The 72,089-nt window shown below is 38.0% G+C and overlaps 1 protein-coding gene and 1 pseudogene across 1 annotated transcript; one reads left to right on the forward strand and one right to left on the reverse strand.

The window, feature by feature from the left end:
* Positions 1 to 12,338: 12,338 nt before the first annotated feature.
* LOC149681104 (beta-1,4-glucuronyltransferase 1 pseudogene) lies at positions 12,339 to 14,071 on the reverse strand (annotated as a pseudogene).
* An 11,603-nt stretch (positions 14,072 to 25,674) lies between these two features.
* LOC149681105 (uncharacterized) lies at positions 25,675 to 26,208 on the forward strand. Its single transcript, XM_089834484.1, has 2 exons — positions 25,675 to 26,047; positions 26,135 to 26,208. Exons 1-2 carry the CDS (start codon positions 25,675 to 25,677, stop codon positions 26,206 to 26,208), a joined length of 447 nt encoding a protein of 148 aa, XP_089690610.1.
* The last annotated feature ends 45,881 nt before the right edge of the window (positions 26,209 to 72,089 follow it).

A 72,089-nucleotide genomic window follows, 5' to 3' on the forward strand; every position in this document is an offset into this window, starting at 1 on the left:
CACATTGACACCAGTCTGCACTTACACTGGCTTCTAACAACACCACCATCCACTGGTCTGCCGTCTATTCCACATAGACACCAACCTGTATCATTGGCTTCTACTCCATTATCATCGTTTGGTTTTAGGATATACGCGGCGATCAGCTAGGGTTACGAGAAACGTCTAGCCTCCCTAAGGTGGGATCGCCACCAAAGGTTTTCGCAATTGCGCTTATCCTTACTATTATAATGGAATCGAATCGTATATATACCCCAAAATTTGAAGAAAGCGGGCAAGAGGGGTACCCTTCACTTTAAACGTCAATATAAGCAAAGTTTGAGATGATAATAGGTATAACTTTATTTTAAACGATTTAACTATAATTATTGAAGATTAAAATAATTAAAAATAATTATATTTATTTAAATATTAAAGATAAACCTCTCGTACAAAGAGAGATTATCACTGCCTCCTGTATCAACCGAGGCCCGTGCATGCGATATATTTCCTTCATTGCCTCCTATATCTACCAAGGCCCGTGCATGCGATATATTTCCTTCATTGCCTCCTATATCTATCAAGGCCCGTGAATTGTGATATATTTCATTCATTGCCTCCTATATATATAAAGGATGAGGGCAAAAGTGTTTTCATTGGATAATTTTGTTTATATAATCTTCTCGACACGGAGAGGTAATATTTTGGTTTTCCCAACTTGTTATCACGTAGTTTTAAGTTTTTTGGGAGAAAGCAAATGTTATTAACTAGTTCAGGAACAGTTCTATCACGGAGTATTAAAATTTTAAACATAATAACTAATTATAACAATAATCTTTATATTGCACTTTCTTTGTTGCACGTCCCGATCTTGACGCTCGTTGCCTTGCAGCTCCGGATGTTGATGGCTTGGAAGGGCTCACCATTAATGTACAACAATCTGATGCTTTTGGTGCTGATGCTTTCCTAATTTCGTCATGGCTTAATGGCTTTGTGTGTGGGTCAACTGCATTATCATTGTTTTTTCTTTCTTGTATTTTTGGTTTGTATCGTCTTCTTCACCTTTGTCTTGGGCTTGGATATTCCTCAATTTTGATTTTTTTCCCCATGCCATAAAGCATGCAGCGTAAATTTTGGCCGCCCACTCCTCGTACACCCTTTTTTTCGTTACGCTTCCGCGTAGCCCCTCTTATCATGTCTGCTACTTTTGCGTGAACAAGCTTACGTTGAAAGATAACTCGAAAATCTTCCAGTTGGTCACTAGTGAAGCCACCTTCTTCGACCTCTGGAATTTCCCTCACTATGGCGTGAAATTTTGTTTTAAGATCTTCATCTTCTTTTACCCGTTTCGCTGTCTCCTCTGAAAACAAGAATATTTTAGTTCCAAAAATAAGCAACGGGGGATAGATAATATATACTTACTAATAGCTTTTCCTGGGAAGGGGCTCTTCGACCCAAATCGGTAGGAGTCAACAACGACTTTCATAATGTTCATAACATACGGAAAGAAGCTTACGTTTGCGAAAAACAAACCACCCTTGTTAATTTTTTTCAAAGCTGCTGGTATGTCCTCTTTTAATGGTTCAAAATTTCGAATTGCAAGAGCTATTTCATACAATGTAAGTGCTTGTTGGTGTTCTTTTGGGGTCAAAACCTTTTTTCCTTCTTTTACCCTCTTCTCGGATTGAATTAAACCTTTGATTAATTTCCAAATTTCCCCCATTACCCCACCAACAATTCTATTTATTGTATATAGCCGATCTGTCTTTAAATGACGTACTTTAACCTTTTTAGCTTGTTCAATGCTAATGTCCAAATCATAAGGTCTTTTGATTCAAAAGAATGCGTCTGTCTGGTTTTGTACATTCTCCAGGTCATCGATTCGCTTTTCTCTCGCTCTTTCATCAGCCACCTTCCAACCGATCCAGTGAATAACATTTAACAATTCTGATTCATATTCAATGTCATATTTCAATACAGGATCAGGGCCGCCTTCTCCGTTGACTAGATCAAGAATCCATTTATTCCACGAGTGCAAAAATGTCGTATAACCCCCTCGTGCATTATCTTCGTGTTTTGAATACAGTATATTATATTGAGCATTCATATCTTCGACCAATTCCTTTAAGCTATTAATGTTACTCATGGAATCTATAATCATTGTCCTTTTCGCATTAACTTTAAAAAATCGTCGGTATCTACACCGCCTTTCATTATTTTCAAAAGGTGAACCTCATTCGTTTTGCTAAGCCTTGTATCGCTTGTATCAAAACAAAACCATGTGCTTGCCACTAGACGAGTTTTCGGACTGAACTACTTTTTTCGACGAAAAAAATCGATTGGAAAATGATGTCTGGATGACGTAGGGCATGACGTCATGCTCGCTCTTATTGGCTGCCACAAGTAGGGGAAGAGGGGGCAGATTTTAGTACCGCATATTACAGGACATCCATGGCTTAAGCTACAAAGTTCACCGAGAGCCACCCTTTTTACATCTATCCCCTTTTGATATAACTACACGTAACCTTGACAAAACGATTTAGTCGTAGTCTGCTTTAGCCTCTGCTATGCCCGATACGAGCAAGGAGGATGCATAGTTGTATACATCGCCCTGGCTAGAAGTACGCCTTGTGCCACTCTCATGCCTTCTTTCGCTGGCCTCGTCACCAAGGCAATAGCCCACTCAATTACGCGTTAAGCTGCTCCAAAATTCCATGTGAAAAGTACTTTTTAAGGTATTCGTCACCAAATAGTAATTGTTGTTGAACATTCCTCGGCATGAAATAGGACAATTACGAAATAATTCGACCAAATTTTATTTTATAAATATTTTCTACCATTTCAATTTCTATAAAAGTATTCTACCAAATACATTCAGAGTAGTACCAGAAGTCTCTGCGCCTACTAGAAATACTACATTTATATAGGAAGATTCGCAGCGACAAGTATATAAATCCAGGGCTATCCCTGATAAATCCCATATTCCTATAAAAACCGTTAATACATTCATTAACCTTGTTCCTGAAAATATACAGACTAAGTAGCATAGTCGAGTCACAGCCTCCTAGATCACGCGACTCGGTGAACGCAGGCTATATTGCAAAATAGCCAAGTCAGAATTTTCAGGCTACGACCGCGCTGAGTCCAGCTGACACTCTCACACCCTTAACGCCCTTAAGCTGACAATTACAAGTTTACAACAAAGAAAATCAGAAAAAATTTCGAATAGTATACACCCCCCTACTGCTTGCGAACCATAGAAACGATGGAGACGCCATGGGCCTGGCATAGAACCGTCTGACCGTTGTCTGTCGTACCGCTGCTATAGACCCTTTCTACTTAAAAAAGAGAGATGTCAATCCTCAGTATCGGGATATACAGGGGGTTGACCCCTCGACGTCTCTACTCTTTTTATGGTCTTTCCATCGAGCGAGTTGGAAGGCAAAGTATTTTCCCCGTGTCTTTCCCTCTTACATATATTCAGTTTAACCAAGACTAAAAATCATAACGTCCCTATTGAATTTGCCGCCATTTTTGAAATTTGCACAAAAACAAAAGGTTTCACTGTAAATCATTCAGGCCATGAACGGGGATATGTTAGCAACCTATTAACGAGTAACGACACAATGTCATACACGTACTCCCTTAAAAGTGATAATAAATGTAGTTATAAAAGGTTTTCGGGGAAGGGAATTTTGCTCGAAAACCCGAGATAAGTAAATTTTTCAAATTATTGAGAGGGAATAAATTGACTACCAGTAAATTAAGTTTATTCAATGGAATAGGGTGATGAAACATTAGTTTCTTAAAGGGGCTGTCCGACGCACTCTCCTATTTTACCCACCCGCCATGTTAATCTCTACGAGGAAGATCGTCCTTTGTCCCACTGTCCGAACAGCATCTTTAGCATGTAAGTCTTAATTTAAAAAAAAACTTTTAATATCTGGGCCTTCAGTCGCTTGCTTAACTCTCTTGTTATCGATAATTTTTAGGTCTTGGTTAAATCCAAGACGTTTTGATTAATTTTAAATGACGTCAACGTATCGTATTTGAGACAGCCGCTAGTAGTATAACCCCACACTTCGTACCTCCGTAGGTGTAGAGTGTAGGTGTAGAATGTCAAGGTCACTATGTCAATGACCTATGACGTAATTATGCCATGCCCCCCTGGGAAACTTGCGCGCACCCTGGTGGCTGCGCCCCCTCGCGGGAAAACACTGCGCGGGAATCTGGCAGTCCTGTCAGTCTCTTCTACAACTGTATCTGTGACGTCATTGGCGGGAAAACACCGCGCGCCGCCTAGCGGGAAACTCCTATCTTCTACAACTGTATCTGTGACGTCATTGATAAGAGACGAGGATGATTGGCTAGCTTTAAACGTAAATTGACAAGGGTTTAATCTTCTACAACTGTATCTGTGACGTCATTGATAATAGATGATTGGATAGCTTTAAACGTACATTGACAAGGGTTAAATCTTATACAATTGTGACGTCATTCGAAGAATTGTTGTATTGCGTAACGTATATTAAGGGGTTGCGGTAAAGTTTTATCATTGCTAAATGAAAATGTGTCAAGTTCATAAGGTAGCGGATACAGTAGAGGTCTGGGTCGGTAATGTCTTACTGGAAAAGGACTGATACGGGTGTAGAGTTATACTTACAAAAGGAACAAAGATTTGACAGCTCAAACGGAATCAAATACCAGTACTTAGTTTCAAAATACAATCACAGAAAAGTAAGCTGTGTAAATACTCTCCTTTCAAATCTGTCGTATTCAAAGCAATTCACATCTAATTTTCTATTAGTATCGTACTAAAGCCAACGGTAGAGGCAGAGGCTACCCCATTTACATGTCAACACCAAACGCAAGGACCCGTCTTAACGTGTCTAAACCTAACCGCTTAGATCCATTACCGGCTGAAGAAAGTCACAGAGACCCTTGTAAATCTTTGATAGATAAACTACAGTCAGTCAGCGTTGCGGGTGAAAACTATAGCCATAAATTGCCGTACCCCAACAATTTATTACGTAAGGTGGCGAGAAGAAATTCCACCACAGATTTGGGGTGGCGTAGCGGTTAGCGCTTTCGCCTCGCAGCAAGAGGATCCCGGGTTCGATCCCGAACTGTGGCACCGGGTGAAAATCTGGGAACAAATCCTTCTGCGTAGAGTTTGCAAGTTCTCTCCCCGCTTGTTAAAAGGAGTTTTCCTCCGCGGTCTTACCCGGTTTCTCCTTTCCATCAAAACTTGCAGAGGTTAACGGTAATAGTTAGTATAGGGCGCTGTAGGTTAGCTGTGGCATAGGGGCTAGCCACCACCCCTCTATGCACTGTAAAGGGACCCACCTGTAAACAAGCCACAGGCTTAGTGTGGATATCCCTTCATAGACAAAAGCAAAAAAAAAAAAAAAAAAAAAAAAAGATTTGTATTTTAAAATAGGGATTTTGCTCATAAACATGCATTGGTTTTGAAAAGTAATTCAAATGTACCTTTTCATACTTTGGACCTATCAAATAACCTAATTGAAGATAAAGGTAATATATTTTCTAATTAATTAGAACTATACTTAATAATTTAAAGTGTTTAGCACAAAATTGATATTTTTAACACAAAACATTAAAGGAAAAAAAATTGGTTTACAAAATTCCGAGCTTCTAATATGAAATTGGTCCCGGAAGCTTTGGAACAGATTTTGGCTGTTATGAAAAAACTGACTCCATTGAGAAACTCTATTTAGATAATATATGAGTTAAATGGTGTATATTCGTACAAGTTATTCTTATAATTAATGTAATTGCGTGATTTAATGTAAAGATTTGTATTTTAAAATAGGGATGTTGCTCATAAACATGCATTGGCTTTGATAAGTAATCCAAATGTACCTTTTCATACTTTGGACCTATCAAATAACCTAATAGAAGATAAAGGTAATATATTTACTAACGAAAAAAGAAATATCAAAGACAAATAAATAACAACAATACCTCTTCATTGTATTTCTTAATGAAATATCTCTTGTCAATTAATTGTAAAGAAAAACAGAAAATAAATGTTACCAATAAACATTGTGGTGAACTTTTTATGAGGATATTATTTCTGCATTTTTAATAATAACGCTGAACTGCCTATCTGTACGAGGTTGAATTCAGGAATCGTATAAACCTGGGAAACTTAGAAAACAAAGACAAATAAATAACTTTCAAAAAATTCAGTGTTTTTTCTTCTTGAAATATATATGGCGGTCTATTTGTTAACATGTTTTACTGTAGTTTAGTGTGTTTTGTTGTAATTTTAGTGAATTTTAGTGAATTTTAGACTGTTTTATTGCAGTTTTAGTGTGCTTTGGTGCGTTTTATTGTAGTTTTATTGTACCTTAGTGTATTTTATTGTGGTATAGTGTAGTTTAAGAGTGTTTTATTGTACTTTTAGAGTATTTTATTGTGGTTTAGTGTAGTTTTAGAGTGTTTTATTGTACTTTTAGTTTATTGTATTGTGTTTTACTGTGCTTTGGTGTGTTTTATTGTAGTTTTATTGTACCTTAGTGTATTTTATTGTGGTATAGTGTAGTTTAAGAGTCTTTTATTGTACTTTTAGAGTATTTTATTGTGGTTTAGTGTAGTTTTAGAGTGTTTTATTGTACTTTTAGTTTATTGTATTGTGTTTTACTGTGCTTTGGTGTGTTTTATTGTAGTTTTATTGTACCTTAGTGTATTTTATTGTGGTATAGTGTAGTTTTAGTGTTTTATTGTACTTTTAGCGTATTTTATTTCGTTTTAAATTCCACAGAGAAAATATCCTTTTTAAATCAATGTTAAATTTAATCTTAAAATATATTTTATCCCCTAAATTTATAACACTTTAATTCAATAGATCAAGCAAGTCCATCTCTTTAAGCAAATTAAATATGTCTAATTTATATATATATATATATCTAGTTAGAATGTGTTAGATTTATTGACGTAATTGGTGGGGTTTCGAAAACCATTTAAATCTATAACAAGATAGTTATTTATATAGATATGAACTTCCAGATAAGGCAGTTGTTTAAATGGTGAAAAGATAATGTTTTAAAATGGGCTTAAAATATTAATTATATTAAACCTACGTAAAATTATTAGAAACCCATGTCATTCAAACATTTTCTTTTTATTCGAGATTCTACAAATATTGTTTATTTACTGTCCCTCGCCTACAAAATGTAGAACTTACAATCGATTTATTAATTAAAGAAAGTCTGCGAAATACTTATTCGCGAAATAATTATTCGCGTCATTGGATCTCATGTGATAATGAACTTCATGAAACATTAAACTGTGAGTGTTATCACACAGACACTCGGCTAACCTGCAAATCTGCAGGGCCTTGAATATATAATGCGTAGCTGTGTCGATTTCATCACTATAATTTTTCCTTACTGTTTTGTTAGTTTTATATACCATAAACATACACATATGAAGAGCTAAGTTCAGAACTCTTAAGTACTGGTATTGACAATGAAATTCGTATCCTCCGTAATAAAAGGTACGAAATTTACATCCCTCCTCATTGCGAGGATGGCAACTACCTAACTGACAAATATTTGGGGTTGACATTCCGTACATTTTGTTCGGTGTGAGGTGTACGGGAAATTCGTGGATACTATCCCGCGCAAATTCTTTCAATTTTAATTGATGAACCTTCTTATTTATGATACATGGAAACTGTCTAGCAAACATGTCAATTAATGACCCTGCGGGTAATTTCTCTGTAGAAGTTAGTAATCTGTACATCGCTAAGTGTTTCAAACCAAAATTTATATTAGGGCCATTAACGTATTGCCATATATAACCTTCACCATCGGCTACACTATAGACTTCATTCGGTGAGGGGTTTATTAGTAAATCCCCCGTTTCGGGATCTGTACTCCTTTCGGATTTTCCGTAATCTTTATCCCATCCGATAGCACCAAATTTTTCAATTCGTCTTAAGTTGCTTCGTCTAACGACGGCTTCTAAAGTAATGGGTGAATTCATTCTACCATACTCACTACAGCAGATAGGGTAGGAAGGTGTGTCCGACGTATTGTCAGTTTCGGAGAACGCTTTTGATTCGTCCCTGATGGTTTAAAAATTAACCGAATACTCTAATTATAAGTCTGGATACAAATGGACATGCAAGGGTTAACTATATTGTTAAGAGTATACTAACAATTTAACTGAGTCCATTTCTAAGTGATGACACGTGGATATGGTTAGCCGGGGTGAAAAGCTTGAAGAGCCAATCATTTCCTCCTTCACCCTCCCTTTAACCCTATCAAAGACGTTTACTTACGATAATTTTAACAACTTGTTGGCTGGTGTTTGTCTTCCCAGAAGTGTATGTTTGTTTTATATACTTATAATTTTCTTATCTCTCATCTTTCATTAAACTAACATTACCACTTCTCTGTATATGTCAACGCTTTTGAATGCCATTTTGTCCCAACCCCTTAACCTACCAACCTCCACCTTTACAGCATTTTAAACACCGTTTAATTTTTAAGCAAGTGCCATTTTTCTATGTGAAATTGGAGTAAGTATTAATTTTCTAAAAATATGTTTTAAAAATTCTTTATTGTTTACATTTTCAAATTTCTTACTCAGTTACAGGTATTTTCTTTACAACTTTATCTGTAAGACTGACAACTTCTGGTACTTCATCAAACTTTAAATTTAATTGTTTTTCGCGCATTTCCCCCCTATATTTTGTTAATAAATAACCCGTATCTTTAAAATTTTCCAGTTCCAGCATTCCCGGGAAGCATAGGGTCTGCTTTAGGGTACCGCATGGTTTGCTTAAATTTTTTTTAACTTCTTAACTAGGTATAGGCGCTATATTATTCACCTTGAGGTATAACGAATCCTCGGGTCCTAGCTAGCTTAATAGTATTTTATGGAACGAAGTCTATAACCAACAACTGTTAGTTATAACAGAGCAAAATATATTTTTACACGGTATAGGCGCTATATTATTCACCTTGAGGTATGGCGAACCAACCTATTCGTTATACGTATATTTCGAGTTATGTTTGACATCAACCAACCTTGTCCTTGCTTTATAAAAACAACTGTTAGTTATAAAGGACCAAAATATATCATTTACAAAAGTAACGTTGGTTTGCTTGTTAAGCACTCTCGATAAGGGGATTCGAACTCGTGATACATAGAACAACGAGTTTTAAAGGCAGATACGTTAACGAGTGAACCAATGTTACTTGAGGGTATATTCGGTTGATGACTATAGTACCGTGGATTTATTAATATAATATGATTCTTTCTCCCCGTTACGAAAAGTATATCTGCTGGATAACCAAGTTCACTACTAGCAATATGTTACTGTATTCAGATCTACAAACTATTAAATTCTCCCCGCAAATAATAGTCATGTCTTTATCGAATATACCTTCTCTGTATACCTTGGCTAAAGTAGCGTCGCGCGAAACTTTCAATATACTATACGAGTATGAACTCGCTTCTCGGCATGATCTTTATTCGGGTTGTTTACCCAGTCATATCGCTACTGAACTTGAAAAATCACTCGCTACCGCCGGTCAGTGTCTAGATTCAAACATTTTAAACTACCTTTCGGCACAAGATGTTTTCGACACTCAAGTTAAAGCACATTATAAACTTTCATTTCTACAATACAATTATGTTATGACGCGCCCCTCAAAATTACCGCACAACATTCCCGATTGGTGTAACGGTAATCACGTTGTAAAAGACTATTTTAAATTAGAAAATGTTTTTGCGTGCCCCAACAAAAACCCACAATGTTTAAGGTGTCACGGAAACGATTCAAAACGTATATTAAAACTTTGTTCCACGTGTTATTGTGATATCGATATGAATATTGAGAAAGACTTTGATCAAGTGGCCCGTGTAAAATATCATTCAATTATAGACAGGTACGATATTTACGACAATATCGTTCTGGATAAGGGTAACAATTGGTGTAACAATTGTTACACTACCCCCTTATTCACTATTTTTACGGAAAACATTTGTAAAGAAACGTTTAAAAATATTTACCACGCCGTTAAACGTCCCCTAATATTCGATGAAACAGACCTTGAATTCAAAATCTTAAAATACCCTCGCTTGTAATATTACTTTTAATGTATATATTTAAACTTTACCCCCAATTTCCCGTGTAATTTAAAAATCCTTTTTTGTAAATATTCCCTATATCACGTAATACGTAGTGTACATGTGTATTTTCACAAAGTTTCTGTAAGACTCAATATCATAACGAACATAATAACACGTGAAACAGTTTTTTATTTAGTTTATTATTATTAGTTCATTTATATATTGTGTATTTATAACATTAAGTAAGTAAAACGAAATAGATTTTCCTTACCTATATTCCGAATATCAATCAAATATTATTATTATGATATTTTCGTTTGAATGAACTTACCATAACATTTTTACGAACATCTGTCACGACAAAACAGTAGGTGTATGAATTAATTATTTTTGAACGTTTTTCTCCCAATGTTAGTTCAATATAAACCTCTTCAACTAGTTTTTTCTACCTTTGACTGCAAAGTGATATGTAATTTATCTTTGTATATGAATTTACGATTGTAGGTCTGTTGTTTGTACAGTAAAACACAATAAAATACACTAAAAGTACAATAAAACACACTAAAAGTACAAATAAACACACTAAAAGTACAATAAAACACTCTAAAACTACACTAAGGTACAATAAAACTACAATGAAACACAGTAAAACACAATAAAACACTAAAACTTCACTATACCACAATAAAATACACTAAAAGTGCAATAAAACACTCTAAAACTACACTATACCACAATAAAGTACACTAAGGTACAATAGAAAGTTATGATGAAAAACTTAAATTACAACAAAATACAATAAAATTACAGTAAAACACAATAAAACTACAAAAAAACTATAACAAAACACACCAAAACACAGTAAACACAATAAAACACTCCAAAACTACACTATACCACAATAAAATACACTAAAAAGACAATAAAACACTCTAAAATTACACTATACAACAATAAAGTACACTAAGGTGCAATAAAAAGTTATGATGAAAAACTTAAATTACAACAAAATACAATAAAATTACAGTAAAACACACTGAAATACAATAAAACTACAACAAAACTATAATAAAACACACCAAAACACAATAAAACACTCTAAAACTACACTAAACCACAATAAAATACACTAAAAGTACAAAAAAACACTCTTAAACTACACTATACCACAATAAAATACACTAAGGTACAATAAAACGCACCAAAGCACACTAAAACTGCAATAAAACAGTCTAAAATTCCCTTAAATTACAACAAAACACACTAAACTACAGTAAAACATGTTAACAAATAGACCGCCATAAATATTTCAAGAAGAAAAACACTGAATTTTTTGAAAGTTATTTATTTGTCTTAGTTTTCCCAGTTTCCCAGGTTTGTACGAACCCTGAATTCAACCTCGTACAGATAGGCAGTTCAGCGTTATTATTAAAAATGCAGAAATAATATCCTCATAAAAAGTTCACCACAATGTTTATTGGTAACATTTATTTTCTGTTTTTCTTTACAATTAATTGACAAGAGATATTTCATTAAGAAATACAATGAAGAGGTATTGTTGTTATTTATTTGTCTTTGATATTTCTTTTTTCGTTAGTAAATATATTACCTTTATCTTCTATTAGGTTATTTGATAGGTCCAAAGTATGAAAAGGTACATTTGGATTACTTATCAAAGCCAATGCATGTTTATGAGCAACATCCCTATTTTAAAATACAAATCTTTACATTAAATCACGCAATTACATTAATTATAAGAATAACTTGTACGAATATACACCATTTAACTCATATATTATCTAAATAGAGTTTCTCAATGGAGTCAGTTTTTTCATAACAGCCAAAATCTGTTCCAAAGGTTCCGGGACCAATTTCATATTAGAAGCTCGGAATTTTGTAAACCAATTTTTTTCCCTTTAATGTTTTGTGTTAAAAATATAAATTTTGTGCTAAACACTTTAAATTATTAAGTATAGTTCTAATTAATTAGAAAATATATTACCTTTATCTTCAATTAGGTTATTTGATAGGTCCAAAGTATGAAAAGGTACATTTGAATTACTTTTCAAAACCAATGCATGTTTATGAGCAAAATCCCTATTTTAAAATACAAATCATCACATTAAATCACGTAATTATAAGAAAAACTTGTACGAATATATACCATTTAACTCCTATATTATCTAAATAGAGTTCCTCAATGGAGACAGTTTTTTAATAAAAAAAATCTGTTCCAAAGCTTCCGGGACCATTGTTTTTATACACAATGTAAGGTAGATTTGATTTTCTTTTTACTTGCTCTTTAAAACTAACCTGATAAATTACTTCTTTTATTGTAAGTTTTATATTTTTCATGTAAATGGAAGCTTCGAGATCAGTAGCACCTCCTGGAGGAGTCTGGATATTTTTCCTTTAGTTCAGTTTTGAACTGTCGAAATAAGATACGGTTCTTTTCTTGATCGGTATCCTTTTCTTTATGGAATGAGTTGGCCGTTTTCAGGCCCTTATGGATGACAAAAGCGTTATTTAAAACTGAAAATTTGTATCTTACAACGTGTAAATCGCAAACCTGCAAAGATATCAATCAATGGGTTAATTATCGATGGTTTCTTCTTTCTACACACGGTGGTATCTTGGTCTTACTTGACTTATACGATTAAAGCCATATTGTCTAAACCTTTCTTCATGATAAGGTGCTGAATTTCTGCTGAAAAAGAAAGGTTCCCAAGGATCTCTCCACAAGACTTCAAAAATGACAGCTAACTTATTAGTCATTGGTTCTCTATACCAGGCTTCGTAGTCAATATGTTTCTGACATTTCCAACAAAGCTCAATGTAAAAGAGGTGGGCGTCCATCATTTCCAAACGTTGTCCGTTTTATCCTTGGGTATTTGGGCTATTTCTTTCATTTCAAATGCGGGTACAACGTAAACAGTTTTATCATCTTTTCGAGATTCGAGAAAGAGCCTATTTTCTCAGGCATACTCCAGGAACATTTCGTGGAGGGTATCGTTGGGCATCATATCGACGTCTAAGACTAATAAAAATTCTGTGGTGGAATTTCTTATCGCCACCTTACGTAATAAATTGTTGGGGTACGGCAATTTATGGCTATAGTTTTCACCCGCAACGCTGACTGACTGTAGTTTATCTATCAAAGATTTACAAGGGTCTCTGTGACTTTCTTCAGCCGGTAATGGATCTAAGCGGTTAGGTTTAGACACGTTAAGACGGGTCCTTGCGTTTGGTGTTGACATGTAAATGGGGTAGCCTCTGCCTCTACCGTTGGCTTTAGTACGATACTAATAGAAAATTAGATGTGAATTGCTTTGAATACGACAGATTTGAAAGGAGAGTATTTACACACGCTTATTTTTCTGTCATTGTATTTTGAAACTAAGTACTGGTATTTGATTCCTTTTGGGCTGTCAAATCTATGTTCCTTTTGTAAGTATAACTCTACACCCGTATCAGTCCTTTTCCAGTAAGACATTACCAATCCAAACCTCTACTTTATCCGCTACACTATGAACTTGACACATCTTCATTTAACAATGATAAAACTTTACCGCCACCCCTTAATATACGTTACGCAATACAACAATTCTTCGAATGACGTCACAATTGTAGAAGATTTAACCCTTGTCAATGTACGTTTAACGCTATCCAATCATCTCTTACCAATGACGTCACAGATACAGTTGTAGAAGAGACTGACAGGAATTTCCCAATAGGCAGCGCACGGTGTTTTCCCGCCAATAACGTCACAAATACAGTTGTAGAAGAGACTGACAGGAATTTCGCAATAGGCAGCGCACGGTGTTTTCCCGCCAATGACGTCACAAATACAGTTGTAGAAGAGACTGACTGGACTGCCAGATTCCTGCGCAGTGTTTTCCCGCGATGGGGCGCGCTGCCGCCAGGGGGCGCTGTTTCCCCAGGGGGCGCTGTTTCCCCAGGGGGCGTGGCATAATGACGTCATAGGTCATTGACACAGTGACCTTGACATCTACACTTACATTCTACACCTACGGAGGTACGAAGTGTGGGTCTATACTATACGGCTCTAGATATATTTTCACTAATAGACGGCCCTGCCTCGGCAGGCACTACCAAAACCGAAAATGCCCCCCTCATCGTCGGGTCTTGCGCTTGTCGCACCCTTTTTTGAGCCGGTTGGCGTCTTGCCTGGGCACCGCGACTCCTACGTTTTTTAGGAGCAGGGGTGGGCTATAAAATTTATATTTTGTCCTTTACATCATATGAAAACTAAAAAAATGGGGCTGTCATTCAAATCATGCGTGCATGCAATATTTATCCTCGGATGCTTTATAAACTTATGTTAAAATGGTCTTTAAAGAAATCTGGCCAATGAACAAAGAATGACTTAGGCTAATTTCACGCTATGCCACGCTTGGTGCGGCGGTCGCAACACTAAATGTCCCGGACCGTCAAACTGGCCTTATTTTTTATTAATTTTAAAAAGTCAAAACCTAACCTCCAGATCGGGATGTTCTTCTGAGGAAGTATCTTCCTTGGGATCCTCATCTTGAGAATTCGAATCCTCGCTTCCTCTTTCCAATTCTTCGATGAGGTCCCGAGTTGGCTCCCCTGCTGTTCCCACAATTATTTGGGGGTCTGGGGCGCGGGAGGTGCTAGGTCTTTGCTGGTTTGTGCAAACTAGCACCTTTTTGCCCACAAAACCGCAGCTACATCGATCGGTGCCATCGACACCATTTGCCCTACATGGGCACCCTAGGCGTCCATGGGCTCGAGCACACACGGACCGACACGAACAACAATTAAAAAAGGGGTCGGCTGAACCCGATTTCATTGCAATTGAGAAGTCTTCCATTTTTTTGAACCTTTGTAACGTTGCCCGGATATGTACGTTACAAGTCTCTCTACGAGCGCGATTTTAAGTAGCGAATGTAGGAGATGTTAAAAAGTGACTCCTCGTTTTGAGGGTAGAAATAGAACTGATATTTTATTATTCGGAACAACAGAATCCCCCAAGTCAACCTGTCATAAAACCATTCGGAGAGAGTTTCTTAACATCTCTCCGCCAAGTCATCAAGCCATAAATTTAGGTAGATTATCGGAAACTCCAATTAGTGCCTAATGGCATCCTAGTCCGGGAGGTCAGGGTCACGAGGACCACCCCAGTTAAGATGACAATAGGACACCCTAAAGGCATGGAGGGTTGGAGAGTATGGAGACGCGCGGCTTTTAGCGACTATTCGGCGAGTGAAGTAGCCGGCCGTTACACCTTCTACTCTCAAGAACACAATTTTTAAAATGAAATGAAATGGTATAGTGTTGGTTATGCCTGATTCGGCTGTGGGAAAAAGTGAAGCGAGCAATTTTAGCATGTTGGCGTTAAAATCAAAGGGGGTGATCACTTTTGGTTTCGTGTGTAATAATCAATGGATAAGGAAAAAGTAACCGTTGTAGACGCTGTACCTTTTACTACAATATAAGGATTATGCTTAACCTTTAAAGGGAGGGTGAAGTAGAAAATGAAGTTATTTTTTATCGATTCTTCTACTAATTATAAAACCAGTCTGTATGGTGTAACATTCGGGAAATACTCCCGAGTGATTTTAAAATTAAAATAAGGTTCAGATTTTAATAATAATTTTAATTAAGGACGTCCGACCAATCGCGTAACGCCCTGCCTTTTTGTTAACCAAATTCTCGTTTCACGCGCCATGTCTCGCGCCACGATTGTCACGTCGCGCGCAAATTTTATCAAATCTCGTGATAAATTTCATTCGACACGGAACGTGTCACGAGAATTTTGTTAACAGAAAGGCAGGGCGTTACGCGATTGGTCGGACGTCCTTATTTAAAATTATCCTTTAAAACCTGTTGTTGTTTGACGCAAGAACGACTCTGGGATTAACTGGTTATGAACTCTTTATTAAATTAAGTAAAACCTTTATGTTAATTTCCGTGAACGCTACTGACAACTGATAACTGGGAACTGATCAACTGTGAACTGACAAACGTTATCGGAATGTTATCCGGTTATATAGTTAAGGCATCGCGATAAAAAATAAAGATTACAAGAATGACCGCGATGCATAAAAAACACAAGTATAGAAAATATAATCTGGATATAGATAAAAAACAACCGGTATTATCTCTAATTTACAACAGTCCCTCTTAATATCGGTGGTTTCAATCTTCTATCCAGGGGGTGGTCATTTAATTATTTCCAGTCCAAGGGCTTTGACGCAGAGGAGATGCTTCGGACGGAACAGGCTCTTCGTACAGATGTCAGCTGGCATTTCCTCTGTTGGTAGATACCGCAAGGCTATATGTCCCTGGTCGTAGGTGTCTCGAATGAAGTGGTGCCGGATATCAATGTGCTTCGTTCTGGCATGGAAAACAGGATTCTGAACGAGTTTCTGGGCACCCTGGTTGTCGTTGTACAGCTCGATCGCCTGAACTGACACTCCAAGTTCGTTGAGAAGTTCCTTGAGATATATAGCTTCTTTGGTTGCGTCGGACATTGCCATATATTCTGCTTCTGTACTGGACAAGGCAACAGTTCGCTGTTTCCGGGCTTCCCAGGATACTGCAGCGCCGGCTAGTTTGAAGACATATCCAGTATATGACTTCCTATTCTTCGGACAGCCTCCATAGTCTGCATCAACGAAACCCTGGATTGGCAATCCGGTCTTCCGATAAAGCAACCCATGATGAAGAGTTCCCTTCAGGTATCTCAGAACTCTTTTCCCGGCAATCCAATGAGTTTCGTCATAACTTGTGTTGAACTGGCTCAATGCGCTGACTGAATACGCCATATCCGGTCGTGATGATACTACCAGGTACATGAGAGAGCCGACCAGAGATTGATACGGAATACGACTGATGTCTTCTGCTACTGGGTGTTCCGGATTTTGCAACTTGTTGTTGGCATCCATTGGAGTCGCTATTGCTTTGGAGTCTTGCATGATGAAACGTTCCAGGACATTTCGCTTGGGAGATCCGGATGGTATTTTGTTTTAGATCTTGGTGAAATTCCATTCCGAGACAGTGATGGATTGGCCCCAGGTCCTTCATATCGAATTTTCTCCCAAGTTCAATCTTTACTTCAGTCATCCAATCCGGGTTGTTGCTTGCAAGGATCAGATCGTCGACATAGACTCCAATGATCATAATATCTTCCGCGACTCTTAAAACGTATTAGCAGGGGTCGCTCTTCAATGGTGTCATTCCAATTTCCGAAAGTCTTTGATGTAACTTCTTGTACCATTGGCGGCCCGATTGTTTTAAGCCGTAGAGGGAATTCTTGATGCGACAGACTTTATGTCCCTCTTCTTCCAGGTCGCTGGTCCATTTCTTTGCTCTGGCAACGATTGACTTGTCGAACCGGGTTGACTTGACGATTTCTTCGAGGGATTCTGTTAATCCTTCCGGGACGACCATATATATTTCCTCCTCGAGTTCGCCATTAAGATAGGCCGTGACGACATCCATTTGGTGGACTTCCAAACCGATTTCTACAGCAAGGGCCATAAGCAGTCTTATTGAGCTGGATCTAATGACGGGTGCGAACGTCTCTTGGTAGTCGATCCCTGGTCTCTGGGCAAAACCTTTCGCTACGAGCCTGGCTTTCCTTTTCTCTACTTCTCCGCTGGGTAAGTATTTCGTTCGGAAGACGAGACGATTTCCAAGGACCTTTTGTTTTTCCGGACAATCAACGATGTCCCAGGTTTCGCACTTGATAAGCGAAACGAACTCTTCCGTTACTGCTTTCCTCCAGTCGTTTGCGTACGGAGAAGCCAGGGCTTGCTGCATGGACAAAGGTTCTGACAAGATGGCTAGGTTTGCTGACTCATCAGACAGGGTTTCTTGCTCGTCAGTAGCCTCTTCAGTAGACTCTTCTGAGACGCTCGGAATCATGTTGAACGATTTTTTCGGTCGTCCGGGTACTCCAGTTCTTATTTTCTTCGGTCTTCCGGGACTTTTCTTCAGAACGAGGGTTTCTGACGGTTCTTCAAAGACGTCCTCGTTTTCCTGGGCATTAGATTCTTCCGGGATTTCATCTTTGAACTGCTTTTTGACTTCTTTGCCTGACGGTTTTGCAGCGTGTGTAGTGGCCGGGACTTCGATTTCGCCTTTAGCTTTGCTTCCGTATTTCAGGTTGACTTCTGGAGTGACGAAATCATCATATCCGCCTTGTTTATTAAATTCTCCCAGGAACTTGACATTTCGACTTCGTTAAATTTGCTTCTCGGACGGAACCCAGAGTCGATAGGCCTTCGAGACTTCAGAATAGCCGATGAAAACGCATTCTTTGCTCCTGGCTGCAAACTTCCCCTTCCTTTTATTTTCGTCCAACAGCAAAGCTTTGTCGCCGAAAATCTTCAAATGTTGCAGGGATGGCTTCTTTCCGGTCCATCTGGTAAATGGTACTTCTCCATTTATGCTCCGGGAAGGACAACGGTTTCGAATGTAATTGGCCGTGGCCATCGCTTCTGCCCAGAATGATGGTGGAAGTTGCGCTTGTATCATCATACATCGGGCCATATCTAGGAGTGTTCTGTTCTTCCTTTCAGCAATGCCATTCTGTTCCGGGGTGTAGGGTACGGTGAGTCTTCTTTTTATCCCAGAGTCTTTCAGGAATCTGTCGAATTCATTGTTGCAGTATTCGGTTCCGTTGTCGGATTGCAAGGTCTTGATTTTTCTCCCGGTTTCCACTTCAGCTCGATGCTTGAATTCTTTGAAGGCTTTCAACACTTCGCTCTTGTGTTTTAAGAAACTGACTTCACTCCACCGGGAATAATCATCAGTGAAAACGACGATGTACTTGGCTCCGCTCATTGACGTTACTCTCATCGGCCCGCATACGTCAGAGTGTACTATTTCCAGGACATGCGAGGCTCGGCTATCTTCGGTTTTCGGGAACGGCTCCTTTGATTGCTTTCCTTTGATACAGATTTGGCAGATTCCCAGGCTCTCATCTTTTTCAATGTTGAGTCCCGTAGCCAAATTCTTCCGGGCCATTTCCTTAAAACTTCTCTCGTTCAAGTGACCGAGTAGGAAATGCCAGTTCTCCAGGTTGCTTCTAGGCTTTATTTCCGCTTGCACTGCATGGACCGTTTCTTCAGCCTTTCTCAGGAAATAAAGGTCTCCAACTCTGTCAGCAACTGCAATCACTTCCCCGGTTGCCGTCTTAATCCAGGCCTGCGACTTCTTGAATGTGACCTCATGTCCTTTGTCTGTCATCTTGGCAATGGATAGGAGATTTGTTCTTAAATCCGGGACATGAAGGGCTCGTTCCAGGCGAAGAATTCGATTGTCGCTGCCATTCGTTGCGTGTACTTTTACTTCGACAACACCTCGTATCTTCGTTGACTCTGCAGTGACCAGGTTTAAAGATTTCGTGGTCTCTTCGTAAACGTTGAAGCAGTCTCTGCTGGAAGTCATATGTGAGGTGGCTCCGCTGTCCAGGCACCAGGAATCTTGATAATCCTTCAGGTGCAATGCGAATTCTTCCTCGGCCAAATTTTCTGCCAGTACATGATGGGCGTTTTCTTTCTTTCTGGTTCTTATGCCTGAACCATGGTTTCTGTCGGGGCAATCGGCTACCTTGTGGCCGGGTTTCCTGCATCCATGACACTTGTACTTGAGGGTCTTGCTTCCTCGTCCACGTGAACCTCTTCCTCTACCCCTACTGCCCATCATCGCAATCTGCACGGGTTCGTCTTCTTTAGATTGCTTGGCGTCCGATTCCTCCAGGATCTTTATTTTCAAGGCTTCCGGATCAGGTAACGCATCCCTGGACTCTATTTCGCACCGGAAGTTCTCGTACGATTCTGGTAGACTGTATAACAACATAATGGCCAGTAGGTCGTCGTTTAGAGCTACTCCCATGTCAGCCAACTTGTCTACTGCGTCGAAGAATTCTCGGACGTGGTCCCGAACATCTTCTCCCTCCTTCATTTTCTTGAGGGTCAGTTTCTTCAGCAGCGTCGCTTTCCGGGCAGGTCCACTGGACTGGTAGATGGATTCGAGCTTCTTCCATAGTTCCCGCGAGGTGGTGCAATTCTTTACTTGCTTCAACTCCGACGGACTGATCGACAAGATTAGGTCCGCTCTTGCTTTTCGATCATTACTGTCCCAGGTAGCGACCGCCTGGGCGTTGCCTTCCGTTCCCCGTACCAGAGTTGGCCTTGTTGAAGTTCCATCTACGTACTCCCAGAGATCGTTCTTTTGAAGCAGGGCTTCCTCTTGCATTTTCCAGGTATCATAATTATCTTTAGTTAACGTTTCGTCCCAGGTGATTTCCGGCCATTCTTCGTCTGACTCCACACCTTAAAGGACAATCTTCCCGGCGTTGAACTTCGTATGACTTCTAAACCTCTGCGCAGTGGAAGCGTGCTGGGCCCATAACCTGTTGTTGTTTGACGCAAGAACGACTCTGGGATTAACTGGTTATGAACTCTTTATTAAATTAAGTAAAACATTTATGTTAATTTCCGTGAACGCTACTGACAACTGATAACTGGGAACTGATCAACTGTGAACTGACAAACGTTATCGGAATGTTATCCGGTTATATAGTTAAGGCATCGCGATAAAAAATAAAGATTACAAGAATGACCGCGATGCATAAAAAACACAAGTATAGAAAATATAATCTGGATATAGATAAAAAACAACCGGTATTATCTCTAATTTACAACAAAACCTGAACCTAATTTTAATTTTAAAATTTTTCTGATGTATTTCCTAAATGTTTCACTATGAAGACTGGTCTTCTAATTTGTACAAGAATCAATAAAAAAAATCACATGATTTTCTACTTCACCCTCCCTTTTTAAGTGGCGTGCACTTGAGAGCGCAAATATCCTTAAAACACGAAATCTGATAGTGATTAGCCCCTCGATATAATTATAGTCAGGCTTATCAAATTTGTCATAGCGTTGGTGTTGGGTAAAAAACTAAAGAAGTACAGTCAAAAAAACACTGGAGCACTCAAAACCTTTTAAAACCCATGATTATTAAAATTATATTAAAAATCTAATGATAATACTAACTTCGAAGACATAACACTGAAAAGAAAATCCTTCAACGAAAGCTTAGATTTATTGTAGTGTGTGTAGAGTGTAGAAAGAAATTCAGGTGTACAATTATTTTGGGAGTGTCCATCACCTTGTTATTTGTCTCTGAACGACTGCTTATGTGGTAAACAAATGCACGCGATTACATGGTTATTGCAATCGTATAGGGGACTGGTAAAAGAGACCGTTTTGATATTTCAAAAACCGTGGCACGAGGACGGTATTGAAGTTAAATATAAAGCTCGGGTTCTAAAAGTAGTTGCGAAACGTATCTTTTACTAGTTTGCACAAGTGTAGAATGATTTTTAAACTCGTCTTAGAAATGAATAATTTCGCATTTTTTGATAGTCCAGTATATGAGTATATATGGTCCCTGACTTCCACTAGAACCAGTTTTTACCTCTCCGAGTGACGTATGTCACGGAGAGGTATTACACCGGCCGTGTGTGTCTGTGTGTCTGTCTGTCAGACCCCACGTGACCGCGTTCGCAGTTTGCGTATCGGAGCAAACGTGTTCCCAATTTCCGGACTGCATTGACAGTTCACGGAAATTTGGGTTTGTCTCCTCTGGCTATTCTACTTGAGTTCCAACACCACCAGCTTTGGTTTTCGTCCACTCCACATGGACACTAGTCTGTACTTGCTAGCTTCGTAGCACAAACATCTGATCTTCGTCAATTTCACCTTGCACCAGCTTCTATGCACCACCATCTTCTGTTCTTCGTCAATTCCACATTGACACCAGCTTCTATGCACCACCATCTTCAGGTCTTTGTCCATTCCACCTTGACACCAGCTTCTATGCACCACCATCTTCTGTTCTTCGTCAATTCCACATTGACACCAGCTTCTATGCACCACCATCTTCAGGTCTTTGTCCATTCCACCTTGACACCAGCTTCTATGCACCACCATCTTCTGTTCTTCGTCAATTCCACATTGACACCAGCTTCTATGCACCACCATCTTCAGGTCTTTGTCCAGGCATTCCACATTGACACCAGCTTCTATGCACCACCATCTTCTGTTCTTCGTCAATTTCACCTTGCACCAGCTTCTATGCACCACCATCTTCTGTTCTTCGTCAATTCCACATTGACAAGAGCTTCTATGCACCACCATCTTCAGGTCTTTGTCCATTCCACATGGACGCCAGTCAGTCCATTCTGGCTTCTTTTCCTTCGTCAACGTTTGGTTTCAAGATATACGCGGCGATCGGCTAGGGTTACGAGAAACGTCTAGCCTCCCAATGGCAGGGCTTCCACCATCGGTTCACGCGAATGCTTTTTTATCTATTATTGGTTTCAAGATATACGCGGCGATCGGCTAGGGTTACGAGAAACGTCTAGCCTCCCAATGGCAGGGCTTCCACCATCGGTTCACGCGAATGCGTTTTTATCTATTATTATAATGGAAACGAATCGTATATATACCCGAAAATTTGCAGAAAGCGGGCAAGAGGGGTACCCTTCACTTTAAACGTCAATAATAGCAAAGTTTCGAAAGAAAATAGGAACAACTTTATTTTAAACGATTTAACTATTTTTAAAGTTATTTACTGGCGATTAAAATAATTAATATCATTTATATTTAATTAATTATTTAAGATAAACTTATTTCTATGTACTGACACAAGTGAGAGTTAATATAGAACGAGTAATGAAGATTGCATCTGAATCGAAACAGTACACGCATATCAAAGTTAATATAAAGCGAGTAGGGTGAAAAGATCTCTTACAAAACGATACCATTTTCTTTTTGCAGAATATTAAATGGAAATACTTAAATATTTTTCGGCATTACGATTCTTTTAGTAGTTGTGTAGCTATAAAGCTCTGTTTCATCTCAATATTCCAAGAACATCTTTTGATATTAAAATTTAAAATTTGGTGTTTACTTTTTAATTCATCTTTACTACATTTATATATAGTGTAAACGTAACTTTTAGCTTCATTAAATAATAAGGATGTTAATACTTCATCTCTCCATACGTGTTGAAACGACTGGGTCTATGAGATAAGATAACCTAGATCTTAACCATAATTGACCTTGTTTCATGTCCTCTTATAGGAGGTCTTAACGGTTCAGATTGAGCCGAAAGTTAAATACACATTTAAGTGATAAATATTAGGTCCTCATTAGAATTATTGTGGATACGCAGGAAATTATTAAAACGCTTTAAACTAAATGATCATGGCAATATCTCGCCGATTAGAACTATGTTTTTCCGGTTTTTCTCATTGGCTTGAGGAACTGTGTTTGGAAAGTAAATTCGTCTCGGCTCGGAGAGGTTTATTTTGGTTTCCCAACTTGTTAATTTCACACGGAATTTTATTCCGGTAAAATTTAAGAAAGGGCACCAAACCCCTGTCCCTGTCCCTGTCCCGGTCCCTGTGCCGGACGCGTACGCGAAACGAACGCTTACGATGAGAGAGAGAGAGAGAGAGAAGGAAAACGAAAGCGTGCGGGGGGAGAGAGATCGCTAGCGTACGCGATGGCGATACGAAGAGAGAGGGAACCCAGATCGGAGGGAAACGAAGCTCCGCTGCCTGCCTGGTATATTAGTGAGAGGGGGAAGAAGGTGAGGGGGAATCTCGCTCGGAGAGGAGAGAGAGAGGAAAGAAAGTTAGTTTAAATCTCGCGGGCTTTTTGAGTGAAAGAAACAAGTTTATAATTTTCGTGCACTACTGCACTTTGTGCGCGTGATACATCAGAGATTATGCTGGATGGTTAGGTTAGGTTTCGTAAAATAGAGGGGACGGTTTACGGTCATAGTGATTTCTGGTTTAGGGGATCCAGGATTTTCTTTTAGATTCATTATTTGATTCGTATGGTTTTGAAAAATTATTCTTTAGTGGGGTGCACAATTTAGTTTCATTAATATTATTTGAAATGAGACGTTATTAGAAATTAAGGAGATAACACGATTGTGTTTCAGACATATTTTTAGTTGTACGATTTATTGGAGATCAACTATACGGGGGTCACGTGAGCCGTGTAAAATTAGTATTAAAGCCCAGCCCTTGGGCCATCTTGTTGTATGCATGAATGGAAAGCCTTCTCTCACTGAGGGGTGATTCGATACGGTGGGGTTCCTTTCTAAATTACATAGACATCAGATACACGTTCAATAGACCCGTAAGTTGATGGATTTAGTTTTTTTTGGCAAAGAAAAACTGAAATTTGTTACTGCGAGGGTTTATTTCTGATTGTGTTGATTTTCTACGATTTACGGAAAGAGAAAAAATGTAAGCTAAACTAGAAATGGCACCTTATAATGTCGTGGTCACTGTATTTTGCGTGTATTGAATTGGGCATCGATTTCTCAAGTTTATGTGGCACTCTTCGTAACTGTATAGTGTATGTATAGAGTAGAGCAGCGTGGGAAATAAGGCGGTGGCACAGGGCAAATGACCAGTTTAAAAATTGCCTGGACCAGTTTAAAAATTAAATCGGAGGGGGGTCAGTGGTCCACAGGACCACTAAGAAAATTCAAGGGTTTCCAGAGTCCAAACATTAGCTTATATATTGTAATTATCCACTTCTTCAATTTAGCAGACGACGCGCCCTGATCAGTGGTCATGGACCAGTTTATTTATTCCAGGCCAGAGGGGTCGCAGGCCCAATGTCCAGTTTAAAAAAAATCCTTATTTCCCACCCTGGAGTAGAGAGAGAATTAGACGGTGTATCCCTCCCTCTAAGCGCGCTTTTGTAAGAGGGGATACAGTACGCACCTGGTAGGGGGATGACACTGAGCTAAGAGATAGAAGGGTATGACGTTTGCATACGTAGAACTGACATTACTCTAGGAGTAATGGCACTAAGTATGCAAACGTCACACCCTTTTATCTCTTAGCTCAGTGTAATCATGGACGAACCAATACTGAAGGACGGATGGCAGAGGGAGAAAGTTGAAAAATACTTGTTAATACGCCTACTAGCGGCAGATAGTAGCAAACTGGAAAGTAGGGGGCTTATGAGGGAATCAACGTTTTAAAGAGGGAAGCATCTAACGTCTTATTTTGTCTAGATGGCGCTAGCTTTTTCCGGGATTTGACTCGGTATTTTTCATAACCCCCCTCCATTTTGGGGCCGAAAAGGGGGAAGTAAGCTTAACATTGGTTGTTTAGTCGCTTAGTATGGGGCTCTATGGGCTGCCATCGGTCCTTCAGTATTGGTTCGTCCATGGTGTAATCCCCCTACTGGGCGCGCAAAGTAGTCCCTGATACAAGAGCGCGACCAGAGGGAGGGATACACCGTCTACACCCCCTCTACCGGTAGTCCGTTACTAGTCTATAGCCTTAGATCGTTGTTGGGTGATGTACAACCTTAGCACATTGGAAAGCACACGGACTAATGCAAAATGATTTTTGCCTTGTTTGAGAATGATAAAATAAAGGGGGCTAGATAAAATTCATCCCCTCTCACCTTTAGAGAAAACGATGTATCGACATGGAGGCCGGGGAGTTCTCGCTAGCGAGCATATATCATTATTATTAAATTGGGCATGAAATTGTTTTTCACCATCAGCTATCAGCTTCATTTTTTGAATCCAGCTGTTGATGTTTTCTGGGAGAGGACGCAAAAAGAAACTTTCGAAGAATTGTCGGGAAAAGAACTTGTAGTAGCTGGAGATGAAAGGATGGACAGTCCAGGGCATTCCGCCATGTTTTGCACTTACACTTTGACAGATACTGAATCAAAGAAAATCATAACTATATCCAACAAAGACGTTCGACACGCTGAAGGGAAAAGCCCGAACATGGAGCTCCTGGCTTTCAAAGGTGCTTCCAAAGAGGTTCTGGAGCTTGGCGCCCAACACAATGTCAAAGTGCTGGAAGTCGTCACAGATGCTCATTCGGCAATTTCAGCTGAGCTAAGTTAGTTTGAAGCACGACATTAACGTTTGACGATTTTAGAATGCATGGTATATTTATGAAAAAAAGTTTATTTGCGACTATTCGTAGGGAAGGAGGATTCTTGTTTGCCAGGTGTAAAACACTCGTGGGACACGTGGCATGGTGGCAAAATAATTTTATAGAGATTGAACGAAGTAAATATGTTTCCATTTTTAAATCTCTTGTCACACCCTTTATCAAGTGAATGAAACAGAACGTGTTTCATGTAGATTGGACTGAAATTTAAAGAACATAGAGATTTATGTCACTGGGCTCCTCTACTGCGTAATCATTTCTGGTGGTGCTCCAAAAATTGTCAAGGACAGGTCTTCACTATGAAGGTATTGTGCTATGATTACCTTGAATGAATCTTGAAGAACAGGTGGTCAATTGAAATCCAAATATTTATAGAGTTTGTGGTTGACTTGTCTCCACCATGTTATCAACGATCATGAGTGGCACTTGGAGATAGGCATGTTCAATCATTGCGACCATGAACCTTTAACTGAAGAGCAGCTGGAAAACACCCCTGGTTACAAGCCAACTCTCCCGTTTTCTTAAAATTAAGAAGCGAAGTTATGAGGAAGTACCTCTTGAAAAATATGGGATACTTCACAAACTTTAGGTATGCGTGAGTACCTAGAGATGAACTGTACCACCATTCACGCGCAAATCTTGTTTGTTACAGGCACACAGACTTTCTCGAACGTTACCACAGTATAATTATAATGTATGCCCCAAAAAGAATCGCTTTTGGGTATGTCTAACTTTGTTTCCATCGTTTACCATGTAGACATAGTAATTTTTGTCTGTGATGTAGCTACTGGGGCTACCAAATAAGGATTAAATTAGCCGCCATAGACCACAACAAGCACTGTGGAAGGCCTCGGGCATATAGACAAGATGGACAGCCAAAGTAAAATTTCATTAATATACTTATTATAGCCTATGTGTTTGTGAAATAAGCATAACGATCATAAATGTGTGGATTCCAGAGATACACATGCCTACAGTAAACGAACGAAGGCGTGGTACATTGTGCCAATATATGAGAAGAAAAAATATTCTTATATTCCGGAATTAATGCGGATCATTTTTGAACAGAGGGAAAACTTTAAGGTAAAAATAATCGGTTCTTTTTCAGCTATAAATTTATTATGATTTCTAGGGGTCATTGAAACAAAAAGTACCACTGGATGCTGATTACCCGTTAAGGATTGCCAAAACCAGAGGAATGGTAGAAGCCCCTTCAAAGGAAGAATTAAGAGAGAAACAGATATCTCGATTTTAAATAATAAGTAATAACTAAATTTCTTGGGAAATGACCGCAAAGCGACCCCCCACCACCCTAATAACTCGTAAGTCATAGGAAGGGGAATTTGCGGTCATCGTGCACTGTCAGTCCTTGAAGGGAAATGAAATCACTTTTCTAATGTCAAAAATAAACTTCAGCAATCCACGAAATAAGAGATTTCGACAGTTGGAATGCTGAGGAATCGACGCTTATTAGGCTTGGGATCCTAGACATAAGAGACCCAACAAAGGCTTGGGATCCTAGACATAAGAGACCCAACAAAGGCTTGGGATCCTACACATAACACACCTGACAAATCCATCACCACCCTCTTCTTTTGACCAACGATAGTCGTCCCCATCACCAACGGGTAGGCAAGATGGTGCCTACATGACAGAATCACTGCTATTTAGTATCAGCTCTGGCTTGATATGGATGGCCTGAAACTGACGAAACAGTTTGTTGATGGTCCTTGCAGGTATTGAGCTAGGGACCTTGTAATGGATGCAGCAAGATGGCGTCATTTGGCATTGGTGACCTTTCACCCCGCATATACCCGCTTAGTCGGTAAAAGTTAGGGGCGGCATGGTTTGGGCTGACTTGGCGGTATACCGGTGTCTCCTTGGTCACTTAGATAGACAACACATCCCCATACGATAAAGGACTTTAACCGTTGAAATAAAAGAGAACCAAAGCACGTAACGTATTATTACATATTAGACTCTAAACTTGGCCTTAATACATCAGTTCATATTTCTTATTTTATAACCCTCATACTTTATGACATCGGAGGAGAGGTTCCTCAGTATCACCACCATGAAGGGGCCGGATACCTTCCCGCATTTGGAAGCGCCTGAGGAGTTACCCATATCGGAGGTATCAGAACGGAAGGACCTGCATACCAATGTACCGTTACCTTATCTGAATGAGGAATGTACCGAACGCCCTGGAAGCGGAGTCAACGAAGGAAACATGATGCGCCAGTGTCGAACGAGAAGCCTAAGTTCCTGTGCCACAAGCAACCAAGAAAGAACCCGAGTCGTATTTTATCTCAAGCGATACAGGCTCGAGAAGAGACGCTGTAAAGGAGTTTTCCTCCGCGGTCTAACCCGGTTTCTCCTTTCCATAAAAACTTGTAGTGGTTAACGGTACTAGTTAGTATGCTGTGGCATAGGGGCTAGCCACCACCCCTCTATGCAATGTAAAGGGACCCACCTGTAAACGAGCCACAGGCTTAGTGCAGAAATCCCTTCATAGACAAAGCCTAGTTATTATTATTAGTCCATCTATATCTATATAAATCAAAGTCCTGACTGACTGACTAACTGACTGACTGATAATCAACGCCCAGCCCAAACCGCTTGCCCTAGAAAGCTGAAACTTTGCAGGAACGTTACTTATAAGTAGTAGGCGCGTACTAAGAAAGATTTTTCCAATTCGCCGCCATCTTAAAAAATGGCGCCCAGAAATGTAAAAACTCTTCTCCATGCAACAAAGTCCGCGCGTTTCAACCGATTTCACAAATATTTAGTACACTGGCAACCTATAGACGGGCTGAATGGTTTTTTGGGTTCGATTTGTTAACATCTTTTTAAATGGCGGCCAAAAACTTAAAACCCTTCTTTATGGAATAATGACCGCGTGAAAGGTAATAAAAAATGTCCCGAAAGGGGCTGACGGGCAACGCTGAGTGCCTTCGCTCCTAGGGTGCTACAAAAATATTAGTTATCAGTTAAATCTACCCATTCTTTGTATCATTTTGATGGAAGTTCTTATTACACGCGAGCGACGCCGCGGGTAACAGCTAATCAGACCATATATATCAACCAATTTTTAAATTTAAATTAAATGCTAAATTTTACTTCCTAATTTTTACCTATTACTATTTTGTTTAATAATTATATATTTGTTATGCCTAATAGGATTATCGATTGTAACATTTTATATTTCTGTATAATTATCATATGTGAATGTGTTTGGGGAACAAGTAACGGACGCCGCCACGAGGCGTCGTTTTCCGTTTGTGACCTTTGATCCCGAATATACGCGCTTAGTCGGCTTAGTCACTTTTCATTTAGGTGCGGCATGGTTTGGGCTTAGTTGGCGGTATACGGGTGTCTCTCACTTAGATGGAAAACTGTTGGAATAAAAGAACTAAAGGACGTAACATATTATTTAATTATTAATTAATGGACTCTATAGTAGTAAGATGTTTTCTCTGGCCCGCTAACTAGCTTTAATGTACGGATTATAGGATTTGGTCTGTTACAACCTTACTGGGCTCAGCAGATGGGATATTAGGCTTAATAGACACCTGCATTTGATAGACGTTGATACTGATTCTTTATCTCCTCTTTGCTGCAGCTACAGTGAGGGTGCACAATATGCATTTGGCATCAGTGGTAGGACGTGACTCCTCCTCCCAAAATAATAATGACTATAATTAAAGGGTTCCACATCCACAAGTCGCTTGGTAGGGATGAAATGACACTACCTAGCTTAACCTGCACTAGGTGAAAGTAGCGCCATTGTCGCGGAGCAAGATTTTTCCAGTGGAAAGTATTTGAAAAGGGATTGTTGAGCGACTTGTGCAAAGTGATAGTCTTCTGCACATATCAAAATATATTTCCACTGCATATTTTGAGTTTCTATTTTAGAATCAGATACCGCGGTGAACTTCTTGCAAGGTTTTATGTATATTTTTGAAAGAAATTGGTTTATTTGTTCAGTTTGTTTATATATTGGAAACACTAAGATGTCCCTTTGATTACGTGTGGCAGAATTGGGCTCAAACATGTTAATTTGCTAATAAAATTATGAAACTGAATTTGTCAAACGCAATGGGAATCTATTTCTTTACAACGTCAATAAAGGATCAATGTATTGTATTTGTGGTTTATCATTATAATAAGCACACAGTAAGACCAAGTGTAAGTCACTGAACTAAACTAAATACTTACTAAAATAGGACGAATGCATTTCAATATCGTGGCTGGGTAGGATCACATCCGCAAATCAAAATTTTGGAATAAAAAGAGTATAAAACAAGCGTTCAATATAAAACTATTTTATTTTTTTCCCGAGGGACCGAACATTCTCAAATAAAGAAGTATAGCTTACACCTTCATTTGAGTTTAGACCATCTAAATAATCAAAAACAAACCACCCTTTCACAGCTTGAAGTCTTAGAATAATAAACAGCCCGCACCTTCAAACCGTCGTATGCTCTAAGTCTAAGCTGTTAAATGGCAACTTATGTCCAGCACTGGTACCAAAAAAACTGGTCTGGTCATAAACCAACCTTAAAAATTAAAGGTGGCAGCACATTCTCTAATTTTATTTGAAGCTGTGCGGACAAGTACAACTCTAGGGGTGAATCGTGAGCAGATTTCCGCTTTAAAACTTGATAAAAATCCACCAGTGTTGGCTTTAACTGAAGCCTATTGCTTTTGGATTTTGAACTCCCACCCATGTTAAACCTATGGGATTTTTAACATGGGTTTTTTTGGGTCGCCTTAATTCCACCTCAAAAACACCTCTCTCCCACCTCCTAATGATTTTGAACTCCCACTTTCCTACTACTTACGACAAAGATTCGATACTCGATTATTAATTATCGCCATTCTAGTCAAAGTTTCCATATTTTGAATAAAGGCTGATTCGAAGATTTCGTTAATCAAGGCCTGCGCATCCTCGCTTTCGAAGATTAATTTTTGGCATTTTAGTTCGCCGCTTGGTGCGCTCTTAAGATTACAGTTTTAAATTTAAAATCTGCTTTTTGCGGGTGATTGGAACACGTGTCGCAATCAAAATCATGTTTCATACGGGAGAGGGGAGAGAAAAAATAGCAGATGCGTAAACTGCATGGAGCGTTACAGCTTGGTCTAAAAGGGCATAATTATAATTATTGTATTTCTTACATAGTTATTATTTTATCTCTAACAATTACTTTAATTTTTTAATAAAAATAACATGATTTTTATCTTTCTAATTTAATAATTACAAATTTTATCTTTCGAAATTATTAATTATAGACTTTATCTTTCTAATTTGATAATTACAAATTTTATCTTTCGAAATTATTATTTATAAACTTTTGATAATTATAAATTTCATCTTTATAAACTTTTGATAATTATAAATTTCATCTTTCTAAATTATTAATTATAAACTTGATCTTTTTAATTTGATAATTATAAATTTCATCTTTCTAACTTAATAATTATAAGTTTATCATTCTAATTTAATAATTATAAGTTTTGTCTTTCTAATTTGATAATTTTCGTAATTTATATCTTTCCAATAATAATTATTATAAATTTTACTTTTCTAATTTAATAATTATACATTTTATTTTTATCTCTCTAATTTAATAATTATACACTTTAGTTTTATTTTTCTAATAATATTATAAATTTTATCTTTCTAATTTAAAAATAATTGTAATATTTATCTAACATTTTCACACAAAATTGTCCCTAGCACCCATTGTGCTTCATTCGTCCTACCGGCCTTTTTGGAATACTCAGAACTGTTTGGTACTACGGCCATCTTGTAAAATGGCGGCCGGGTATGTAAAAACGTTTCTCACCCGAACATTTACCCTGGGAAATCTTGGCGCCTCAAAATGTAATCGAAACGCTCATTGAAAGAAAAAATATGTTTAAATAGGGCAACACCGGGTGCCTTTCGCTAAAACTTTTAATACAAACACGCGAGCAAGGTAAGTTTTGGTTTTTCGATATCAAATTTTCTTCATAAAGTTTTGTTAGAAACACTTAAAGAGTATTAAATAAAGCCAAACCTATTATTTTGCAACGAACTCTATTACGAGAATAATTACCTCAAGTTTAAATAACTTGGTTGAAAACCGACCAAAGTATTGGTCTTAAAGCAGTTTGAAACGCGGGCCTGTTTATAGCAGAATTCTTTCTTAGAAAGGGTAATTATTTCCTTACAGAACGTATTCCCTTCCACGCTTTAACCATTTTAAGAATAACTCTTCTAATCGTGGTTTTTCCAGGAATACATACCACCTCTCGTTTAAAGACGTCACGCAAAAGAAACAAATCCAACTCCACATAAAATTCTAACTTGCTCACGCTTCAAGATTTCTTTAAATTGGCCCATTACGCTTATAGCTTCAAAAGTTCAAGAAGGCGGAGAGTGGTCAACAGAAGGGTGCGGTTAATGTGGTGGATCAAGGGGCATTAAATAATGTCCGTCTTGGGCTAATTGTGAGAAATACACTGGTTCCAAAACTCTATACAACGGTGAGTGCCAAATGTTCGTATAATTCTGTTAAATTATTTTACCTGAATACTATTAACAATCTCGTTAGTATTGAACAATCAAAAATCTATCAGCAACGTTTTCAGGGCTCCCAGCACTTAATGCTCAAAAAATAATAGGTATTATAGGAATTATAGGTCTAAAAAGCTAAAATTATAGGATATTTATAGGTTCAAAAATTATGAATTTATAGGATATTTATTATTCTGTAATTTAATAAAAATTAAAATAAACTTATCTTTACGAAAGAGATTAATGATAACTATGAATAATGATGTTTTTAGTAAGTTGATTGAGGAATTTACTGTAAATCACTTTATATTGAATGAATAAATGGAAGGTTATTGTGCGTAGAAAAAGCCACAAGGGACTCGCGAGAATACACACATTATGACAAAAGGAAAAGAAACTATTCATACTTTTTGCAGGTAAGATAACAATATAAGGTAATATTTTACTGAGTGTAATAGTATTGAACTACTTATATACTTGCTAAGTCAATTAATATCCTGAAGTTTCACGGAAAATATATCAAATTGTTTGGTAAAAATATTACAGGATTTCTGCAATCTTTATATCGGTGTTAAATCACTAGTGTTATCATAGAATGTTGAAGGATCTCCTATAAGCGTTCGCGGCACGAGGACAATTAAATTAGACAACAAATTTGGGTGTAGGATTATATAATGTAGTAGTTTGTATACAAATTTAACTTCCGAACATGCATTATTTATTATATTTTTATAAAATTAGAGACTACCGCCATGAATTTAGTATAGAACCTTACGCTTCATGGATATATCACTGTAGCCTTCGGTAAGGCAATTCGATTTTAACTACATTCATGTCATAAAACTTCACGAGGGTGGGGGTACAAGCTCGCTGATGACGTAAAAATTGAAGCAAACTTTCTTTTTCTCAGCGCGTCCCCCTAGAATTTATCACAAATTGTACGTCACAAACGCGCGTGTCACTGAATTTGCCTCAAATTCTACGTCACAAACCAGTTTGTGCCATTTCAGACGAGGAATAAAGGTGGAATTCATAAATGTCCGACGCAAAGCAATTTAGTACAGGCGAAGGCAGGGTGTCGTGCGCTAAAGGCAGGACGTTTGCGCACGACGCTCTGCCTTCGCCTGTACTAAATTGCCTAGCGTCCGTGGATTAGGAATTCCACCTTTAATGTAGTGCTTGTTTTAAGGTTTGACCATGAAACGTAAGCTTCTGTACTAAATCCATGTTTCCGCCAACTTAAACTTGTTAATGGTATGTAGGTAACGAAGGACACGGCAATTTGCCGGTTTAAAGGCCATTTTTAAGCTTCACGAAATTAAGGTTTAGTAATTAGGTCTGATTTCAATATTTTTACAAAGTAAAACTTTCTATAATTTAATACAAAATTATTGAAATGTAGGATTTAGCCGATAATTTTTAAATTTATCGATTTCGCTAGATTTTACTTAGCCTCGGCGAAAACAACAATTACAGCCAGGCTTGAGACCCCGCTGTAGCCTGTAGATTATTCTGCTGACATAATAACCCGCCTTTCCCAGCATTATTAAAATAAATAAATTAACAATCTTACTGGTAGATTAATAGTTTATGACAATAATTTATCTTTGAGAGCTTGGGTATTTTAATAAGCTGTTCTAAGTTATACTTTTGTGGAAACAGTAATTATCTGAACGATGAATTTTTTAATTAAATTTGAACGGTTTCGCACCTCTTACGCACCGTTCATATATGAATGTGTGAGCGTTTAATTTTGAACAATAGAGTTCTGTTCAAATTTGAACCGAAAGAAATTATTCAAATTTTAACCCAAAGAAATTATTCAAATTTGAACGCAAAGAAAATTTGAACGTCAAAGCGTACCACCACAGAGTTGGGGCTAGGTACGCCTAAGAATTCAAAAATGAACCTCTCTTTTTTAAGTGTAAACAATTTTTTCAAATCAAAATATTGCAGTAAGTTCTGCATATTCTCTTTGTGTTTCTAAACAGCTGGGGTAACCTGTCTGCGTGACAGGCGGCGTTTCTTAAAATTCAACAAGGGTAGAATTTGCAAATATTTTCTGGAAAATTTTTAAAATACATTTAAAATTTAAAAAACATTTCATTGTCCCTTTGGTAAGCCATGCACAAAATAATGATTATAAAACAGCAGTGTTCCTTAAGTTTAAGGTAAGAGTTGCATGACAAAATTTCAAAATTTATATTTAAATTAACATATAATAGCCAGTAAACTGTAAAGTTTTACTACAAATCCCCCTCCCTCATTTACTTAACTAATATAACCTTGTACAACATTCTTTCGACTTAAATACTACAAACAGTGGATATTATCAACTTTGAAACATGCAATTTAATCAGTAATTCCCTACAACTACATGAATATCTAGAGATGTGAAATTACCGTAATTTTTAAAAATTGTAATTTACCGGGTAAATTACCGATTAAAAATTTGCAATTACAAAAATACCGTAATTTATGATATTTATGTTTTAACAGGCGTATTACCCGAGGTAATTATGTAATTTACCGGTAAATTACCATTCTAATATTACGGTAAAATATAAATCGGTAATTTACGCGGTATTTGGTAAATTACCGGTAATATGGACGGTTATCACATCTCTATGCATATCGTATCAACACGTGCCAACAGAAAGATATTTCATCATCGCCAACACGACTAAAATACAAGTTGGAAAAACCAAAATATTACCTCTCCGAGTCAAAAGGAGGACTACTACTACAAACTTATTAACCTTGATATAGAATTATTTCTCCTTTTATTTTTAAAGTAAAAATTTACAAATTAATAAAGCAGTATTCCAAGCATAGCGAATATACAGTAAAGCAGACGACAGTTTACATCAAAATAAAGATATGTCTTGGACACATGGAAATCAGTCAATGGAAAAAAACACCTCATTGATATTCTGAGTTTGCCAAAACAAGTGTTAACGTTAAATATCACCAAAGCTGACTTGTGGTTAGATTTAATCAAAGCCAATGCGCAACATAACAAGAATGACAATTCAGAAGCTACAACCCAATTACGATTAGCCCTTTCACTGATCTAATTGCCACCATGGTGCTTTCTTCAATTATAAAATCAAGACCTTATAATTTAAATATATACTTAACTTTCGGCTCACTCTGAACCGTTAATGTCTCTCCATTAAAGACACGAAAACCAAAACCCATAGTTTACTTCTTCTTAAGTCTCAATTATTTATTCTTTGGTTCACTAAGCCTATTACGGTCAATACTTGATTTTACCCGCCGGAGTCTAGGCCTTAGCTTTCTTCTGGTAATCACTAAAGCAAGGATTATTCTATACACAGTTGTAGTATAGCTTAAGTAATAATAAAACAGCCATTTCAAATAATAATATTAAAAAATATCCTTGGAATATCAAAACTACAAAAACTACAAAAGGCATCGTAATTACGAAAAATGTTTCCACATATTCTCTTTATATTATGAACAAGTTCGGAAAACCAAAATATTACCTCTCCGAGTCAAGAGAAGGCCTACTTACAAACTCATTTTTCCAGATATGGAAATGTTTCTTTTTTTTTTATGAACAAATACTGAAGTTAATTTTATGAAATATTAAAGAGGTATACAAAGCATAGCGATTATACTGTAAATCAGACGACATTTTACATCCAATAAGGATATACTTGTACACATTAAAATCATCCGATGGGGGAAAAACGGGAAATGAAGAGATAAAACTTTGGAAGGATATTACCTTTACGTGTTTGTAAAGGCCCAATTTTCTACTCCTCAACTGTATACCCTCTATGTTCAAAGCCAGATTCACAACAGGGTTGCCGTGTAAACACTATCCTCTAGTTTCACCTCAACGATTTTCTTAGTTTGTCAACATGACTGTTAACGTTTCATAACACCAAAGCTTATATGTGGCTACACGCACTGAAAGTAAATGCGCACCATATAACGCATGATAATACGAAGCTATAATCCGATTACGATCAGACCTTTCACTGATCGGGCTTCCTTCAGCAGAGCTCACCAAAAAAGGACAGCGGATTTTGGAAAACGTTAACCGGTGAGCTCTGTCGTCATAGCTTTCCTGAACGCTTTTCTCCGGTCTTCGGTGTTTTAAAAATTACTCTAGCGCAACAAAGCGTGCAAGGTACCAAGGCTTAACAAAAATTCTATGATGAAAAATTTATAGAGATAGATAAAAAACTTTTATAATTAAAATTAGAAAGACTAACATGTCTCTTAAAATTCTCGAGTGATCAACTGGTTTCACGCCAATTGAATAGGTATAGTCCCATCAGAATCAGCAAGAGCTATTTGTAATAATACCTCTTTGTTTTTACCGCCAAGCTGAGAACTACGCGTTTTACGTCACGTTATCCAAAACCCCGACTATTTCTTTGGTGACCGCGCTGGCTCAGCGCTGAGCACCGTGACGTCAAAATTCAAAAACAAAATCCCTTTCTGTATGACACTGCTAACAGCGCTGAGCTTTGCTGAACGCGGCCTAAATTTTCACCATGATGCTTTATTCAATTATAAAATCTAAGCCTTATTATTTAAGAGTGTATTTAACTTTCGGCCCACTCTGAACCGTTAATGTCTCTGCATTACAGAAACGAAAACCAAACCCAAAAGTTTACTTTTGGGCTCACTAGGCCTCTTGACAAATGAAAGTTCATTTGACCGACATAGTAGCGTTCATCTTGTTATCAATAACGAAAGGATTATGCTATAAACAGATGTAGTTTAGCTTAAGTAATATATAAACATCCATTTCAAATAATAATATTAAAAAATATTCTTGGTATATCAAAATGAAACAGAGCTTTAAAGCTACAAAACTACTAAAGGCATCGAAATTACGAAAAATATTTCCATATATTAATTTTACATTATGAGAAAACCAAATATTTTGGTTTTGTAGAATTTCTTTCCATATCAACACAAGGCGAACTGCTAACGCGAAGCACTAGTGTAACAACGGACGGACACACACAGACAAACACATAGACTGCTGTTTTACCCTTTCCGTATTAATTTGGTTTTGAAAGACAAGATTACCTTAAATACTAAAATAAATATAATTATTATTATGTATTTTCTTCGTTAGTTATTCACCTTATTCATCGTTACATCCTTTTTAAAAAGAACAATTAAACATTCTTGAGAGACTTGACTAATATTGGCGTTTGAAATGAAGCATGCGCCGGTTGCTTCGCCTTACTCAAATAGATAGTATATAAGGGTGTCGAACTACAGTTAAAAGGAAGAACAACCGCAAGTGCGAAAACTTTGGTAGCCGATCCTACCTTAGGGAGGCTAGACGTTTCTCGTAACCCTAGCTGATCGCCGCGAATGTCTTAAACCAAACGATGACGATGAAGTAGAAGCCAGGTGTACAGACTGGTGTCCATGTGGGATGGACAAAAACAAAGACCAGAGGATGGTGGTGTTAGAAGCCAGGTGTAGAGACTGGTGTCCATGTGGGATGGACAATGACCAGAAGATGGTGGTGATTAGAAGCCAGTAAGTACAGACTGGTGTCCATGTGGGATGGACAAAGACCAGAAGATGTTGGTGATTAGAATCCTGTAAGTACAGACTGGTGTCCGTGTGGAATGGACAAAGACCAGAAGATGGTGGTGTGAGAACTCAAGTATAGGAGCCATTTCCGTGACCGTGAATGCAGTTCGGAAATGGCGAACACTTTTGCTTCGATTTGGAAACTGCGAACGCGGTCACGTGGGTGTAACAACAGTCACCCACACAGACACACACACATACGTCGAAATTAGAACCTCTCCGTGACATACGTCACTCGGAGAGGTAAAAAAGGGAATACTAAGGTTCAGTAGGATTTCTTTACACATCAACACAAGGTGAACTGCTAACGCGGCGCACTAGTGTAACAACGGATGGACACACACAGACAATCACATAGACGGCTTTTTAACTCTTTTCGTATTAATTTTGATTTGAGAAACAAGATTAACTTAAATACTATAATAAAATTTATATTAAACAATTTCTTAGTTAGTTATTCGCCTTATTGAGCGTTACATCGTTTTAAAAAAGAATAATTAATCATTCTTGAGAGACTTGACTAATATTGGCGTTTGAAATGAATCATACGCCTGTTGTTTCGCCTTACTCAAATAGGTAGTATATAAAGGTTTTGAATCGCAGCTATAGGTAAGAACAGCGCAATTGCGTGAACCTTCGCTGGAAGCCCAACCATTGGGCGGCTAGACGTTTCGCGTAACCCTAGCCTATCACCGCGTATGTCTTAACCTTAACGATGATGATAGAGATAGAAGCCAGTATGTACAGACTTGTGTCCATGTGGAATGGACAAAAGGCCAGATTATGGTGGTGTTTAGAACGACAATGGAGTAGTAGCCAGTGTTAGTGGAATACTATTTTCAAATTTCCGGGAACTGTAAATGCGGTCCGGAAATTGAGAACACATTTGCTCCAATTTGCAAACTGCGAACGCAGTCATCTGGGGTGTAGCAATAGACAGATACGTCGAAATTAGAACCTCTCCCTGACATACGTCACTCGGCGAGTAAAAATACTAAAACTGTACAATTAACAAGTTGAGAAACCATAATAGACCTCTCCGAGCCGAGACTAGCTTACTTTGTAATCACAGGTCCATCACAAAATGAGAAAAACCGGAAATACATAGTTAAAATTGGTGAGATATTGGCAAGGTCATTCATAAAGATTAAAGCATTTAATAATATACTGTGAATCCTCAATAATTCTAACGAGGACCCAATATCTATCACTTTTATGTGTATTAAACTTTCGGCTCACTCTGAACCGTTAAGACCTCCTATAAGAGGACACGAAACAAGGTCAATTCTGATTTAAATCTAGGGTATCTTACTTCATACACCCAATCGTTTCAACACTTACGGAGAGATGAAGCATTAACATCCTTATCGTCTAATGAAGTTGAAAGTTACGTTTACACTATATATAAATGTAGTAAAGCTGAATTAGAAAGTAAACACCAAATTTGAAATGTTAATATCAAAAGATGTTCTTGGATTATTGAGATGAAACAGAGCTTTATAGCTACACAACTACTAAAAGAATCGTAATGCCGAAAAATATTTAAAATATTTCCATTTAATATTCTGCAAAAAGAAAATGTTATCGTTTTGAAAGAGATCTTATCATCCTACTCGCTTTATATTAACTTTGATACGCGTGTAGTGTTTCGATTCAGATGCAATCTTCATTGTATGTTCTAAATATACTCACTTGTGTCATTACATAGAGAGAAGTTTATCTTAAATAATTAAATAAATATAACTGATATTAATTATTTTAATCGTCAGTATTTTATGTTAACTATGGTTAAGTCTGTTTGAGAAATTTAATTCCTAAAACAATTTTAAACATAGGAATCTTTAACGTTATACTTCTAGGGAACACCTATATCAGAACTTTTGTAAATTTAGGGTTTATAAGGCGATCGATTCACACTATGGGATAAGAAACTGCGCAATTGCGTGAACCTTTGGTGGAAGCCCTGCGATTGGGAGGCTAGACGTTTCTCGTAACCCTAGCCGATCGCCACGTACATCTTTAGCCTAACGACGATGATGGAGTAGAATCCAATGTTACAGATTGGTGTCTATCTGGTATAGACGAAAGACCAGTAGATGGTGGTGTTAGAAGCCAATAAGAACAGATTGGTGTGTATGTGGTGTACACGAAAGACTAGTGCACGGTGTTGTTGTTAGAAGCCATTAAATACCGGTTGGCATTGGGTGAAACATTTGGCGGTTAGACAGCAGATGAAGGTGTAACGGATGGTTAATGATTGGCGTTAAATAAGATGGATACAATTTTCAGAATTTCTGTGTACTGCGAACGCGGTCCGCAAATTGCTATTGTCGTGGGGGTTGGGACTCCAGGCATACCCCCACTCCATTGCGCACCCGACGACGCAAAGCAACTTGCGCCAGCGGTGACACAGGGAAAATGACCAGTTTAAAATTGCCTGGTCCAGTTCAAAAATTAAATCGGAGGGGGGGGTCAGTTGTCAACGAGACTACTGAGAAAATTGAAGCGTAACCAGAGTCCACACATTAAAAATTCTAATATTGCGCTTTGAGTTAATACTTCCCCAAGTCCAATTTCGAAAACAGCGCTAACACTTCAAAATGTCACTTTACAGTTCAACAGCCTTCTACGTCACTGTGACGTCTCGAGCCCATCAACCAAACATCAAGAAAACAGCGATTTCTTTGAGATTTTCGTTACTGAACGTACCCCTATTGTCCAGTTTAAAAAATCCTTATTTCCCACCTTGACTCGCGCTATAGCGTAAGCAGCTTGGGACTTGTTGCGCGTGATTGAGTAGGCTATGCTCCGCGCAAAAGAAATCTTCACTTCAGTTCAGCTTGGGAAATAAGGCGGTGGCACAGGTCAAATGACCAGTTTAAAAATTAAAGGGGGCTCAGTGGTCCACGGGACCACTAAGGAAATTCTAGGGTAACCAGGGTCCAGTCATTATCTCAACTATTTTAATTACCCACTCCTTTAGTTTAGCAGACGACGCGCCCTGGTCAATGCTCATGGGCCAGTTTATTTATTCCAGGGGGGGGGGGTCGCTGCCCTATGTTCAGTTTTAAAAAATCCCTATTTCCCACCCTGCTTCAGTTGGGAGTCCTGGGGCTAATGAAGGCCAGACAATGGCAGACATAGATGAATATGATTAGGATTAATTTTCATAAGCGAGAACGTTCAACTTCGTTGTGTCAGAGACTGCCTGGCAGCCCGGTATTTATTTCCTTCTAAGCTGACAAAGTGACAAGTCAGCTGTTTTCAGCTTTAGAAGTTAATACAGCCCTTTGAATTTAAATAATTAGAAATGAGAAATGTTATTAATTGAATGAATCTATACGGTTGCAGTTGTGTCGAAATTAGAGCAGTTAAATATGTGTCTTTGATATTTAGCTCTGATAATTTCAGAAACTTAATAAAAGATAGTGTTTCATATTTAACCAGATTTGATTTCAATTAATTTAACAAAAAAGTGTTATAAAATATAAAGCCTGAGAATGAGATCCTCTTTCAAACCAGAACCACGTCCCATAAGCGTAACGTACACTTGCGTCTGAAAAACATCTATTCCCAATAATTTCAGAAACTTTGACTTCTTTGAGTAGCCTTAGTAGCAGAACCGCTGAACAGTGTGTTACATATTTAAAATAAACCGAAAATAATATCATTTAATTAAACATTGTGTTATAGAAGACTTAAAAACACAGCCACAAATTGGAAGAGCTACCTTGGTATGTTGAAATTAAGAAAACGTGTTAGAGATCCAATGAACAGCAATATTTTTACTTTAATGTAGAATTTAATTTAAATAATGCAAAAGTAAAATGTTATTAAATAAAGGAATTTATACAGTTCTGTTTGCCATTATTTCCCCTGAAGAGTTATCGTCAACGTTTAGTCAGCGAGGCTTCATCATTAAGGTGTAAAATTTACGTCAATAGCTTATTAACATGTCCCAACTCTCACAGATGTAGTAATTGATAGATCTACCAGTCAGAGTAATAATTAATTTGTTTACAATTTATTTGGACCTACCGACAGTATTCCCAAATAACCGAAGATGATGTTGCATATAACTTCAACATAACGCTATTTTGACCGAAGCTTAGAGAAATTGCTACGTTTGAAAGTAATTCTAATATTCTAGTAATGTTTAAAGCCATCTTCTTACAAAAATAATAAAAAGTCAGACCTAATTAGCCTCCAGTTTAATTCCGAAACCAAAATTTTTGATTTAACCGAGAGCTCAAACGCCATGTTTTTATTTCTTAATCTCCCTCTAACGGTGTGAACCACGACAAAAACACCGTAAGTCCACCATAAAAATTAGGGATTAATTGCGTCTCTCTTACAGTGGTAAAACGCGGTAACTCCAATACTCAAATCAACCTAAGGCGAATTATGTGTTTATAATGATAAAAATAAATACTTAAACTTTATTTATCTTAATGAAACTAAGGAAAGGCATATCCATGAACTGTTATCTTTCATTTAAGATGGTTCCCAAACGTAACGAATGAATAGTTTTCCTTATATGCCTTCCTAGAGAAGGTCACTTTTCAAAAAATCCCATTTTATCTCTATGGAAGATTATAGTATTTTTCACCAAATTTCGGATTCATTTTATGGATTCTAAAACCACCCTTAACTACTTTATTCTTTATAGAGTTAACTGTTAGATGATCTATTTGAAATTTTAACCACAAAATTAGGGCCCAAATTTTAGTTCACTGGAAAAATTTCAAAGCAGCAAACACAATACGAAAAACGTTACGGTCAAACAATAAACCACCCTTATACATTGGAGGCAGTATCAAGTCTTATCTAAGAGAGCTATCGCTCTCTCAGAATTCCAATAAACCAATTATGCAAAATTTAGTTATGAATTTCTTATAATAACTTTTAAATAGTTTGTCCAGATTAAGCCCCCCCCCCAACATTTCAAACCCTAGCGACGCATGCAATTTAAACAGCGCATTTAAAATAAACAGACCATTTCACTGCAGAACTTAGGTAGGTACACGTACGCGTAAATATTGCTAAATAGAGAGTATGTTTAGTGTAAGCTTAAACTTTCTTATGTCTCTGTTAATTCGCCACTATCATTAGTGACGATGAATCGGATCCCCTGCCGATTGAAATGGCTTCGTTTCTTTCTAAATTGGAATTCCAAGCTAATCTCAGGCTAACGATGTTTACAAAAAGCTTAAAACGAAAGAAAACTTTGAATTTAAAGCTGAGCAAAATATTTTTGAGTGGAACGGCATATCACTCAAGAAATTAATTAAATTAAATTTGCAAATTAAGACAAATCATGGTGCGTTGGGGGGTTAAAGAAATGTGACGTGGCTTTTAGGGGAGGGGGTCTTAGAAAACGTGACGAAGCGTGATCTGGGGGACGGGGTTTAGAAAAAGCTCTTTTTGTGTGACGTAGTTTATGGACGGTCACATATCAAGAAATGTCCGTACTAAATTTTTCAACAGACACTTTGGATTGGCGCTTTCAAAGAGTGAAAGTGACTTTGGATGAAGAACAACAAAGGTATACAAAGAAATAACCTTTGTATTGGCTTAAACTATATCAATTCCAAATAACACATGCCAATATATAACTCCTATACGACTTGGCAGGCTGTGTAAAGTCCACAAACCCAATAGAGGCTCGTCATTGCTAAGGATTCGCAAGGACTCAAAGGTTGCCTAAGAACAGCAGTATATGTACTGACGGAGTTTAGCTCACTTCTGTAAGCTTAGCTTCTGGGCAACAAAGTTATGAGAAAATAATGGACTGCCAATTAATGAAATTCACTCATGAACCACTAACGCCATCGTGCAATAATAATGAATATGAAAAATGTTCATGCAATGATTGGAATTGTCACTAGCAATTAAAGGGAATCTGAATATCTTTCAAATTCTACATCAACAAATCAGTACCTTTTTAAAAATATGTTAATGGTGATTTAACAAAGACCCCTCCTTTTTTATAGAAAAAAAGACCAAAAAAATGCTTACTATTTTTCTGGCAACTAAGCAATTATAAATTCCCAATTTGAGAGTCCTAGGATTTAAAAGTCTGTAACCGTAAAATATCAAGGTTAGAAGGGGGCCTAATTTCACAATTCAAAAAGAACAAAAACTAAAACCAAGAAATTCCCAGGCTCCCGTTTAAAGCACTTATGGACCAAACTTAGATAAAAATCATAATTACCAAATGATCCATGACTGAACACAAAAGATTTTTTTATCAAAAAGTAACGCGACTTTACACAAAGAGAAAAGAAGACGAGTCGCCTCTAGAAAAAGAGGCGGGGGTTTTTCTTTCTTAAGGACTTATATCGAAGTGGCGCCACTTGTGAGAAATGTTGTAGTGACAAAAATATAATAAAAAAAACTCTATGAATGCAGACGACGGAAAGGGATATGGCGCAGGACGGTTACATCCCCCCTTTAGAAACGTCGTCGGCCTTCAGAGAGAGGGGGGTCCTCCGTCCCTCTTCATTGGCCTGTTTCGGAAGTTTTGGGCGCGGCTTGAAACAGTAATTTTCATGGTGGCGTCTGACTTGACACCGGCGAGAAAAAGTGAACCGTTCATCGGGTACCATATGCGGCGGGGCACTCGTTGGTTGGACTGCTTGTTCCACTGTCAATAGTGTCGCAGAAGCGAATTCCCCGCGACCACAATCCGGGGAGTGGCTCCTCTTATCTCCGTGGTTACGGCCGGAACAGATCTTAAAAAAAAGAGTCCCAGACCTCTTCCACGGCCTCTTCCGGCGGGCGACGTTGTCTCGGGCCGGGTCCCTCGGGCCCGTCCTCGGCCAAGAGGAGGAAGAGTTTCGGGGCTTTATATGGTGTCGACGGATGACACCCGGCCGAAATCGGAGGGACGGACACGGGGCTCAGGTGCTTGCACGGCGGCAGGCACAGTGGCCGTTGCAAGTGGTTCAGGAGGAGTCGAATTTAGAGCCACTTCAATCCGGGAAATGGCCTCCAAATGGTCATCTAGATTGGCTTGGACCTCCTGGGTCCCTTGACATACGGGGTTTGTTTGGACCTCCGCCACGGCGGTCTCCACCACATCGACGATAAACCCTCGGGGAGGGGCGTCCAGGCGCGTACCACTCACGGCGCGAAAAATAATCCTTCGCAACGGAGGCATGGACAGATCATGGCCCTGAGCCAAGACATAGATAAAAATCATAATTACCAAAAGATCCATGTCACAAAAGATTTATTTATCAAAAAGTAACGCGACTTTACACAAATAGAATGGAGAACGAGTCCCCTTTAGAAAAAGAGGCGGGGGATATTTATCCCGCGGAGAAATGTTTTTTATGGATTTACATTGAAGTGGCGCTCAGGGCGCCACTTGTGAGAAATGTTTATTGACAATTTAGTATAATAAAAACTCTATGAATGCAAACGACGGGAAGGGAGATGGCGCAGGACGGTTAGAAGTGTATAAATACTTTTTGAAGCTGGAAAAATCTTTCACTTCAGAGATTAGCAAAACTGTTATGTGCATTCAAAAGTTAGTGTTGAATTTTCTCAGTCCAACTTTTACGTACGAATGTCATTGAACATTTAATAATCTCTCCAATGAATCTATAGTGAAACTAATTATTTTAAAATGCCATTCTGGTGCCAAAAACTAATTTAAGTTATGAATAAAGCCCTTTAAAATATATAAATGAACGTAGCAAATACTAAACCAAACGTGTATATAAAATAAATGTTTTGTGCATTAACAGAACATCATCATGTGTGTTTAATACTTTTAAAACACTCAAAAATAACAATATTCATGAAGTTCTTTAATTCTTTAATGATTCATGAGGAATTATTAGGCCAAAGTTAACTTCAAAATTTCAGATAATGTTTTTTCCAATCCACCGCCATCTTAATAAATGGCGTCCAGAAATGTAAAAAATCTTCTCTATGCAAAACATCCCAAGCGTTTCAACAGATTTCACAAATGGTTAATACACTCGTTTCTTTTAACCTATAAACGGGCTGAATGGTACGATTTGTTGCCATCTTTATAAATGGCGGCCAAAAACTTAAAAACCCTTCTTTATGGAATAATGTCCGCATGAAAAGTAATAAAAAATGTCCCGACGGGCTGCGCCTAGTGCCTTCGCTCCTAGGGTGCTACAAAAATGTTAGCCGTCAGTAAAATCTACCCATTCTTTATATCATTTTGATGGAAGTTCTTATTACACGCGAGCGATCCCGCGGGTAACAGTTAGTAATTATTATATAAAAAGTGTTTGTTGAATGAAAATATTATCCCTAATTTAAATTACTGATCTCTCATTGGCTAAAATAGCTGACTACACGTAATTTCACCATTCATTTCAAAAGTACAAGTAAATAGTTATTTCCAGTGCTTAATGCTAAAGCTAAGCACAGTTCCATTGCCTGCGCTATCATACTACCTAAAAATCTACACTAGAATTTTTCCCTACCAAAGGACAAAACCAATTACAAGTGTACAAAAGTGCCGAGCTGAAAGTAGGTTATGCCAACTTTTAGCAGCCTACACGGAATTGAAAATATCTAGCAGCCCAAAGAAGCGACGTTTCACTAAATCTTCGCCTGTTATTGCTTTCAAATTATTATCAAATTGCCCCCTTTTGAATGATAATACTAACTTGGATATGTTTTTACCCAAAAATATTGCTATCTTCCTAGTTGGTTTATTTATATTAACGTCTAGTGAAAATTTGCTATTTCACTTCCATTAAACCGTAATAAGAAGCACTCCTTTTTAGACACGAAAGATTTATCTGATCTTCGTCGATTAGTTGCGACTATGGGCATAAGACATGCTTTAAAGTCATTTCCGTTAAACTTGAAAGTTAAGAGAAATATCCGTAAGTTAAGAGAAATATCCGTATTTAAATCAGTTGTTGAAACAATGGCATTTGAAACAGACTTCAAAAATGATCAGCTTAGCAACATTTGGTATATTTGTGGTCAGCCTCCAACGAAAATTAAATAATAAGGGCTATTCCCTGGTATGAGGGAATACGCGATGAAATAATGGGTAAAATCAACCCTGGACTTAGCATGAAAATAAATTAATAAACAATTAAGTCTGAAGTTACAGATATCAATCAAAAATGTCTTGATTAGAATCAAGACTTAAAAAGAATCGATAAGACTAACGTTATCACTTGACTAAAGGTCAGATATTAATTTTTATTTTAAATTGAAACTTAAAGGCGTGCTTAAGAAAAAACAACGTTCCACTACCGTTTTCCGTTGAAATAACTTATTTTACTGGAATTGTGGTCGAAAAGCTGAGAGAAGTAAAGTTTTGAAATTGATTACCAGTAAAATAAGTTATTTCAACGGAGAAAGGTAATGGAACGTTGTTTTTTCTTAAGCACGTCTTTAAGTTCAAATTAAACTTGAAATTAATATCCGATCCTTCCTTCAAGTGATAACCTTAGTCATATCGATAATTAAGACATTTTTGATTAATATAGACTAGATCTGACGTAAATAACCCGCCTTTATTCCAACTCTCCGAGCATTCCACCCCCATTTTTGCTTAGCCCACATCACGCGTTTTGAGATCGTGCGCAACACGACGCACGCTACTCAAGCTATAGAAGCCAGTTCAAAGATTTAGATTTACATGCATAAGAGCGACTTTTGAAGAAAATTCGAAGGAACCGAAAATTAACATTAAATTTTATGGAAGGAGGTTGGTTTTTGGCTAGAGTCTTTGTCCTATTGATCCAAATAACCTTAAATTGTGTTTCAACGTTGGCTTCGGTTTTATTATACTAAGAAAGATTCAAGCTTTTTTATATAAAAATTGTTTTCCAGGGTCAAAATGATAGGTTCAGTGCTAAGACTGAATATATCTTCGGATCTACTAACCAAATATAATGAAATTTTACCCTGAGGTGTTTTACGATCTATTCTGTTATTTTAAATAGGATTAAAAGTTTTAGAGTGGATAAATATTTTAATAAAAATTAATTTCTAATGTCAAAATTGTAAATTCAGTACTTACAACTATTTTCCAAGAATAAAAAACCCAACCTTATCCTTGTCCAAAACAGGCCATTTAGAGAGTAATAGATAATAAAACCAAGACCTCTTTAACCAATATTTTTAGATTTGTAAACGTGCAGAGGGCAGGTGTCGTGAAAACCCTTTTGGTGACGCCCTAGTTACGTGTCATTTCCTAAGCCATTCAGTCTATAGTCAAACTGTTTCATCTAAACCTGACCAGTTGAATAACACATAAAATGGGAGCGTTTAGCACTACCAAATGATACTGATAAAAAATTATTGCATTAAAATGTTAAGCTTTGTCCACACTGAACTCGCGCTCGCCTGTTCGCGCCTTCGTCTATTCGCATCTTCGCAACAGATCACGAAAACATTTGCACTTCTGTTCTGATACACGCTAAAATTTTGCTTTTCCCATTCTGAGAGCCAATCAAGTTTGAGCACTCATTGCGCCATCTGCCCTTCTCCATCGACGTTGTCCAAAGAGAAAAACGAAACTAATCGCCCCAGTCTTCCTCTCATCTGTGATTGGTGCTTTTCTCGCGAAGTCGCGAAATTCTTGGCCTAGTCGCAAGAAATTTGTATCATCGCGAGGTGACGACGCAAAGTAGCGAAAACCCAATGTGAACAGTAGCGCGATCTTGTAAACAAGCAAAGCGAAGATAGGAACTCGCAAAATGTGTCAGTCTGGACAGGCCTTTAGGTCTACCTCGCAAGAAGCTTCGGAATGTCATCGAACAAGCAGAGTACCGCTGCGAGGAAGCAAATTTCTTCTTGGCCCTCCTTGAGAACTAAGTATAATTTAAAACTATATCTCAACTAAATCCTGTTTTTTTCAACAATAACTGGTATTGTGATACTTTTCCACCACCTTTTTCAGTTCGATTTTTAATCATGATTTTCTATTCTTCTTTGTTTTTCAAAATATGTAATATTTTCAATAAATGAAGTTTTGAACTAAAATTGCGTTTACATAGTAACGTTTGCTCGGTAGAAACAAAAGGGATCTTCTGAACTTTACCAAAATAGATGTGTTTTAGGCTTTATGGCGTATAATTTGGTTTAATTAAGGGATTTTTAGTGCCATGTGTAAGCGATATGTTTAATCTTGGAAATCGGCTGAAAGTAATAAATTTATCATTGTGACAAAGCTAATTAATTTGAAAGTTTTTAACCATTTTCAGATATAATCGATTGTTATACACCTCTCATTAAAGTTTCATTACATTTGGACCATTAGACCTAAATATATTGTGGATTGAATACTGAATTTACAATTTTGACATTGGATATTATTTATCATCAAGTGCAACAATAATGATGTTTAAACTTCATATGATGTTATTATTTGCTTTTGCGCTTCGAGTTGCAAGGTCTGATCCAGAGACCTGCACTGCCCAAATTTTTTAGGCCCGACCCAAGCCCGGCCCGGGATTTAGCATTTTGAATAAGTCTAAAACCCGGCCAGAGTCCAAGTATATAGTTGGTTTTTCGGCCCGGCCCGTAACATGCATAAACCAAACCCGGCCCGGCCCGACCCATTGCATGAATTGAACAGGCCCGGCCCGTTACACGTAGTGCAGTTGTAATGTTTATACTTTTTTACATAAAATCAATTAATTGAATTCATATTTGCTTTAGCGTCGTGTATTATTCATTTCTTTTGATTGTTGTCCGTCACATTTGTTCTTAGAAGCTTATACACATTTAAATTATCTTTCAGTTGAATTTTGGATTAAATGAGAATCAAGTTCGGCCCGGCCCGAATTTTGAAAAATGAACAAAAGCCCGGCCCAGCCCGTTAATTTCCAAAATTTTAAAAGCCCGACCCGGCCCGGCCCGTTACAATTTTCAAAAGTGGAAAGCCCGGCCCGTGCAGCACTGTGGGTATGACCCTTGCTGGCAGGCTGGCTTTCCCTCCTTTTTCGCGTGCGTAATTGGGTTTAAATTTATAAGTAGCGCTTAGAACCATACTTAGGTGGCTTTGCAACGTCAATGTATTTTATTTATTTAAGAAACTATAAAGATTAGTCATGGTTAGTAGTTGATTACTCTTATTATAAGTTAAAATCAAGAGGTAATTAAATAAATTATTAACAAAGTTTACAGGGAAATTTAATCTTCAAATAATAATTATGGTTTGTCAAAAATTATAAGTGAAAATAACCTTTCAAACTGCCTGGTGCAATTTATTATTAAGGGTTAATTGAGTAATCAGACGTTAATTGAAAGTTTTTTTTGCGAATTCTAATGCTTCTAATTTTATCTTCAAGCTATCATTTTTGTTTATAAAAAATTGCAACTGAAAATAACCGTAGAAAGTGCTTTGTCGAAGCTATCATTAAGTTTAACAAACGACAATTGAATGATTTTATTGCCAATACTAATTCAAAAAACTTTCTTTAATATAAAAACAACTGTAATTATTTTTGTTAAAGAATTTATTTTTAGGTCAAAATTATCAGTAATGTTTATGTTAAACCAAAATCACATTAAATTGATTTTATTCATAATCGAAAGGATATTTGATAAAGAAGAAAATAATTCCGCAAAAAAATTGCCGTAGTCATACTTGTTCTAGCCAGTTGAGGCCGCCGCAAAAGCATAATATGGCAGGGGCCATCTTGTTTGCCAAACGTTTAAAGTGAAAAACTGGTCGATAGACGCTGCAGAAAATATTCTCTAATGGCTCTGTCAAGATTTGATTCAAGTTGATTAAAATTTAGAAAATAAAAATATTTCTGAGCTGTTTGACTAAATGGATTTATCTACCGTATCGATCCTCAATCGAACCCTTCTAGCCGCAATGTACAAGGTAAGCTCTTATTAAAAAAAATTTAGTAAAATTCGTTCTAATTATCAAAATCTACTTGGTTATGCCATACTCTCAAAGCCAACCTCTTTGTGAAGAATGCGTGACATTAATTTCGAAGTTATAAAGAAGCAGAATAAACTCGAAGTGTGGCTAATAATCGCTTTTAACATAATGATGGTGTCATAAAACATCCTTGCTCTTTTTATTTTTTCGCTCTTTATAGCTGGAAAACGATTGATCGAACCCCTGTGGTTGGGTGCCCGTTTTAAAGGTTTTCCTCTTCATTTTTTTGTGTGACCTGTCGTATTGTATTATAAATAAAGTTCCCCGTATTTCAAATTTCCCGGGAATTTTCCACCAAAAAATTTATTATCGAGTTCACGTCAAATGTGGCGAACTTAATTAATTTCAAATGAAATTATTTTTTTCTCCGACCGACAAATGAACCCCCGAACTTCTTGATCCGAACTCAACGCTTATAGCGTCTTTACTACGCAGACATAATGCATAAGTTGAGTTATTTTGATAAAGTAAAGGATCTTGAAGAGAGCATGGGTGAGCTTGAGATATCCTCTCACCCTCTTCCGGACCCGCAAAGTGAATATCGTAAGTGGTAAGCTAGGAGAATAGATCATCCGCGGGAGACCAGAGAGGAAAATCTTCAGTTCATTTGAGAGAAAGTTGCAAATCTATAAACCAAAATCGTACTAGGTTTATTTTGATTATAATCGGGATGATATTTGAAAAGAAACCCTAAAGTAAAATTAAGCCGAGGTTACCTTATAATACTTTATTTATGCTAACCCTAGTCACTAGAGGTTGCGAAAAACGTTAATCTGGCCGGGGCCATCCTGTTCATTCTTAGCCTCTAAATTTTGTGGACTATAATTTTTACTACATCTTTCCTAATAACATGATGCGTAGACGTTAAAGGGTTGCAATCAAGACTTGAGCACCCTCGGTCTTAAAGTTCTGGAAAATCCACCAGCACTGGGAAATAGTTAGCATGGGTGGGTAGAACAATTTCAATCATGTCAAAAAACTTTTGCGACCTTTTAACAACCCTTAGGAAATTTCTGCAATAAAATGTTTCAGATAACATGAATTTAAGATATGTAGTTTTTTAAACAGTGGCCTCCATGGATTTCATACGAGAAGAATGAAAAGGGAGAAATTTCCGTTTTACAAGGCGCAATGGTCAACCTTTTGGAACACTTTCAGGAAAAACAAAAAATTAAGTAAATATCGATCTAAGTCAATAATCAGGAAACGCACGCTATCACCAGTTGCAAGCCTTAGTACGTGCAGCCAACGGAATTTGATCTAGAATGTAAGGAGTACCAAATACTTCAGTGGTCGTGCTCTTTTTTTATTCGACAACTCAGAGTCAGTCTGGGTGTTGCATGTGGTGCGCAGGTGTTCGGTACTTCCCTGTTAAAGAATATTACCAGATAATTAGAGTATCCTAAGACCGAGTAGCGTCAAGAGACCGAAAATCACATCAAAGTAATCTGTTTTGGATAAAAAGAATGTGAAACCATCAACAAAGAATTACTGAAGGACCGATGGCATCCCATAGAGCCCCATACTAAGCGACAAAACAACAAATTTTAAGCTTGCTTCCCTCTTTTCAGCCCCAAAATGGATTGGGATTATGAAAAATAAGGAGTCAAATGCCGGAGAAAGCTAGCGCCATAGACATAATAAGACTATAGCTGCTCCCTTCTTTAGTACGTTGATTCCCCCATCCGGTTTGCTACTATCTGCCCCTAAAGACGAATTAACAGGTTCTTTTAAACTTTCTTCCTCTGCCATTGGTCCTTGAGTATTGTTTTGTTCATGGTGAAACGCTATCATATGTCCGCTTAGTGGAAACTATTTTGAACGGTTTGGGTTCGCATGATTCATTTGGTTCTAAAAACCAATTTCACGCCTGAGTTGTACGTTGTAGACACTAATAGAGCTACCAACGCGCCTATGGGGGACTCGCCGGTTCCCTTTTCCCTTCAAGGTGGTGCTCTTTTAGAGGTAGTGGAGGTGACATATTTGGGGCCCAAATTGACAAATAGGGTGCCATTTCTGGTGAGCCAGGATACCTACCTGGCTGCGAAAGCTAATCGCTTGGCTGGCGCCATTAAACACAAGGGCTATCACTCGTACAACAAATATAGTGTCATGAGGACGCTGTGGAAGGCTGTGGCGGTTCCGGCCCTTACTTATGCGAATGAGGTGCTGTGTCTGAGTCCCACGACGTTTCGCCGTCTCGATCAGGCTCAGTTCTCTGTCGGAAAGGCTGCTTTAGGTGGTAATTTTTTGACTGCCCATGCGGCCGTTAAGGGGGAAATGGCTTGGTCGACCTTCGAGGAGAGGGAGGCCAAGAGTAAGCTGCGTTTTCTGGGGAGGCTTTGGTGTATGGACGACTCACGCCTTGCTAAGCGCGTCTACCTTTACATCCGTGCGATGCCCCGTAAGACTTCGTGGTTACAGCGCGTGGAACGCCTACACGAGCGTTATGGTGCCGGTGTGTCCAGGCGCGACGCTGACTCCCTGCGGGATTGGTACAGGGTTATAGATCGGGTGGTGGTCGAATCTTCGCAGGAACGGTGGCGAATGGAGCTTAGTGGGCATCCGAGCCTAACTCGTTACGCTTTGAAGGAACGGCCGGCTCTTGAGCGGTTTTATTCTAACTCCATCTCGAGTGGTTATCTTTTTTTGGCCAGATCAGGTGCTCTTCCGACTGGCGCCCGCTTATCTCGGGTTTTTGGGAACGCTGACCCTGTTTGAGCCCTTTGTGGGGCAGCGCGAGAGGACGTGGAACACATCCTTATGGTGTGTCCGGTCCTTACTCCCGCGAGGGATTTGCACCGGAAGTTTGGAAATCCGACACTTGATAGGCTGGCTCTTGGGGGTGATTCTGCGAATGGCGTCATTGAGGTCACCAAATTGGTTTTAAGTCGATGGGCGTCCTTACGCCTCCAGAGCTCTTCGTGATAAGTTCTGCATCTCACCAGCATTTGGGTTATTTGGGTTTTTGGGTTTTGTTTGGTTTATCTTTTGCGGCTGTATAATTTTGTATGTTTATGTATATATTATTTTTTTTTTGTGACGGGATTCCTTGTCCTTAGCCAATTTGGTTTAGATATTGTTCTTGATTTTTTATTGTCGGTTTATTTGATTGTTACTAATCTTGTATATATATTTTTTTGGACCTGTGAACCCCTTGCGGGTTCCTCCCTGATTCGAAAGGGATTTTGGGTCATTGAAACATTCATTCATTCATATAGGCAATAAGGGAAAACCTTTATTATCCAAACAATATTACATTGACGTCAATTTTAGCCTTCTGGGGCTACTCGGTATACAGATATTCTAAAAATAATATTTTAAATTATATGATAGGTTTAACTACGTTGAGCCTTGTGACGGGGCTTGGGGGGAACGCCTAACAAATGGTTCCTTTAATGGTATGATTGGAATGGTTCACAGAAATGTAAGAGTTCCGTTTTTAATCCTCTGAGACAGACTTCATTGATAAAACTCAGTTATAAATACTTTTCTATATACTAAGGCTTCATATAAAATCCCTAAAAATCAATTTTGTTTTCTTCGGGACGGAAAGAATAAAATAGACAGGAAGTATTGAAAAGTATATTTAACAGTTTACAGGAAATAGGTTAAAAATTGGTAGGGTAAGTTATAACATTTGCTTTTTTAGTACTTAAAAAACGAAAGCTGTAATTGTTTTTTGGTCAAAACGTCTGTCACGTTAAAATTAAGTTTAATCTCAAACTAAGATAAACGATGTGCAGGAAGTTCATGTTGCTGTCGGTCCGTTTGGTGTGGATTATTATTATAGTACGGTCGTAGATTTCACTAGTCCTGTTTACTTGGATTCGTTATCGATTCTTGTTGGGAAACAACATCCGAGGAGCCCACTTTTTCCATTTTTACACGCACTTAGTGCAACGGTAAGCAGCACTTTTTGAAACTAACTGTTGCATAGAGATATTTTGCACTGGTCGTGTGCGTGTGCTTGTGTGTCTATTTGCGGTTCAACAGTTCACCACTGGCACAGTTCAAGATTTCGGATCATTAATATTTTCAATCCCCCAAAGAAGAGTTGTAGTAGCTTGAAGCTTCAGCTAAGAGTTTTCTACGAGTTTTCAATACTAACAAACTAGTAGTATATTTCAACTCATCAACTATGTGAACCGGTTACGATATCATATCGGTATCGGCACTGATACTCTGTGTTTCCTGATAGTATCGGATCAGTTAAGTTTAATATGATACGAAACCGATACTCGTTTAAAATGCGTTAGATGGCGATACATGAAATTTTTAGTTCTTTCAGTAATGTGTTGATGGTGATACGTGATATTATTCTGGAAATGCTGCTAAACGCGTTAATCAAGGCCTGTGCGCTATAGTTTCGATGGGGCGACTATTAAGAAACGCAACTTCTTATTTTATATTTTAGCACGAGATGGCATCGCAAGCTGGGCCGAAACGCGCCCGAAAATGAATATCTCTAATTTCAAGCTTGCGAAAATGAACATTTGAAGTTCCTTAAGTCCAGAAAACAGTGCTCTCGTGTGAGAGAATTCAGAAATAAAAATCGGCGCCGCGCTCAGGCCTTGATTAACGTAGGCAACGCTCAACTTAGTAGTATAATTCATGAAATTACTATTTAAATTATTTTCTAGTTATTTTCTAGTATTTTTAATACATATGTAAATGGCACAGTCCGACTAAAACATCGGATTTTTTGGGTCATAGTGAGTAAATATCGGTATCGATCGGTGTCGGTTCCTGTTTTCACCCGTATCTGTCGGTATCGGGTTAAGCCGGGTATCGGCCATCTCTAGTAGAAATTTTATTTTTGTCTGCTATTTCAACCTAGTCTCAATATAAAAGTTAAATCAATTTTATTTCAGGTTTGGCTCGTTCTTTCTTCATTGTTGCTTATTTGTATCACATTATACGCCTTTTTTGGGCATTATGCATATCCAAGATCAAAAGTACAAAACCTTTTTAGTAAGGCATTCATGGTATTTATAGCGCCTTTGTTAAATACAAGTGAGTGTTCCATACGTGTTATTTATTTTTTCAAGTTTATATTTAAATTATATCGAAAATGTTAGGCTGTACAGAATTGAGAGGGTAGGCCAAAGACGGAGTCAACGAGTTTTAATAACGTTTTGGAAATTTGGTTCCCGATTCGTATGTTTGGCGCGCTCGGCTCTCTTGCTTTCCGCTCTAATAGTCACTAAACCAGGAGATTTCATTAAATCATTTCAAGATTTTGAAAGATATCCTGAATCAATACCTTTAATTGAAATGGGCACGACTTTTATTACCTTAAAAAAGGTAGAGAATTACAAATTATTTCAGCTTTGGCTATACGGGACTTACGAGGTTACCGCCCCCTTTTCGGAGAGTTGGTCTGTCAAGGCTACGGAGCGTGTTCGACGACAGGGAATGTTAGCCACTAACTAAAGGCTGCCGACAGGTTATGTCAGGCCCCACGGAATTACCTCTCGTAAATTCCGTATAGTTATGGAAGTGAAAGAATATGGCTGCCACACTCTTCCACTTTTGTCACTATTTCCAAAGTTGTTTTTCATTGCCGGACTATACTATAAGTAGGGTCAATAAGAGTCTCCCACCCCAAGCACTGTGGAAGGCAGGGGCGGTGCGAGCGGTGTGAGGGGGAGGAGTCGATGGCGCCAGTGTCGCTGGAATTTTCGAGAAGTTTAATTTTATCAAAAACACTAAGATAAGATAAGGGATAAGAAAAATAAAAACTGGCAATTCAAATCAGTCTAATTCTAGTGTAGTTTAAAAATTAATTTCTTAATGCTGATAAGATAACGGGGATATCTCGGAGAAAAATAAATCAATACAGTAGTGGTATGTTATATACCAAAAAATTCAATATAGACAAAGGTTGAAAACACTCTATTTGAAATGAAACGTGTTCGCTTCTCAGGGTGCATAGTGCATATAATACCATATAAAGATAGGGTCAATTATGACGCAAGAAATAAACGATACTTCAATATGTTAATTAGATTAAAATTCGAGCCATTAATTTCCCACGTATTAATAAAATGGCGAATAAAACATTCCCCGAGTGAGGGAAATCCCAATGTGTGAAACCTATTGTGCCTGTTAGCGTGATTAGAACCCAATCATACCCTAGAAGAAAGTCACGTGACAATACAGTATAAAAGACGAAGTCAGTTTGAGGATAAGACATTCTACAACTCTTCAAGTCCTCCTCCGAGAATTGCTCCTGAAGTCATCCTACAGAAATGGACCCAGTCAAATTGTAAGTACTAATTTTCTTTCATAATAATATAGTGAAGCCTTGTCAAGGTCCTCACCTCTAAATGTATTTCATGCACAGCTTTAGGGATAACTTCATGTTCGAGCTTTCCGGTACCACACCACCTGCACCCTTTCAGGAAACTGAATATAGGACAAGCCCATACATTACCTTAGAAAACACCGTCAGACGTAATAACTTGAGATTAATAGAAGAATTTGGAGATATCGGACGGAGTAAGGATTTAGGTAAACCCGGAAAAACTATGGGAGAAGATAATGTGATATATCCTTTACCGAACATGGTATATTATAGAGACGGCAGATTATATTACATATTGCAATACGCTAATGGGCCTGATTTAAACTTCGGATTGAAACATTTGGCAATGTACAAAGTACTAACTACTACGGTTCAGTTACCACCAGGGTCTACAATAGACACTTATGCTAGACAGTTCCCATGTATCATAAATAATAAAATACATCGCTTCGAATTGAAAGAATTTGAAGACGCTACCTACTACGCGCACTTTGTACATATCACACCCCACAAAATGTACAAAACACCGAACCCAACTATTTGTGAACTAGGGAGTTGCCATCCCCGCAACGAAGAAAAGTGTAAATTTAGGACATTCTGTTATGGGGGATATGAGTTTCATTGCCCATACCAGTACTTAAGAGTTCTAAACTTAGCTCTACACATGTGTCTATTTATGGGTTTTAAAACTAACAAAACGGTAAGAAAAAATTATAAGGACAAAAACGATATGGCCGCGCATTATCTGTTTAAAGCTATGCTCATTTGCAGACTGGCCGAGTGTCTTTACAACAACACCCATAGTTTAATGTTTTGCGAGATTCATCGCCACATAAGATCCAATAAGACCTACACTTATTTTGCAGACTTTCTGTAGGTGTCTCCGTTTGTTCGAATTGAACGTTAAATGAATAAAAATAATTGTTAACTCCAATTTAAAGAGCTGCTTTTATTTGTTGGTAGGTCTTACATATATACATTTTAAATTTAAATTAGTTAAATTAGTAATTCCCTTGTGGGCGGGTTGATGTGTGGACGGTTCGTCTACGTCAGTTGTCCTCCACCCTCCCGCTGATCCATGAAGCGATGGATGTCACTTTCCTCCTGACTTGATAGAACCGGAAAGTCCTCCATTTCCTCGTGGTCCATGAAACGATGAATGGCTCGTTCCTCCTGGCTTGTTAGATCCGGAAAGTCCTCCTCTACCTCCCCCTCCTCACGGGTCAATATTTCAACACCTTGGAAATGTTCACGCATGTGTAAAATGGTCTCATTCTGGCCATTGAACCATTTGTCGCAGATGTGACATGCGACCCGAGGATGTGGGGGAGTGTCATCCAGCGTGAAGACTTCGGCACTCTCCATGAGCTCGTTCAGCGCACGATTCCCATCGTCAGACAGTTCACTAAGATTTTGGGATGAAAACACCGACGACACACTACGGATGCCGTCGGAAGGGACACCAAAAACAGAGGGTGGACTGGGGAGAATAGGGTCGGGAGTGGGATGGGAAAGTTTTGGCCTTTTGGCCTCGGGAGGGGTCAAACGGTTTTCCCTAATCATGATGAGCTCTTGCATAGCAAGAGCTTCCATGCGGTTCAACTTTCCATACTTAAAGAGATGCGGTTCAATTCTTCCATACTTAAAGAGTCATCAGAGAAACTAAGGGATAACCTGCTAGGGTACTCGGTAAAGTATGGAGCCAGGGGGATAGGGGTGGAGGTTGAGGAAATAGAGGTGGGGGTTGGTGGTACTGTAACGTCCGTGAGGGAAGGGGTGTCGGAGCTAAATCTAAATCTCAGCATTGTACGCTTTTTAGGAGCAGTTTCCAAGTGCCGGGCTGCCACGTGGGCAGTTAAAGTCGTATGTCTTGTGAAACTCTTAGGGCAGCGCGTACACTGGTACATAGCTCCCTCTTGTTTCTCTCTCTTATGTCTCGTTAGGTCCCATCTCCTCACGTACTCACGCTCACAAATGTCAAACTTAAACATTTTCAATACTATCTCTCCATGGCAAAAACTAACTCTCAAACGCAAAAAATAACTCTCAAAGGTAAAAACTAACTCTCAAAGACAGAACTTCTAACAGATGTTAGGGAACAGTCGGAAAGTCGTCCAGAGTCAGGAATAGAAAATGATTATTTCAAGTGCACGCCGGGGTTTTTATACTCTTGGTGTGATAAAATGACAATATGAAATTTCTCCATCTTTGGGTACGAGGGGCTATGACTAAATAAATATTTTCCACTATTTGGGAGATACGGTATGAACTATACTCTTAGTGTTTCCCCAATTTCCGCAATTATCTGATACACATTAAACTTTAAAGTGTTTAATAAGCTTCATTTGCTCACACATTTCCCACCATAAATTGGAAATACGTTTTTCCCCGTTTGAAATGTTTGCGGTTGCCATATTTTCTATTCACTATCAAATTAGAACGATCAAACATTTGTTGTTCATTATCCCGGAAGGCATATCCATCCTCCCCTCTACACCACTTGACGATGAACTCCTCCTCCGCTTACTCCCCACAACGTCACCCTCCAGCTCCCGGTTCCCGAACAAGTATCCAATCGTGTGGTCTGTAGCCCTCGGTTGCACCATCACACCTTCAAGTTCACCGCCCGGGATTACTTCCAAGGTGTCGAAGTAATTCTCCGGGCGAAGAACATCCATTACGGGGAGTCCATTTCAAATTCTGGTTATACAAATAAACAGAAATTTATGTTAGAAAATGTGAAGTATTATTACTTTATATGCAATTATATCATAACCAAATTCACCACCTTATGCTCTATGTTCTTATAAACTCTAACTTAAAATTAGTTATACTCAGGATATAGAAACTTTACGCACCTCTTAACCACAACACGACCAATCATCTCTTCGCGGCTTCGTAAATTTGTCCTTGGGGAAGGATGATACTATAAGAATAATATAATTATTTGTTATTACTATGTATGTCTATACAAATCTTGAATTTTATTCACCCCTTATATCCTCACATTTATATGATATATGATATAATCGTATTATATTCATGTAAATCATACAAATTTAATAGGAAAGAATAGTTAAACCTCAGGGGATAATAACTAGAACTTAGAAATATATACAACCAGGTACTTACATGAGAGGTGGTGTCCATTTTCCCTCGTGGTCGTTTTTCTCTCAAAGACAGAACTTCTAATAGATGTTAGAGAGAGAAACAAGAGGGAGCTATGTACCAGTGTACGCACTGCCCTAAGAGTTTCACCAGACATACGACTTTAACTGCCCACGTGGCAGCCCGGCACTTGGAAACTGCTCCTAAAAAGCGTATAATGCTGAGATTTAGATTTAGCTCCGACACCCCTTCACTCACGGACGTTACAGTACCACCAACCCCCACCTCTATTCCCTCAACCTCCACCCCTATCCCCCTGGCTCCATACTTTACCGAGTACCCTAGCAGGTTATCCCTTAGTTTCTCTGATGACTCGTTAAGTATGGAAGAATTGAACCGCATCTCTTTAAGTGTGGAAGAGTTGAACCGCATGGAAGCTCTTGCTATGCGAGAGCTCATCATGGGTAGGGAAAACCGTTTGACCCCTCCCACCCCTCCCGAGGCCAAAAGGCCAAAACTTTCCCATCCCACTCCCGACCCTATTCTCCCCAGTCCACCCTCTGTTTTTGGTGTCCCTTCCGACGCATCCGTAGTGTGTCGTCGGTGTTTTCATTCCAAAATCTTAGTGAACTGTCTGACGATGGGAATCGTGCGCTGAACGAGCTCATGGAGAGTGCCGAAGTCATCACGCTGGATGACACTCCCCCACATCCTCGGGTCGCATGTCACATCTGCGACAAATGGTTCAATGGCCAGAATGAGACCATTTTACACATGCGTGAACATTTCCAAGGTGTTGAAATATTGACCCGAGAGGAGGGGGAGGTAGAGGAGGACTTTCCGGATCTAACAAGCCAGGAGGAACGAGCCATTCATCGTTTCATGGACCACGAGGAAGTGGAGGACTTTCCGGTTCTATCAAGTCAGGAGGAACGTGACATCCATCGCTTCATGGATCAGCGGGAGGGTGGAGGACAACTGACGTAGACGAACCGCCCACACATCAACCCGCCCACAAGGGAATTACTGATTTAACTAATTTAAATTTAAAATGTATATATGTAAGACCTACCAACAAATAAAAACAGCTCTTTAAATTGGAGTTAACAATTATTTTTATTCATTTAACGTACAATTCGAACAAACGGGGACACCTACAGAAAGTCTGCAAAATAAGTGTAGGTCTTATTGGATCTCATGTGGCGATGAATCTCGCGAAACATTAAACTATGGGTGTTGTTGTAAAGACACTCGGCCAGTTTGCAAATGAGCATAGCTTTAAACAGATAATGCGCTGCCATATCGTTTTTGTCTTCATAATTTTTTCTAACCGTTTTGTTAGTTTTAAAAACCATAAATAGACACAAGTGTAGAGCTAAGTTTAGAACTCTTAAGTACTGGTATGGGCAATGAAACTCATATCCCCCATAACAGAATGTCCGAAAATTACACTTTTCTTCGTTGCGGGGATGGCAACTCCCTAGTTCACAAATAGTTGGGTTCGGTGTTGTGTACATTTTGTGGGGTGTGATATGTACAAAGTGCGCGTAGTAGGTAGCGTCTTCAAATTCTTTCAATTCGAAGCGATGTATTTTATTTTTTATGATACATGGGAACTGTCTAGCAGAAGTGTCTATTGTAGACCCTGGTGGTAATTGAACCGTAGTAGTTAGTACTTTGTACATTGCCAAATGTTTCAATCCGAAGTTTAAATCAGGCCCATTAGCGTATTGCAATATGTAATATAATCTGCCGTCTCTATAATATACCATGTTCGGTAAAGGATATATCACAATATCTTCTCCCATAGTTTTTCCGGGTTTACCTAAATCCTTACTACGTCCGATATCTCCAAATTCTTCTATTAATCTCAAGTTATTACGTCTGACGGTGTTTTCTAAGGTAATGTATGGGCTTGTCCTATATTCAGTTTCCTGAAAGGGTGCAGGTGGTGTGGTACCGGAAAGCTCGAACATGTTGAAGTTATCCCTAAAGCTAAGCATGAAATACATTTAGAGGTGAGGACCTCGACAAGGCTTAACTATATTATTATGAAAGAAAATTAGTACTTACAATTTGACTGGGTCCATTTCTGTAGGATGACTTCAGGAGCAATTCTCGGAGGAGGACTTGAAGAGTTGTAGAATGTCGTATCCTCAAACTGACTTCGTCTTTTATACTGTATTGTCACGTGACTTTTTTCTAGGGTATGATTGGGTTCTAATCACGCTAACAGGCACCCTTTCCGGGGTTTTACGCCCCACAATAGGTTTCACACATTGGGATTTCCCTCACTCGGGGAATGTTTCATTCGCCATTTTATTAATACGGGGAAAATATAGGTGGGGTGGCGTAGCGGTTAGCGCTTTCGCCTCGCAGCCAGAGTTCCGGGGTTCGATCCTTGACTGTGGCACCGGGTGAAAAATCTGGGAAGAAATTCTTCTGCGTAGAGTTTGCAAGTCCTCTCCCCGCTTGTTAAAGGAGTTTTCCTCCGCGGTATAACCCGGTTTCTCCTTTCCATCAAAACTTGCAGAGGTTAACGGTAATAGTTAGTATAGGGCGCTGTCGGTTAGCTGTGGCATAGGGGCTAGCCACCACCCCTCTATGCATTGAAAACGCGTTAGATAAGTGGCAATAAGTCGCAAGGTGACTTGGTCCAATTAGCTAGCTGAACTTTTAAAATTAATGGCTCGAATTTTAATCTAATTAACATATTGAAGTGTCGTTTATTTCTTGCGTCATAATTGACCCTATCTTCATATGGTATTATATGCACTATGCACCCTGAGAAGCGAACACGTTTCATTTCAAATAGAGTGTTTTCAACCTTTGTCTATATTGAATTTTTTGGTATATAACATACCACTACTGTATTGATTTATTTTTCTCCGAGATATCCCCGTTATCTTATCAGCATTAAGAAATTAATTTTTAAACTACACTAGAATTGAACAGATTTGAATTCCCAGTTTTTATTTTTCTTATCCCTTATCTTATCTTAGTGTTTGTGATAAAATTAAACTTCTCGAAAATTCCAGCGACACTGGCGCCATCGACTCCTCCCCCTCACACCGCATGCACCGCATGCGGTGCGTGCACCGCCCCTGCCTTCCACAGTGCTTGGGGTGGGAGACTCTTATTGACCTTACTACTATACGTTCTAGAATGTAAATCTTAAAGAGATTGCCGTTTTGTTTGATGGGTCCGAGACATTAACCTTAAAGGTTATTAAACGGGGAAAGAACATTTTGAAGTTAGCGCAAATGATGAAATTCTTTAAGTAAATTATGTCCATTTGAATGATTGAAGTAGTTTTGTAAAGAAAACCTTATTATCTCTCTAGAAATGGCATTATTCGACTATAAGTTCCAGCCTTTGCCAAGCCCCACCCCATGTTTTCGTCTCTCAAGAGCTGAAATTTAAAAAGGCTACGTGACGCCATCAAAAACCGTCCCCTTGAGTTGGTTTTATGATGAGTAAGCGCTGAACATAAAAACGGCAAAACCGAAAACGTAAAGACGCGTGCAGTAGAAAACAAGGGTCCCAAGGGGCCCATTACAATTTTTCCGCCACACCTCGTATAAATTAAGCACAGATTATGAGTCCTATCTCCTATTATAATAAAGCAATAAATATGAAATGGAATTAAAAAATAGCTTATCTCGCCGGATTAAATAATGTAGGAATCGCATTAAGAAGAGTAGCTCCACAGTCAATAATTCACATCGAAAACAGACTTGCAGGAGCGAGGAAGTGAGATGGAGTCTTTATACATATAGCCCGTTTAGGGCCGGAAATAAGCACAGGACACTGGACTTTGTCCAATAAAAAAATCCTTATTTCCAAGACTGTCTGAGACTCGATTTTCGCCTGAAATGGACCTTTTCTCCGCAAAGTGGAAACACTGGCGACATCTCGTATATTTTAGCGAAATCAACACCTGGTATTTACCAAAATATATATTTAAATTATATTTTAAATTACTATTTAAAATATTATTTTTTCATATTATTTAAAATAACTAATTTATATATTTTTAAATAATATTTTGTAAATGAATTAAATAGCTTAAAATAAATATAAATTTTTAATCAAAATTTCAAGGAAGACTCGAACGCGCCAGCCGCCGTTTCAAAACAATCCACGAGGAAAAAACAGTCGAGGGTTTTACCAACTGGACTACGACTAGCTCTGCAATTTCTGTTCTGTTTGCTTACTCTATACATATTCTAAAGCTAGAGTTGACTGACAGCTGAGGGTGAAAATTAGGGCCGGGTTTTCGACGCCGTCCAATAAGCGGTGTGACGAAGACGAAACGAAGGAGGAGTTTAACTCTCGTTTATGCTCCACATAAATTTTTACGCCATCTATCGATGGGCGGAAAAATTAATAAATCTGACAAAGCTTAGTAATCGCTGTCATCATAGCGGGTTCCTGAACTTACCCCTTTTATGACCGTAAGCTAGATTATTTTTGAAAAAACTGAAAGTTTAATATTAAAATGGTAGAGGTGTTCTCTTAACTGTAAAATTATCACCAATAAGTATTCGAAGATGGCAGCAGTAGGTCATTGTTTAACCCCATATTTTTAGTAAGTCAAGTGCATCTTCTAGATTAGTATAGTCATTTTAGTTAAAAAATAGTGGGAACCCGGAAAAAATTGAAACAAAGCTGAAAATTTCAGACCTTTTAGAATTTTGGACGCTCTTTAACGTGGTGTGGACTCCCACGCTTTCTCATTGGTGGAATTTCCGCCATATTGGAAAACTGCGAACAAAATCAAGAGAACGTTTAATAACTCTGGTTCAACTTATCCGATTAACTTGTAATTAGGCTTCAATTGTAGATTACCTTCAAACACAAAATTCATTTCTTAAGAAATTTTGCTCTACAACTAATCAGAAGTTCACAATCTGACTATGAAGATAAGCTTCATGTAAAAATGGGGATTTAAACCATTTTATGATTTCTATTTTCAGAATATATTTCCAAAATAAAGCATATGGTTCCCATTACTGGCAAATTCTGTTTCTTTTACGGCCGGTGCTATAATGTACAGTAACATCAAAAAACTAAATGTTTTAATATATACCATTGTTCACCGACACTTGTCAATACTGCTAAAGTTGAGTTAATTCGTGTGAAACAAAGTTGACATAACCAAGTGTATACTTTAAATGAGGGTTATAGAATTGAGCTCCTAGAGTTAAGGAAAGCGGTCAGTCGCCTCTGAGGTTTGGACCATTAGTTAATATTTTCAATTAGCTTTTCTTCTGAATGAATGATAGAATATTTATTTTCTCTCCATTACTACAAATGGATCCTTTTTAGATCAGGGAAGAGCAACGGTTCGCGAGAACGATATCAAAATTAAAAAGCGTTTCATGTTACAGGTTTAAAAACCCCCCAAAAAATTAAAATCACGTAAAATTAACAAAAACAACTGGAAAACTCTCTCAACATCAATAATTAGTCCGTAGTTTCGCGGGAACGGAAATTATACCAAGACAATAGTATATTTTTAGCACCGTCAATAAAATCGAATTTCAAGGGTTTAGTAAACCCAAGAAACTGTTTCATATTAGCCCTTTCAGAGGTTGACAATTCGACCGTATCACGTATTGCCTTAAACGCTGGACATCTTGTCAATACGTGGGCTATATCTTTCAGTGTATCGCTGCACAGAGGGCAGGTCGGATTCTCTCCAAATATTTTAGAGTTTCGCAGGGCTGTTGGTAGTGCGCCCGTGCGAGCTAGGAATAGAAGTTGACTCGGGCGACCATTGGAGTAAAAACATTCAACTGCTGGGGTTTTCTTAAGACTGTACAAAGAAAGGCTTTCGTGTTTAGCTATGTCAGCCAGCCAATACTCCGTTAAATTATTGGTAAACTCTAACCATATCTGGAACCATCTCTGTTAGCCAACTTCTTATTAGGTTCGATCACCGCGCCACCTACGGCCCTTTCCTCATTTTGAGCTGGCAGGTTGATTTGCGCGCCAGCAGCGGGCAAGTAATGAAACTTTAAGGTGTGTCCTGTGGTTTGAAGTAACGAATCAGAAACGGTGACAAGAACAGCTGCTTTAATAGAGTCTACTAGAAATTCCGTTCAAACTAGTGTAGGGTCCTAGGCCCACGTTCACGAGTGAAGTCCATGATGTGGACGACTCGCGACAACGAACTCTTGAAGTGGTGAAACAATCCGAAACACACCAGGCATCTTTCAACATGTCCAAGAATCGTTCGTTAGACGGGCACATGTTTGCATTAATGCTAATGGTGGGAATTTTGAACAATACCTCTAAAACTGCTGCTAGCTTTGTACAAGTACGAATAAATGATAAATCAACTGGAAACTCTTCTTTGTTTGTCACTTTGAACCAACTTTTATCGACCAGTCCTTGCACCTTTAATAATGCACTTCTGCTAGAAAATGGCTCATTAGAATTCTAAGATGGGAGGGTATTGGAATTGTCTAAACAAGATGACCAAGCTGATATGTCTTACTCCACATTTGTGACATTTTTCACGTTTTGGGGGCCCGTACCTCCGAAACTAAGCGTTGTAGACCCCAAGTTCTTTGACACTTTTCACTCAGTTTGACCCAAAGAACACACCCTTTAATTTATGACATGCTTATCAGAAACACCCTGTTTGTATATTTTTGAATACGTAATTTTAGGTTCTATCTGATTTAAAAAATGAAAGCTTTTCATTCGTAGTCAAAAGATTGATTCTTTCCCTTTAACTAAAATTCCGATACCAATATTTTTAACACAATGAATCTGAAATAACATTATAATCTTTAATTTAAAAAATATCCAGGTAGTATTTATGAAATATTAAATAAACGACGCATTAGTTGTCTCGATTAGTAAAATCAATTGTCGGTAAGTGTACTCATACAAATGACCATTTGATTTAAGTTCCTATAGAAACTAGTTCAAAAGAAACGAAAATTATATTCATATCACAAAACGTTAAAATTTTTATTTTAGAGTAGGAAAAATTTCGGGAATTAAGCAAAGAAGCTGCCAATTCTTGTGACAGAAAATATTAAAATTTATCTTCTTTTGAAATTTAACGTAAGATATTTAAATTGAAGAATAGCTTGATAACTTTCCAGTACATGATTGTTTGATATACGAATTTTTGTTTCATTGATTTTAAATTAATTGTTATTGACATCGGTTAATTTACGATATTGGCCAATTGATCATCACTAATGGTTTAAATAATTTCAATTAAGCGGTTTAAAACCATTAGTAAAATTTTAGTTCTATGAGTAAAATTCTAATTTTAAATTAATTTATCGTAGATAATTAATTTATTACCTTTGTGTAATTTATGCTGAAATAAAATAACACAATGAAAGAGGAAGTGACGTCCATATGGGATGGGTAAATAATTGGCGGGAGATTCAAATGTCGATTTGGATTTGGGTTAGAGAAATGGGTTTCTAATCATTTAAATTTTTAGAGAATACTGTCCGTGGATACTTTGAACAAGGGCCACTAAACTAAGCTAAGTGGCCCGTGCTTTGAACATGTTTTGCTTATTCCCGCTCTCGCGAATTTTCTGGAGGCTGAAAGTATTTCGATTATTTCCTCCCCTTTTCAACCTTCTCTTGCTGTGAGTTATTATGTCGGTTTTCATTTTACCTGGGACGGAAATAAGATAACTTTGAGACATCTATAGGTGTCACCAAAGATAATATACCAAGAGGAGCAGAAAGTTAAGACTTTCACAAGGGTTTTGATTCTTTTGAAAAACCCGGCCACGGTTTTAGAGTATCTGTATCCGGTTTTTGTTGATTGGCTAAGCAGCGACGCCTTTTATTTGTTAAATTATATCGACTGCTTATTTTTGGTTGTTGTAAAGGGTTGATCTCTGGGTTGACCTTTGACGTACAAAGGTAATTTTTAAGCAGACGACACAGTCACGTGAACAACTGAAACTAGTTTCTCCAAATTCAGAGCCGGCCCTTATTTCCCAAGTGTCTGCTCCTTTTGGTATATTCTCTTTGGTGTCACTGCCTCACTGGACTAATGACCTATAAATTTATTAGGTGCTTAAAAATGTTATGGTCTTGCCGGACCAGTTTGTTAATCTTTGTAAAACCGTCTTATTAGGGATGTAAAATATCTGAGGGAACTCATTATTTATCCCATTATTTTAAATTACGTTTACTTTAAATCACACAGTTGAGCAACATACCAGGAATTTGTGACATTTGGCGTAAAATCGAAAGAAATCCAGTGCAATCAGTTTTGCCATATGAAGTTTTAATATAGAATGACACGATATCAAAAGTCTTAACACGAAATGATTTATTTGTGATTGTGGAATATTCTAGTGGAATTAAGATTTTGCATGATCGGTATAATTACCAATTACCTTGTGGATTTCACATTACGCCTCTGAGAGATTTTGGGTGTTTTTACGCTTTTGTTCTCAATAAATATCTGCCTATAGATGTCAAAGAAAATTTCACGTATTTGTATATTAGGAATTCTATTCTTAATAAAAAATTGTAAGAAAGGCTTAAAGATACATTCTCATTTTATGTTTACTAGAAATTATTTACAGGAAACGAATTTTTTCTTTGTTTATACTAATTGCTACAAATTATAGCGTTTTTTGATGCAGATTTCGAAACCCAAACATTAACTAATTTTATAAAACACACGTGATACGTCAAAATGTTTATGTGAATTGTGATACTTGCTACTGGCCTACTGCTTTCAATTTTCGCGCCTTATATTGATGATTTGTAACGCCATCTAGGAGTGAGATGGCCCTTTTCTATACAAGCTTCTGCCGCCCCTTACCAGAGCAGCTTGCAGCAGCCATTATTTTATCTAGGGAGGCTTAGAAAAACATACAACGAGCTTCGAGACGGCAGCTGAGGAGCGGCTCCCCCTCCCAGAATCCCATGAGCGCACTATTTTGCAAAAACACAATATCTAACCTCCAGAATCCTGATTGGCTTCTTAAAGTTTTAGGGTAGTTAAAACAGGACGACCCCCAAACGAAGTAGAAAGAAGGGCTAAAGATAAATTTTGACCAAAGTATTGTACTCTCTTCTATACACCCTTTCGACGGGAAAAAGGGGTAGGCAACCCTTAGTATCGGGAGATACAAGTGGGTTGCTCCAGTGCCGTTTTTGCGCGCTCTCAGATCCAAAACACCTACAGCCCAGGCGCTAAAAAGCGACATGGAACGCAGAGTTTTACCCCTCCCTTTTCCCTCTTAGACTCGTCGAAAGGGTGTATTTTCTCATGGTGCGACGATATTTTCGTTCATTGTTATAAGTCAGTATTATCACATGGTGAATAATTAACATCAAGGTCATATCTCTCCAGCTTACGAATGAGGGTATTTTGTGCCAGGGTCTCGCTGACGAACGTCTCATCTCGAATGTTCCTAAAAATTAACATCCCAAGTCGAGGCCAAATGTATTTACTGTAGAGTACACGTTAGTTGAACAACCAAAGTTTTTCTCTCCTAACATATTTTCTCGGCCTCAACTAAAGTCTGCAACTGAAAGCTGGGTCCCCGAAAAAACATTCACCCCCAAGAGGGCACGAAACTTCAATTTTTGGATTGGAGTCTGGTTCCGCACGTGATGAGGGGTTCAAGCCAATAGGGAGACGGAGATCTTTTTTTCGCGGATCGAGTTAAAATAATGAAACGGATTTTTTAAATATGAATTTTGAATTTTGCATAGATCTTTTACCCATTATTTTTTATATTAAATACCGTCTTTAAAAAACATTAGAACGCAACGCGAGGCACCGTCGCCGTAAAAATATAAACACCGTCCATACCTGAACCGTTATTTTTTTCCATGGTTGAACTTTCTCAGACTAAAATTAGCCTCGCCTATGTTACTTCACTCTCCAACGCTGCGGAGCGCTGCTGCATAGGCTCGTTCTCAGTCGTGGCCGAGATTTTACATTTTTTTCTCTAAATTCACGCGAGCTGGGTTGGGAATGCAAAAGAGCTCATCGTCACAACTTACAGATCAAGAGGCTACGGCAAAAAAGCCGGAAATTGGACCTTGATGTTGATTATTCCCCTTGTGGTATTTCGTATAAAACTGACTTTATAAATATTTATAGACAGGGTGAAATGGCCATAAAATCAGTTCGATATAGTTGCATCAAAAGTATTAACAAAATTAAGCGATATGAATTTTTATAAGTTCACGTGATACGCCTTATGGTCGTCTTTGGGAAACTAGCAGATGTAGCCGATGAAATAAAGAAGAACAGTACGGCCAGTAGTAAAGCATTAGTCATCTAAGGCGTAAAAACAGAATTCTAAATCTTATTCTAAAATGGCGTCCCTAAAACTGCTTGTGATTGGACGAGATTCCGAATTGTATCGTCGGCTACGTTAATAAGGTAGCAACTACGTACAAAGCTAGTCAACCGAGATTTCTTTCTGTATTACTTTTACTTTGATTTTGACTCCACTTAGTATTAAAGAGTGTCAATATTTAAAATTAATTTTATATTTGGTTCTTTTTATGCCTTATGTATGAAGATCTATCAATTTAGTGGAAAACGGTCTCATGGCACATGATGTTAATAGGAACTCGGCAAACTTTGATCGTTGTCTCCAAAAATGGAACGAAGAGAAAATTATCCAAATCAAACTGTGTAAATTGCTTGGAGTGTTTATTTTTTACTTCTGCGGATTGTTGTGTGCCATTATTTATTTCCTGAAAAATGAAGTAAATATATACCGCAGCAAAAACATTCGTTAGAATAAAATTTCTACATGACATTGCTTTCGAAATTTAATTAACATAAAATTTATTTTTAAATTGCTTCAGATAAAATAATTTCACTGTAATAAATTCCATTTAAGAATTTTGACTAACAAAAATCGGCGAAACTGAAACAATTTATAAAAAATGTCTTAGTGGACAAAGACTAGAAAGTGTAAACGATACGACAAGAAAATGGAATGACTGAAGAACCAGATACAAAAATGTTTCAGTTTAAAGACTTGATTATAAAACCTCAATTATTTAAAAAAAATACTTATCTTCGTTTTTTCACCAAAATTTCTTTTGCATTGTTTTTGAAAGACAGAATATTCATTCTATATATCCTTTTTGGTATTAACAGTGTTAGCATGGGAAGTATTAGAATAAATATCCGAGTATGGTTAGGGGTCATTTTGAAAGGTTTCGCTTTTCGAACCATAAGAGAAAACGTTGTTTCTTTATCTTTCATCATGATTCTCATCTTAAACGTCGCTTTAGGATGCCTTGGTTCTGCGCCAGCACTAATGCGGCCATAATTCCATTGGTTCCCATTTTTTGTGTCGACCATTCAAAATGTTTTATAAATCAGTCATTAAAACTTGGATAAAAGATATTATCAAGAAAACCTTTCTTATAATACTACTTGTTTTGAGAACTGTTTTAAAAGTTCTGGTTGAATTAATTTGGTATGACGTGGACTTGGTGTGTAAATACTTCCA

Source organism: Phalangium opilio, unplaced genomic scaffold, assembly GCF_054372755.1.
Source record: "Phalangium opilio isolate 3A_F unplaced genomic scaffold, DU_Popi_V2 ptg000039l_1, whole genome shotgun sequence".
NCBI lineage: Eukaryota > Metazoa > Arthropoda > Arachnida > Opiliones > Phalangiidae > Phalangium > Phalangium opilio.

Excerpts from the sequence above, each read along its gene's own strand:
- LOC149681105 (XM_089834484.1), top strand. The coding sequence starts at position 25,675 with ATGAAATTGTTTTTCACCATCAGCTATCAGCTTCATTTTTTGAATCCA. Across the intron at positions 26,048-26,134 it reads GGCAATTTCAGCTGAGCTAA|GGAAGGAGGATTCTTGTTTG; the intron begins GTTAGTTTGAAG and ends GACTATTCGTAG.